Source organism: Phoenix dactylifera, chromosome 17 (assembly GCF_051530095.1).
Source record: "Phoenix dactylifera cultivar Ajwa chromosome 17, Ajwa_hap1_PhDact_Kaust_v1.1, whole genome shotgun sequence".
NCBI lineage: Eukaryota > Viridiplantae > Streptophyta > Magnoliopsida > Arecales > Arecaceae > Phoenix > Phoenix dactylifera.
In genome coordinates, this window is record NC_143206.1 from 4823785 (window position 1) to 4891445 (window position 67661).

At 37.9% G+C, this 67661-nt stretch overlaps 4 protein-coding genes across 11 annotated transcripts; 3 read left to right on the forward strand and 1 right to left on the reverse strand.

The window, feature by feature from the left end:
* Nucleotides 1–26862: 26862 nt before the first annotated feature.
* LOC120105193 (uncharacterized) lies at nucleotides 26863–29406 on the forward strand. Its single transcript, XM_088713789.2, has 4 exons — nucleotides 26863–27790; nucleotides 28074–28250; nucleotides 28506–28604; nucleotides 29149–29406. The coding sequence occupies exons 1-4, from the start codon at nucleotides 27722–27724 to the stop codon at nucleotides 29404–29406; spliced, it is 603 nt and encodes a 200-aa protein (XP_088569915.1). The 5' UTR covers nucleotides 26863–27721.
* A 4037-nt stretch (nucleotides 29407–33443) lies between these two features.
* LOC103718105 (PLAC8 family protein) lies at nucleotides 33444–44069 on the forward strand. Of its 2 annotated transcripts, XM_008806773.4 has the most exons (5): nucleotides 33444–33578; nucleotides 33666–33713; nucleotides 34566–34742; nucleotides 41834–42060; nucleotides 43599–44069. In XM_008806773.4, the coding sequence occupies exons 3-5, from the start codon at nucleotides 34571–34573 to the stop codon at nucleotides 43764–43766; spliced, it is 567 nt and encodes a 188-aa protein (XP_008804995.1). In that variant the 5' UTR covers nucleotides 33444–33578; nucleotides 33666–33713; nucleotides 34566–34570; the 3' UTR covers nucleotides 43767–44069. The 2 variants fall into 2 exon arrangements, with proteins under 2 accessions (XP_008804995.1, XP_088570058.1); XM_088713932.1 differs by lacking the exons at nucleotides 33444–33578; nucleotides 33666–33713 and adding an exon at nucleotides 34193–34308.
* Nucleotides 44070–48141: 4072 nt separating this feature from the next.
* Nucleotides 48142–52637, forward strand: LOC103718106 (large ribosomal subunit protein eL30). The gene is made up of 5 exons (XM_008806777.6): nucleotides 48142–48292; nucleotides 48457–48562; nucleotides 50068–50169; nucleotides 52013–52081; nucleotides 52180–52637. The coding sequence occupies exons 1-5, from the start codon at nucleotides 48272–48274 to the stop codon at nucleotides 52218–52220; spliced, it is 339 nt and encodes a 112-aa protein (XP_008804999.1). The 5' UTR covers nucleotides 48142–48271; the 3' UTR covers nucleotides 52221–52637.
* Nucleotides 52638–53997: 1360 nt separating this feature from the next.
* Nucleotides 53998–59945, reverse strand: SQD1 (sulfoquinovosyldiacylglycerol 1). Of its 7 annotated transcripts, none has more exons than XM_088713926.1 (5): nucleotides 59647–59917; nucleotides 59291–59382; nucleotides 59018–59161; nucleotides 55152–56254; nucleotides 53998–54676 (listed from the first exon to the last, which is right to left on the reverse strand). In XM_088713926.1, exons 4-5 carry the CDS (start codon nucleotides 56199–56201, stop codon nucleotides 54275–54277), a joined length of 1452 nt encoding a protein of 483 aa, XP_088570052.1. In that variant the 5' UTR covers nucleotides 56202–56254; nucleotides 59018–59161; nucleotides 59291–59382; nucleotides 59647–59917; the 3' UTR covers nucleotides 53998–54274. The 7 variants fall into 7 exon arrangements, with proteins under 7 accessions (XP_088570052.1, XP_088570055.1, XP_088570054.1 ...); XM_088713929.1 differs by having other exon boundaries at nucleotides 59291–59357; nucleotides 59647–59872; XM_088713928.1 differs by having other exon boundaries at nucleotides 58967–59161; nucleotides 59291–59357; nucleotides 59647–59867.
* Between the last annotated feature and the right edge of the window lie 7716 nt (nucleotides 59946–67661).

The window sequence follows — 67661 nt, forward strand, 5'->3', positions numbered from 1 at the left end:
TAAATCATATTAAATAAAATAATACTATTCCCATTAAATTAATATAGAAATTAATGATATTATTAATGATCATATTTATTTAATTAATGATAATATTTAAAAAAATATTTTTTATTAGCATGGTAAACTACCCATATCCTGCACGAGTCACTACATTATACTGATATTTTATTAATTTTTATTATATTTTTATGTTCATAATTTTACTTAAAATAAAAGTACAACCACTAAAATCCTACTGCAATGCATTTAAATATTCTTTAGATGCAATATTTTTTTATTTCCTATTATATGCAAGTAGGATCTTGATCTTATTATGTTATAGTAATATTATTTTACTATATTGATCAATATACATATCCTATTAGAATCTCGTATAATGATAGTATATCATAATATTGATATCAAAATTTATTTTTTAAAAAATAATTAGGCCTTAATATCTATTATATTTTACTCTATTTGTGTCATCTATCTATTATATTTATTTTATATTACATTCCAAAAATAGCTAAAAAAGATGAAAAATTGTACCCCACGTATCTCATAGGGATATATATATATATATATATATATATATATATATATATATATATATATATATATATATATATATATATATATATATATATATATGTATGTATGTATGTATGTATGTATGTATCTAAAATGGAAGCTCAGTTTCTAAGAGTTCTCTATTCAGTATGAGCATATCATTAATTAGTAATAATCCTAATATTAATAATGTTGGCCATCTAAAGTTTATTGCTTAAAAGTGCAATAGTTATTAATGATTTTGGTATTAAAATGCTTAGTCATCATTTGGATATCATTAAAGTTTGTTATTTAATGTTCAACAACTATTAATGACACTAGTAAAATATAACTAGAGTTCATTGCTTAATGTGCAATAGAAATTCAGCTATTGAAGCCTTTTATTTATTATATTTTGTTATATAGTTACATCGCATTTCAAGAATTTATCAAAAGAGGAAAAAAACATACCAATAGATTATGCAGGGCCGATATCAATTATAGGAACTTCTATATAGAGGGCTCACCTTGTGTAGAGTTCTCCATTCACTATGAAGATACCAATATCAACGACACTGCTACTATTTGTAGGACTTTCTATTCAGCTATCGTTAATGTTATGGTTCAATGTGCAATAGAAATTTGTCTATTCAAGCCTTCTATTTTTGTAATTTGTTACATTGCAAGATTATATTTCAAGAATAATTGAAAAGGCGAAAAAAGTTGTATCACATACATCGTATGGGTAATATATTAGTATGCATTTAAAATGGGCGTTCAGCTTATATAGAGCTCTTTATTTGTTGCATGGATATCAGTATTGATGATGCTGATATTAATGTCCTTCATCAGCATTAAAGCTCATTGCTTAATACACAATAGATATTAATAACATCAATATTAATATCCTCTATCATTGCTTAATACACTATTGATATTAATGAGAAAGTATTAATGTGCTTAAACAAGCCTCCGATGGCACTCATGTAAGCTCATTCAGTGAACTTACTCTACTAAGAATTCTTCCTTCAACACTGTTGCCTCTCTATTCTGATTTAGTCATCAAAGAGTCCCCCGCCAAAAACTTTTTGGCAAGCAGATTTCTTGTAGGTCATTTTTGGAAGAGATCATCTCTTTCACACTTCGACCGCCTCGTTCAACTTGGTTCTCACCAACCTCAAAGTTACATGAGCAGTGCTCCGACCTTGATCTGAGATTTTGCCGCAACAGTATATATCATATTATGCATATGGGGATTTTGTAGACAAATGTATTTATACAAGATCATTCTTTGGCATCAAATTGATTTTTCACTTAGTATACATGCTGGTTAATTCACTAGTCAGTTGAGTGCATCAAAATGACCTCATCATATATTGTTCTTAATATGGAAAACTAATTCAATGGTAATATAAAAAGTACTAATTAATTTCATATGGTGCTAGATGACATAACATAACATAATTTTTGTTCAAAGTAAGCTAAATGATACGTATTTTACTCTAAAAATAGTGATATTATTGAAGCACAAAATAAAGAATAAAAGGAGAAAAAAATAATACTTGACATGGTAGCGCACAAAAATTTCTAATTAAATTTGCTTTTCATATATTATCTAGACAAATACCTTGCATATCCACTTTGCATGTGACACCCTTCAATAAAAATGAATTTATATTTTTTTTCCCCAACTAAGATGGTGATTTTTCTCTTGACTATCAATGTTATATCTCCATTTTGTAGACAAACTTAGACGTGGAATCGTTATTGTAAGGTCATCGGCTTCTCAACTCAACCTGGCTTCGTCCAGATAAACCTCTACTACGTCATGACTAGAGTAGGGTCGCAACTTTTGACTCATGTTTGATTCTTTCGGAACCATTTCTGATCCACACTGGATCACGTTTTTGGGTTGGATCCAAAAAAAAAAAAAAAAGTGGGAGTTTGAAGTTAAAAATTACTAGCCCAAGTATGCTTCTTACCAATAGTAACACAATGTAGTACATTTTCCCTTATGGTATGAATTAGTGCTGCATATTTATAATTCACTCCCCTGTAACCTGTCAAGATGCAGGGTCTTTAACACATTTAGCAGGCCCTCCTTCTGGAATAAAATTATTTGATGTACCTTTAACTGTTGGGAATTAATAATGATGATACTGAAGACCTGTGAAGGGTCAGGAAGGCATACTAACCCCACTTCCCTCATCAATGTGGAGGTTGGCTGCTTTCCTTTGTGCCCATCATAAAAGAACTTTTGAGATTTTGTTCTTATTCTATGGACCTCAGAGCCTCAGACCTCAGTTTTTTCACCGGGCCTCCACAAGGAATCTATGCGAGTCAGCAACACATGGGCTGACCTCACTAAAATAGACCAATTGCGGTAAAAAGAATATATAGTACTTTTTGAAAAGTAAAACATGGTACGATGTATGAGAGATTCATGAATATACTGCTGATGGTGGGTTTAATTTAAACTCCTCTGTACTTCGGGCTTTAAGTTTCATGAAAAGATCACTGGCATGTCACCTTTTGCGCAACTCCATTGCCCCAATTGTAACAAATTTCTGGGGAAATAAAGAGAGAGAGAGAGAGAGAGAGAGAAAATCGCTTTTGGTGAGCTTTGGGCAACATGCCATCTCTTGCCTTTGGCAGCCGAGGGATGAGGATGGAGAGAAGTGGAAAAAAAATAAGCTCAACCAAAACGGATTCCTTGTGTGTAGAAATTTAATCGTAATCAAAACGAATCGAAAACAAATTTACTTATTGTAGATCGAGTTGTATCACTAGCCGTAAGTATAATTATATAATTAAAAAATGCTCATTGATTACAACTCAAGAGCTTTTTTTTTGCCAGAAAAAATATAAAGAAAAATTATCCTTCTCCTTATTTTTCTTTATACATTGTTCTCTCTTCTCTCTTCTTATTTTTCTGTTTTGCAACTGCTCATATATATAAAAGGAGAAATTGACTGCTTTTGGTAGTTATGAGATATCTAATAAGTGTCATTGAAAGGTTGTTTCCCTTCCAATAAAATAAATCGGGTCAGCCCATCATGAGCGGATTGATCCGACTCCAAAAACCAATACAGTGTGTTTAGGTTCTAACTTCCTAACTAGTCCAACCATTTTGGTCATCTTTGAGGGCCCCTTAAGCTCCACAGCTTCAGCTAGTTCTTGTCGTGTCAGAGTCAAGTTATGGGAAGATTTCACCTGAGCCGATGCAGGCTGATAGGGATATAGCAGATTAGACTGTGACTCACCTCTGTATCCCTGAAAACCAGATCAAGTGTTATGATGGAAATAAAGTATAGCACATTCATTTTGAAGTTTTATGTTTGTTTGAAATTTGAATCAAAAGTTGTAGTTCTACCAAGAATCAATATATATACCATTCTCATTTGTGGATCACTTGTTGTCTATGATTCACCACTTGGTACGTAGCAATGTTTGGTGTGTTCAGGTGGAAATGGCTGTTAATCTTTGTTTACAATGTTGATCATTTCTTTATTACCTTAAATTTTTGGGTTCAACAGGCTATAGTATCGCAGCTAACTTAGGTTGTTGGAAAACATCAGGTTGAATTCAATAGCTCCATGCAATTAATTAGGGCTTATCCTAATGTTCACACCATTGTGCTTAGTAATCAGAGGTTCTGGAGTTGGGTAATTAGCGTATAGGTGGATCTTTATCCCTTTTTCTCTATCCCTGTCTCAAAAAAAAAAAAAAAAAACCACCTCTACATCACTTATTTATATAATTATGCTAGCTATCATCTTGGCTTTATTTCAAATTCTATGTGACCACACATAGGGATGGAAGGTGAAGTCAACTTCATAGAATTGAATACTGATATTTCTATTAAATCCTCCCAACCAAGGACTTCTTAGAAGAGATAAAATTGCTCATTTTGTTACTGCACGAAGTGCAAAAGATCTTCTCAATATTGCATTTAATATTAACCTATTTTGTGCATTGAAATTGGATTATTTTCTAGATGTCTCTCACCTCCTACTTAGGTGCCAAGGTCGAGAGTAGCTAAGGTGCAAGTGAATGTTTTAGAAATATACTTAATAAAAAAATGCTTAGAAAGCAAGTATTATTTTAAGATTTTGGAAAGTGCTGGCTATTTTTTCTTTCCATCAAGGCGAGCACCAGGAAACTTGGGATCCTAGAAAACTCAGTTGGTCGGCAGAGAACTACGTTTGAATCTCAATGGTGACAAAATTGGTATGCATGAGCATGCCATCAATGTTTAATCAGCCAAAAAGACGATGGTGGAAATTGAAAGGAGGATAAAGAGTAGTGTAGGTCCAAGTGTCTTGACCTTCAAAGACTTTTGCCACATCATACCTATTCGAAGGAGATGGGGATAGGAGTTTAGCACCAAGCTATCGTAAGGGTATAGCATTGAGCTATGATAGAAATCCAAGTTACAGCTACTCATACGGTAGAACTATCAGTAGAGTAAAACTAAGATAAGATAAAAAGATACATTGGATTGATTGTCGAAGGATCTCTTCATATAATATAATTTTATTTATTTATACTAAAACAGAATAACTATCCTAAAACACGAGCATTGCCCACTCTAATAGTTGTTATCCATGTCTAGCCTCTAAATCTGGTGGTTCTAGTAATTAACATCGGTTGCTTTTTCACTTGCATGACCATCACAATGCACTTAGCATTATTGCTGGACTGATATTCAAAGTTGTTATGACAATCAATGATTAAGGTGATGTGGTATGACTAGATTCATCCAACTCATCATCTATGTGCTGACTCGGGCGCTCTCAAAAACTCTCAAAGCATTCTATTCTAGACGTTCGAACCGACGTGAAAGCTAGGATGAATAGACCAGAAGCAGCCAACCTATAGAGTTAAAAGTTTCTCAGATTAGCTCGGCAACCTCATAGATCATCTTGAGCGAGCAAAGCCTCCGCTCCAAATTCACATGAAGTTTCAGTAATTCCATCACATGCCAGATGGCTACAACACATCCTTGGGTTATTGTACCATATCAGCAAGTTGTAACAATACAACCTAGAATTTGTTAGGATGCAAATCACTGAATATGTAGGATTGCAGCTATAAATATGCATGAAAGGGTCTCCATAGAAGGTGAATGCTCCACTACCCTCTAATATTGGCATTATTATCTTTTTCTCGCTTCCCACTAAAGAAACTCTCTCTAACATAAGCATTGGAGGTCCAACCGAAGCCAATCCAGTGAGCTCTCTGACACTTGCCTATTGCCTTAGAGGTCCACAGAGGCAATCTGCATTGGAGTTCCAGGATCGACTGCAACAAATTGTTGCCGTCTATGAGAAGGAAGTAAAGCCATGAAGCTTAAGAAAAAAACAACCACCAAGAGACTGTCCAATCGGACTCTAATGCCTTCCTATATAGCACCCCAAGATCTCTACCCCTTAATTTGTTACGGAGACTACAAGACTGGATAACTTGGCTTGCTTGTCCAGCAAGTACAAGCTCTCACAGTGATGATGTAAGACCTGCAACAATGGGTTATCTCTCCTCTGGTAGGTCGGCCAGATTATCAAGACGGTCTGGCCCAAGGCAAGAACACCTCCATCCTGAAGGTCATAAAGGAGAAAGAAGCATGGTCACTCCAACTTCCCTTTTGGAGCCAGTTCTGGCCCAGTGATCTCTCTCCACATTAGCTAGAAAGAGTCTTTGAACAAGAGATTGACCTCGACTGTAAGATCAAGGAGATGAGCAATAAATCAAGATCCTACAAGAGCGGAGGCTGGAAAAGGGTATGATTTTGATATGATGAAGGAACCTCCCTTCAACAAGGAGATTACGGAGGAGCTTTGCTAAAAAAGTTCAAAACACCTCATTTTGGGCTCTATGATTGTACAACAAACCCAATGGAACATCTCGGGAGCTTCAAAGCTCTCATTCTGCTATAAGGAGCTTCAAAAACTATGATGTGCCGGATATTTGTAGCGATGCTCAAGAAGGTGACTCAGCTCTGGTACTCGAACCTTGAATTGGGTTTGATTTACTCCTTTAACTAGCTCGATCGTCAATTCGCCAACCACTTCATCAGTAACATATGATAGAGGAAAGCTTTCACCATCTCGTTTGCCATAAAACAAAGGAAAGATGAGCTCCTTTGAAGCTACATCGGCTGGTTCAACATCGAGGCATTGGAGGTGTGCAAGCTAGATTGCTCCATCGTGATAGCTACAATGATGAACAAGTTGAGGAGCTCGCGCTTCAGTTTCTCCATAAAGAAAGAGCCTCCAAAGGACTTAGCCTTGCTCTTGACTCGAGTGGACAAGTACATTAATGCTGAAGTGACCATTGTTGCTCGGAGAAAAGTAATAAAAAAAGAGGCAATAAGTGCAAGGACCTCGAGAAGGATGAACTGAGGAGAAAATACAGCCAAGAAGAATAGAGCGCTATGCAGCCTTGGAGTTCACCTCGGAGGCCTAGGGTGTATACTCCTCTTAACATTCCGAGGACTCAAATCCTGATGGAGATCCAGGACCAAATCTTTATATTTCTTACTACAAATCATCAATGGAACTGTGTTCCAATTTTCCCCAAAGGGTGAAAGTATCACATGTCATACCAATCTGTAGAAGCTATTTATCTTAAAGGATCATTCTATCCTAAAAGTCCTAGCTTAGCCTAGAAGACACAATCGGTCTGATCACTTGAAGTGTATTTCAATTATCCCCCGAGATTTGAGTAGGCCCACTAGCCCTTATACTCATCCTCTTGTATGCTTAAGGCCTGCTGGCCTCGAGGTTTGAGCAAGCCCACTGACCCTTATTTTTGTCCTCATGTATTCTCAAGGACCATTGGCCCCCAAGGTTTGAACAAGCCTGCTTGTTTTTATGCTCATTCTCATGTATTCTCAAGGCCTACTAGCCCTAAAGCTTCGAGCAGACCCACTGGAGAATACTCATCCTCACATATTTTTAAGGCTAGTTGGCCCTCGAAATTTGAGCAGAATAGTTGGCCCTTATACTCATCATCGGTTAGGTATTTTCTTCCTATCAAAGCCCATGAAAGATTATATTCTACTCCAATAAGGACAATTATATATATGCTTCAATATTATTCTCGTTGATCTTAGTTACTTCAAGAAATTTTGATCGTATTATCTAATACATTCAGAGGATATTTTGGTTTATTTGTTTGGTCAATATGGCTATGATGGAATTCTAATTATACTTCAACCAAAAGGCATTATTATCAGCACGTGATTATCTTGGCTAGCCTCTACAAATATTTTAACTCAACTAATTGTGCTATGAACTCATCTCATTTTGATCTTATGATCTTTGTCTCGGCTCGCCTCTACAGGCATTATGATATTATGGTTTCATCTCAAAACTCTCAAACAATCTCAGTTACTTGGAGTTATTAGGCCCTATCTCAGCTTTTTGGTCTTCCAACGTTATTCAACTGACATCAGAAACTCATATCTACGAATCTTTGGCTCTTCTAGGCATTCTTGATATGACCTCAAGCGGACATCCAAATAACTAGCGAAGAAAAGAGAAGGAATGCTTGAAAATAATTTTATTTCATTAATAGTGTGTGACTACATAGTAGGTCATAGACGAGACTAGGCTACTACATTACAAGAGAAGAAAGTTAGGACTGGACGAGCTTCGGTCCTTCAAGGTCAATGACTCTGACAAGATTATCTATCACGAAGAAAGCACCCTTCACCTTGTTCTTCGCCCCCATGATGGGGCCAAAAAGTGCAAGAGGGTGGTCCGTAGAAGCCTATTACTGGGGGTTTAATGATTCCCTAGCCATGTGGTCACTATCCGACCCCTCAATCTCACTACTATTGTCTACGGTTGGGTTGAGACCACTGATGTCAACCCAAGGGAAAAGCCTTGATACTTGGCTTCGGCATTTATCAAAGCCCTCCACGAAGGACTCGACCACGGTGAGGGTGAGCTGTGCACGGCAGCTCCCCAATGCCTTGAACTTCTCTATAGCTCAAGAAGCCCTCTTCTCAGCCTAGGTGACTCAAAATCTAGCAACTTTCAACTCGCCCTCCATCACAAACTGGTTGGAGTAGGGTTGCTTTGGTCTGATCATTCTCAACTGCTAGCCTGCTCATGAGCAATCCTACTTTGGCCTTTACCTCGATCTCTTTCTCCTTCGCCTCTCACAAGTCTAGTTGAAAGATGTTGTAACCTTTTATGCAAAAAAGATACCACTATCCCTTATTTTGAGGATGCATCGTCACTGGGAAGAAGGCTCGAAACAACCTAATGGATGGAACAGTCTCATGGAGCCTTAAAAAGTAGAAAACCCAACGATTATTCTCTAGGCATTGGGGATAAACTAGGATGGAGTGAAATGGTACTGAGCCAATAGCTCAGCAATGATTGGAGGAATTGGGAGCTTTAACCCTTCCTTCATAGGTGATGTCATCCGATTGGAAGGATCAGAAAACTCTAAGGAGAAGTTCCGAGGAATGAAGAACATGGCATGGATCCTATCAAGGTTGGACTCTTCTAGAATGCCTTTTTTTTAGCATCTGGACCTGAGATGACCTTGGACTGGGCTCCATCCGAAGCCACGAAAGCTTGGTCAGGAGCACCCTAACCCGCCCTTTTATTGTTTGTGGACCACACCTCTAGAGACCGTTCCATTGCAAGAGGAGGAAGAAAGAAAGAAGGACAAAGATGAAGGCCTTGCGAGGGCCGAAAGAAGGCTTGGAAGGAAAACAAAAACTACCGAAGACCTCACGTAGGAGAAGAACTCCGATTACGTGACAAAACTCCGATGGAAATGGGAGACTGTAAAAGACTCAAATGGAGGAGATGCACCAGTCTCCCACCTTATATAAAGCCATAGATGGCTCGGATCAATATAGTGGTTTACCTACTCAGGCCAACCTTCGCCATGTATCACCCAAGCATTCGCTTCTGAACGATCACTAGGATCGCCATTAGCAAAAGTGTAACCATTGCGTTAGAACTTTTGCTGCGAATGATATCACTTTGATAAGTGCAAACGTTGGCATGTCCCTTATAAATGTAGTATCCAAAAGATCTCTACAACAAAACCGAAAAGATAGTCCTGATGGCTCAGTTTCAGGACTTGGTTTCATGGCTCGACTTCACAGCTCGCCTCGGCTGAATGACTTTACCAGTAAATCTACTTCCATTGCTTGAGCCAACAAGTTAGCTCAGCCTCAATAATGGGGGCCATGGGATATGCCTCAGAACTAGTCATGGGCATCGGGCCGTGCCGGGCCGGCCCGGCCCAGGCCCACCGGGCCATGGACTAAACGGGCCGTGCCCAGGCACGGCCCGCTCAGCCAAAAACCCAAGCCCGGCCCAGCCCTAGGCCTGTGGATTGGCGGGCCGGGCCCGGCACGGCACGAGACGGGCCGTGCCAGGCACGGCCCATCACGGGCTACCAGACGGGCCGTGCTAGGCATGGCCCGTAACGGGTCCAAACGGGCCGTGTCTGGCACGAGACGGGCCGTGCCTGGCACGGCCCGTCTGGCAGGGGGGAAGAAAATAGCCGTTTCCAACGGCTATTTTTTGGTTTTTTTCCAAAATACCCCTCCCAACAGTCCAAAAATGGCTAATTTGAGGGGTATTTTGGGAAAAAAATTGGAGTCCTATAAATACCCCTTTCCTCCCTCATTCTTACCACACCAAACCAACTATTCAATCATTCTCTACTACTACTATTTCTCTCTTCTAAAGTGCTCTTCTAGCAATTTAATTTTTAGTTTGCATTTAGCAAGTGTTCAAGTGCTACACAAGAGGAGGTTCCTGTTGAGAAGAGAAGGTCACTCCTGTTGAGAGCACAAGAGGAAGCTCAGAATCTCGGCTCTACCTCTGCCCTCTGACCCTCTACTCAATTCCTCCTTGTGGTTAGTTTTTATTTTTTGCATTCATCAATTTAGATATGTCATCTTTTGAGGAAAGTCATTTTGGCATTCCTCATGTTTCTGAGGGAGAAGAAACTAATCCCCAATCCCGTGTTCCTAGTTCCTCTAGAACTAGTGAACCGAGTGAAGATCAAACCTCTTCTCATAAGAGGACTAGTGCTGTATGGAATGAATTTGATAGAATTATGGTTGATGGAGTCTGGAAAGCAAAATGTAAAAAATGTGCCAAACTTTATAGTTGTAGTAGTAGTGGGGGAACAGGCCATTTAAAAAGACATCAAGAGAGTCATAGAATGCATGATTCTCATGCTCAAAGTACCCTTAATATACAAGGGGGATCACTTGTAGGTAATTTTGCATATAATCATGAAAATCAAAGAAAAGCACTTGTAAAATGGATAGTTAAGGATGAATTACCTTTTAGTTTATGTGAATCTTTTAATTTTAAAAAATATGTTCAATTAAACCCTACAACCTGCTTACAAAAGAACTAGTAGGCGTACATTTAGAAGAGTAGCTATGACTAACTTTTTAGCAATGAGACAAACTTTAATTGAAACACTTTCTACTTTAAAAGTAAAAATTTCATTAACTTCTGATATTTGGTCAGCATCTGTAGGTAGTAATTGTTTTATTGCCATTACTGCTCATTATATTGATATTGATTGCAATTAAATAAACGTATTCTTGCTTTTCGTGCTTTTGATTTTCCACATTCTGGGCAACAAATTTCAAATGTCATTTATCAAACTGTATGTTCATATAATATTAATGATAAAATTATGTCTATTACTTTTGATAATGCATCTAATAATAATTCTGCTGTTACATTATTAAAGGACTCATTGCATCCCATGTTAAATGGAAATTTATTGCATATTAGATGTGCATGTCATATCTTAAATCTTTCTGTTCAAGCTAGCATGGGCATGATTCAAGATGTGATTTCAAAAATTAGAAATACAGTTTCTTTTATTCATGCTTCAAGATCAAGACTTCAAGAATTTAAGGAACTATGTATAAATCATGGTAAATATTTTAAAAAATTTAAACTTGATGTAATTACTCGTTGGAACTCAACATATAGCATGATACATGATGCATACCCATATAAAAACTTATTAAGTGCATATATTAATGATCGTGGATTAGGCTTTACATTGACTAAAACTGATTGCAATAAAGAAAAAATTTTGGAAGATTTTTTGCTTAGTTTTCATAATGCTACTAATGTTCTTTCTGGTATTTATTATCCAACTTCATGTTCATTTTTACAACAAGCATATATAATTAGTCAAAAATTTGCAGAACATAGATATGATGATGTTTTAATGCCTATTATTGAACAAATGGAATCTAAATGGAATGAGTATTGGGACAAGATATGTCCTATGCATAACTTAGCTGCTGTATTTGATCCAAGAGTTAAATTAAATGGTATGCTAATTTTACTTGATGCATACTGTGAAAATATGATTCAAGATCCTGAACCTGCTAAAATTGAGGTAAAACAACTTCTTTATGATATTTATGCTATATATGATGAAAAAATTCGTGGATCTAGATTCTCCGTACAAAGCTCTATTTCTTCTTCTAGTAGTTCTCGTTCGTCATCTATTTTTTCATTCATTGCACAGAGAAAACACACACATGCTTCAAGTTCATCTTCATCTTCTTCATCTTTAAGTAGTGAACTAGAATTTTATTTACGAAATGATCTTCAGTCTGCATATGATGAAAATCAAATAGAGAGTCTAGATGTATTATCTTGGTGGAAGAGTGTTAAAAATCAATATCCTGTTATGTCTGCAATTGCACGCGATATTTTAGCTATGCCGATGTCTACAGTAGCATCGGAATCCGCTTTTAGTGCAGGTCAGCGTATTCTTGACGAAAAGAGAAGTAGGATGACTGGCGAAACGGTTGAGATGCTTCTCTGCTTCAAAGATTGGTTGGATGCTGAGGCGAGACTTCAAGATAAAGGTGGACATAATACAACATCCTCTGATGATGATGATACAAACACTACTGAATAGTGAATACTGAATCACTGATGATTAGTAAGATTTCTTAATTTTTTATAATTGTACATTTTTATTTTTTTAATTGTTAAAGTGAGTCATCTCTATTTTTTCTCCTTTCTTATTGTATTCTGAAGGTCAGACCAAGGTCCAAACCTCCCTTCATGTACCATTTTGATTTAAATTAATAAACTTGTAGGGGCCTATGCCAAACCCCCCACCATTAAGGTGGCTTTATATTAATAAATCCTTAGTTTTTAATATTTATTAATTTATTAAAAAAAATTATTTTCATTTATTTTAAGGGGGACGGGCCGTGTCTGGCCCGGCCCAGGCCCGGTTCAGGCCCTTATGGGCCGTTCCGGGCTAGCTCGCGGGCCGTGCCGGGCCCAGGCCCTTATGGGCCGTGCCGGGGGCCAGGCTCGGCCCGCGGGCCAGAAAGTGGTAACCCAACCCGGCCCCCTTTAATGGGTCGTGCTAGGCACGACACGTTACTGTAGCAAGCACGGCCCGCTTCGTGCCAGGCCGTGCCGGACCATGGGCGGCCCGGCCCAGTGCTCATCTCTACTCAGAACTTACCATATCTGATATGGCAAACCAACCAATAAGAGCTCTCCACGAAGCCACTAACCAACCAGTCAAAGCTCGCTATATGGCTGACCCTGGAGCCACGCAGAGAGTCCTTCAAATTTCAAACTCTGCCCCTAACTAGTCACAACTTGGCCATGATCGTGAACGATTCCATAACGGCATGATGAACAAGCAAGATGCATAGAGCGAGATGTCCTGGTGAAATACGTACATGCGATCCTTGAGATGCACAATTGATTACTAGAAATGGTTGATCCGCATGTCCGATTTCTTTAGTGACGGGCATTGACCCTCGCCTATATTAACTACTTCTATAGGATCCTCTAAGTAAGTACTCTTGTGCTCTCTTCATGTCCATACGCTGCCACTTTGCTGCTCTTACAGCACTTCTAGTATTTCCTGGGAACCCATCAGACTTAAGTATCCCCGCTGACACTTTCCGGCAAGAGGACTTCTTTATCTTTACTATTTTAAGTCAGGTCCAGTATCGGAGTGAAGGTCCGACCAAGTTCTCTGCCCTTCTACACCACCTCAAGAGTGACCATCATCGGAGCCATCATTGCCCGAACACAACATCCATCAAACAACCACATAGGAGACATGTCGTGATCTTCATCTGACCTTCCCGGTATGAGTAGCCGACTTCTGAGCGCTCCAGTATCCTCGATAGCTCAACATCTTGGTCGAACTGATTTCCAACGGCAATAAATTGCATACGTAAAACCAACACCTATTATAGATTTTCTAGACACATTTTCATTTCATGATTTCTCTCTTTCACTATATGCACCGAAGATTGTTAAGCAGAGAGGGCTCATAATCACCACATTGAGTCTGGTGCCAGGAAAAGAAAAGTCCCAATCTTGTCTATACTTTTAAATTCTCCAATATTATCTGAGAGGTTATATAACTAGTGGAATACAAGGAGGAAAATCTTTATTTTACATTTACAAAAATATAACTGAGAAGAATCAACTTCATTTTTCTAATAGATATTCTCTCCTAAATGTCATAAAACTACAATAAAGATATATGCATATGCAATTACTAGAATGTTAATTTTCTAGTAGGTATTTAATAAAATATTAGCACATGTCCACAATCTTGCATTAGTTTTTCTTTTTCCCAATAAAATCTTTTAAAGAGGAGAGTTTTAACTATGGCTTAATAAAAGAGAGGACTTAGCGGCAACTTTACACAACCATGAGGGGCTTTGAGTCTTTTGACTGTCAATGGTTGACAACCCATGTGCCTTTCCACATTCCACATCGGCAATCAGCCAACCAAATTCACTGATCATCATCATTTCAATCATTCACAAATGGAAGGTAGAGAGACATGCTAACCCACGCAATAAAGAAAGTAGTAGCCACCATGGCCTGTGGTCCACCCCTTCCCTCAGCATCAGGGCTTTCTGTTCCAAATCTCTCTCCCTCTTCCACTGAAATGTGGTTCTTCTCAAGACCAAATGGCTACATATCAATGTTCCTATCAAAATGACCAAGTACTGAGTTCAAACTTGTTAGCAGTGTCAGCTTGGACTCAGGTTTAGGATCTTGAGCTAGAGAAGCCCCCGTACAGTTCGAGCACGCAAAAAAAAAAAAAAAAAAAAAAAAAAAATCTTCCTCCACGTAAATCCATCTTTAAACCATCCACTGGTCACTTTGAGATCCATGCAGGTAGGTGAATGTGGTGTTTGGAGTGCTATGAGACCTATGCAATAGATGATGCCTCATGAAGGAGGGCGAATCCTTCTTCAGTGCAAAAGATGCAACCCCAACCCACAATCACCTCTAGTTACAATAACTCAAGGTATCACCAAGTATCAATAGCTGGTTTCAATTATTGCAATTTGACCTATATTTTTGTTGTGGCCGTGGCCTTGCTTTTGGAATGGCTGAGCTGCAGTTTCAAGTTAAGTGCTGCATGTGAATCTGTACTTCTAGGAAATAAACCTAGTGGTAGTGCCAAATACTTACGAGGAGAGAAAAATCTGACACTTCAAACAAACGAAGATGGATGGTGAATTCTTGCCGATTAAAAGCAAATAATAGAGGAGTATGTCATCTTTTGGATGCTTCCCATCAATGTTGTGCATCTTATTAGCTCAAGGAATCTAATGCATAGCCATGGCACCAGTCATGGGATCATGGGACAATAAAATCTTCGCTCCTATGTCAGCAAAACTTCGTCGGAGTTCATCCATGAAACAATCCAGATTGTGAAAATCCATGGAGGTTTCTGCATCAGTGTTTCCATGACTCTCCATTGTTTTTGCATTGCATGTGCCATATAAATCTTTGTATATGTTTTGAACAAAAGGAATTGCAGTTAAATTAATTTAGTGTCTGTATGGGACTTTCCAACATTGGGATAGGCACATAAAGATTTTTCAGGCATTGGCATCTCCCTGTAAAGCATTGGGGTGGGTGGGAGAGTTCTTTGTGTTTTGAGAAGTGAGTGTTGGCTCTTTGCATGAAGAGACTCCTTTAATGTGGAGAAAAAGCTACATAATGAAATAAAGTTCCCCAATTAAATTATTAAAGACGTCACCACCTGCCACCACCAAAGAAAACAAGAAGTTCTTAAGACTGGGAGTGCTGGAGTTTTAATTAAAAAAACAATTTTTTTTTTAATCTCCTAATCTTGAGACATATTTTTCAGAAGAGCTGTGACTCTTCGAAAGAGAACGTTAGCTTTCAAGAAGATACGGTATTTCGAAAATATTAAGTATCTTCAAAACCATCGCATCTCTTCGGTCTTCGGATAAAGTCTATAAATAGACTCCTTTGGGATTAATCTTAATCCAGATTAATCCAATCTAGTACTCTGTCTCCTAAAGAATTTCTTCTACAGACAGAGTTCTTCCACTCTTCAACTTTTTTACTTTCTATCTTTTCTTTCTTTTTATCTTTTTGTCTTTTTTTTAAGCATTTGAAGGAGTCGAACGGGTCAAGTCTCCCCAGCTATTGTGTTCATTAGAGGAGGATTGGACTGAGCTAGGTTGTTGTACCTTGAAGACGAGATCGCCCCAAACCCGCATGTAGGGGACGAATCACGTTCTTAGGGCAGTATATATCACACGCTTCGATCCAAGCAAACTCTTTTCAATCTTCTGATTTTATTCTAGCAAATTATTTTTTTATAATATTTCTATAAAATAAAGACATAACAGTTTTTGGTCAAATTATTTTCAACATGGAGTAACGTCAGGAATTTTCTTTCAGGATAAATGCAGGCGGAAACCAACATACGATAGGCTATTGACCTCACAATAAAAAATTCTCTTCCCTAGTTGCTTAGTTATTAAGCGTGCATATTTTAATGCACATGGGGCCTCCCTTAAGCCAATTAAAATATTAGCTCTTGGTCGGAAGGTGGGCACTGAAACTCCCCTTTGGGAGGGCGGTTCTTTTCATCACTTCAAACAAGAAATCAACTTTTGAAAGATAACATGCATTTTCAGTAAAAAAAAAAAAAAAAAGAAGATACCAAGCATAAAAAGGTTCAACTGCGTACCGATGCTTATAATTGCCAAATAAGGTCGAAAAATTGAAACTTGGCTTAGGAATATGCTGCAATCAAGGGAATACAGAGCTGGACAAAGCATGAATAGCTGAGAAACTGAAGTTGTCACTAGAACAAGTGTGAAACCACAACCAACAACACCATCTCATCAGTACGTTAGAAATAAAGTTAAGAAGAATATAAGCAAATAGCGAAATGTAAGAACTTAAAACTAATCTAGGCAATAGTCCATTAACCGGTAGACTAATTGCTCGCTTTCGGAGAACTCATATTAGATTTCAAGTGCAAAACATCTCTTTCCTGTGAGACTTCTTGCTTTGCTCGGACTAAATAACTAATGTTACATTAGTGTTGGCAATATCTTCATCTCAGCTCCATATTAAGCCATATATTAAAGATCCATAATTTGAAAATTTTTAAATTTTAAATTTTAAATTTTGAATGACAAATTTAGGATTGATCCTAGGAATATATTTACTATTTCTTTCTATCACCTAGTTATAAGCTCCTGTACATTTTTAACTATAAATATATATAATAACCACCGCACAAGATTGAGGTAGAAAAAATTTGCCACAATATTTTTCTTTCCCATATGGTATCGGAGTCTTCAACCTTAGCTATCTACACGGCATCCTCCTCTAACTCCATGCCTACACCTACCACTCTGTCTTCAATTGCTATTCAACTTAACTAGGATAATTTTATTTAGGGGGTGCTTAGCGACTTAAATAGGATCACCATGCAGATCTAAGATCACTGGTGATCCTTATCCTAGGTTAATCTAATCTTCAATGTTCTAAGATCACCATGTTTGGAATGTCATGGTTCAGCGATTAAAGATTCCCAAACATTTACGAGTAATATGTTTAGTATGCTATGAGAATCCATGATTACTAGCCATATAATATCAAAAATACCCCTAATATATATTAAGAGGATTTATGTATTCTCAATTCTCATTTATTAAGAATATAAGTGAACATACTGATTTTTATAGTGGTTGCATTCAAATAAATAAAACAATTAAGCAAATTACCATTTTGTCATGCAGATATACCATCAGCTCATCAAAGATAAAGGCTTTATTGTTAACCAAGAAAATAGAAATAAAATACTTTCAACTCTTTTATGTTCCTTAACAGCTAGATGAACTTGTATCATAGATTCAACCATCTATTTTGTTGCTAATATTTTCACAAAGTGGGGAGCAAATATATCAAGATAACTCAAGGATGATATGGAGATGGAAGCCAGAAATTTTTATAGTGCTTCTTCCACTACAAGAAAATTGGGCATTAGCGATGCTTTTTTTGGCCATTAGCGATGCTTTTAAGCATCGGTAAAAACCATCCCGACGCTTTCCTAAGCGTCGGTAAAGCGTCGCCTATGCTACAGTGGACAAAATATTTTCCGACGCTTCCAAAAGCGTCGGAAATTAGCAACGCTTTACCGACACCTTTTAGCATCTGTAATTTACAACGTACCCCCTCTCAGACCATGCCAAATTTTCTACAACCAAGAAGAGTACACTAGCATATGAATTCCTTTATCTCAACCAACAAACCTTATCATATCTAGATAAAGTGTTCTACAACCAAATCCTAACATAATGCCAACCCTCTCTAAGCCAGTGCTGAATTCGTATCAGTTGGTCCAGGCTCATTCAACAAAGGAGCCAGTACTGAATTCGTATCTAACCTCTGATTATAAATTCATGAAACAAGAGAAACTAGAACAAAATTCCTAAACAATCCGATTATAAAAACAAAAGAAAATCCAAAACATCCAGAATTTAAAGATCGAAGCAAGAGAAGAAGATTCCAAACCTAGCCCTGTCCTTGTCCTTGCCGGCTCCAAACTTCAAACGCCGCATGAGTGCTCTGCTACGGAGGAGGAGGAAGTTATCCACGGAGAGGAAGCCAACGGAGAGGGGGAGGAGGGGTAGAAGATGCGGCGGAGGAACGCGATTTGGGGTTGCTCGGCAGAGGAGAATGGCTGAGATCGGTGAAAAGGGCTGAGAAGGGAGGGAGTCGGTCGCCGTGAGCTCGGAATTTAGGGCTGTGGAGGGAGGGGATCGATCGGATTTTGTTGTGGGAGGAATGAAGTCCGACGAGGTTTATAAGCGTCGTCGTATTCCTCTGTTATGCCGACGCTTATAAGCATCGGTGATTAAATATTTCGACGCTTATAAGCGTCGGCAATGTACCCAGATGCCGATGCTTAAAAAAGTATCGGCGGAAGCTTTTTTACCGATGCTTCAGAAGCGTCGGCGGTTAGTGTCCTAAGAAAAAATATCGCTGACACTTTTATCTAGCGTCGGTAATATAGAGTCAGCAAAAATCTTTTTGTTGTAGTGTTCCATTTAATGTTTCCCCTTTAGGTACACAGGTTTCTTGTTATTCTATTGTCAGTAGAAGAATGGGAAAGAAAATCCCACCAAAAAAAAAATGGATTAAAAATATTTCATATTGGGTAGAGGGAAAATATTTTGATTGCTTTATATATCATGTAGAGACATGACATATGTGTAGATTGAACTAAGGCACCATTGCTCTTTTCTTTTCCTTGGCCGACCAGTCTACTGGCTCATTACCCTCTGCGAATATATGGCTAGCTTGTATATGTACAATTTGCCATTTCAAAAAGAAAACAAAGATGAATCTAACATCCAGTGCACAGACACAACTCCAAGAATTTTATTCTCAAAGGATTCTAATAAAATATCTTAGGAAATAGATAGATCTACAAGAGAAAACTATAAAAAAATTGATGCACCTCAGATCCTATACAAAAAAAAGGGGCTCAAATATACAAAACTATTTACAAAGCAAAAAGATATAATTTTCTGCATGGGTATCAATGTTTAGAAAAATAAAAGGGACTAAATCAAACATAATAAATAAAAAGATCTCACAAGGGAATCAACCACTACAAGTTTATATTCTTTAGTATTACTAGCCCTTTTGGCCAACTAGTTTGCTAGTCCATTACCTTTTATCAATATATAGCAATCCTGAATATGTATAGCTTGTCATTTCAAAAGAAACATAAGGATGAATTCAACATTTAGTGCGCAGACATAGCTCCAAGAAATTTGTGCTCAAAGAATTCTGATCAAGCATCTTAGAAAATAGATAGATCTATAGGGCAAAGGTATAGAAAAAAAATCTATATATCTTAGGTCTATTAAAAAAAATCTATGAATCTCATATATACAGATAAATCTATATAGGATGAAAAAATATAATTTTCTACATAGATATTAATATTCAAGAAAACAAAAAGGACTCCATCGAACATAAGAAATCAAAAGATCAAAATATCAAGAAATCAATATCTCATGAAATCAAGAAATCATTGTGGCCAAAAGAAGGAGAGAGGAAGGAAATTAGATGGGAATCCAAATCCCTCATAGATGGTGCTTTCTTGCAGATACTCTTTTCTGGATAGCTCTTTTCTGGATGGCACTTTCTAGAAGTCTCTTACATACAACGTGCGGGGATTTAGCCAATACTCAACGACTAGATCAATGGACAAAATTATCCCAAAATTTTATCCTAAGATCACCATGTTCGGATGATCTTGGATACCTATCAAGGATGGGTTTCTCATCACCCAATTGGATGGTAATTTGAGAAGTGGAGATGATCTTGGATCACTGCCATATAGGATCACTAGGATGCAACCAAACATAGTAATCTCATCACTTCTATCCAAATCATCCTTGATCCTGGTTCGATCATCCCATACCAAACACTCCCTAAAGACACGTATTCAACAACACCCAACCGACTATGGGATCTTGTAAATGGCACGACCTCATCTCCACCTCCAACAATTGTCATAACTTCAAATGATGGAAGAATAGAGAAGTCAATCTCAAATCTAGCCTATCAGTCATGGCTTCTCCATGATCAAATCGCTTTGGTGTGGCTTCTCAAAAACATATCCGATGCTATGATGGCTCATATCTTCAGGTTGCCACATGCACAAGATATTTGAATTGCTCTCGAATGGCTTTATGCTATCCAGAGTGAAGCATGTTACAGCAATTCTATGACGGATTTCCATGCTCTTAACAAGGGCTCATTCTCTAAGAAAAAATATTTGTAAGAGGCAAAAAGGATATCAGACAACTTGGCTGTCATTAATAGATTGGTATCGCGTGCCAATTTATGCCATCAAATCTTGTTTGGCCTTGGTCCATAGTATGAACATGTTGTCTCCACACTCCTTGCCACAGGGATCACTGCTAGTTTTAAAGAGCTACATCGCATTCTTTTCCAACATGATACATGAATGACACTCCAAATTTTTAGAACTCATTCGGCTATAATTGGGAATTCCTCCATTACAAATTATGTGCCAAAGGCAGCCAACGAGGTCTGCCACAGCATGCCCAGCACCTAGTGCATAATCTCTCTAATGATAATGCATCAACCATTTCTCCATATGGACCTTACCACTGGAAGGGTCATGACTCAAGACCTCCAAATACTAATGGCTGAATTAAAAATAAGGTATGTTGTCAAAACGACTACAAATATGGTCACATAGCCTTGAAGTGGTACTATCGCTTTGATTAATCTTATCAAGCAAAAGTTGTTTCTCCATAAAAAAATCTTATTGTATACACGGATACATGTGCCTCGCATCACATAACTCTAGATTTCATCTAAGCTCTAACTATAGTAGTCTTGACTAGGTTACTATAGGAGATGGCTTAGGTTTGGCTATAAAAATTATTTGCCACTCTCTTTTATACACTTCTACTCTTCTTTTCCGACTTAATGTTATTTTGCATGTCCCTCCAATCAACAAAGATCTTTTATCTCAATTCACACGTGATAATTTCTATTATTTTGAGTTTCATCTTGATTGTTTTTGTATGAAAAATCTTACCACTTCTCAAACCTTCCTAAAGGGCATGTTTAAGGATAGAGTTTACTATTTCTCTCCTAGGAGTATCACTAAGAAAGGCTTATGTTGCATATGCTACTTCAACTCATATTTCTCAATTTATTTGGCATCAACATCTTGGCCATGCTTCTATGCCCCTTGTTTCTAGAATTCTTAATAACTCATATCTAAATTTTCATAATAATAATAAAGTTAGGAAACCCATTCATACTTGGCTATTTTTCCATAAATGCAGAATGGCAATTATATTCTAAACAAAATAAATAGCTTTGCTTTAAGCTAGGGTGTAAGGCAATTCGTGGTGGGGGAAAGGGGAAAGCTGTCAAATGTGAGAATCAAGATAATTTTACAATGACATGAGAAAATCTATCCATACTTGGCCAATTTTCATAAATGAGGAATAAAAGAAATACATAACACTGCTTGAGACAAAGGGGGTTCATGGTGGCCAGAGGGGGAAGGGGTTTCGAATGGTATGAGAGATGGTAATCAATTTAATTCTACAATGACATTTGAAAATTCATCCATACTTAGCCATTTTTTCAATAAGGAATGGCAATTTTATCTTGAAGGAAAAAAAAGGCACTACTTGAGGCTAGGGTATAGCATGAGAGGATGTGTGTTGGGATAGTGGGTTGGCCAGGGTTGATCTTCATATTTCCACTAGACAATTGCTTCCATATTCAAAATATAATAAAGGGGCAATTTTGGCTAGACAGTATAAAGATCCACTTATCCAGTCAACTTTTTTTATTAATAAAATAATATCAAGATATGGTATCCCTCACCACTTATTCGTTCAACCAAATGCTAAAAAATACTCATCTGGTAAAATACGTTCTATCCTTTCTACAATATCTGGATAAATTTTTATTATCTTCTCAAAATTCAATGCAACCAAATGCAAACTAAAAGATGATTTTCCTTTATTTTTACCTGAATTTTCTTTTTTCTTTCTCCTAGAAACTAGTGTTAAATGATTAGAAATCCAATATAACTTAAAAATTTATTATTTGCTTTTTTGATATTTTCTCTTTATTTTTTAGGAAAATTGTATCCTATAGGAATTAGAAAAGCCTGTTGGCTTTGGTAAATCTCTCATATAAATCCTTACCAAATTTTCATCATCAAAAATTTATCAATGCTTTTCTTAAAGATTTTTCTCAAATTCTTGTGCGGTGACAGACTGCTCAAAAGCCCGTGATGCGAGGACATGATTTGGGAGGAGATGCTAGTGATAGGTTGCAATTCTTCTACCAAGGCTTTATGAAAGTTTAAGGTACAAGGCTGAAGGTCCAATAGAAAAAAAGTATACGGCCCACTGAAACAAAATGGTTTATTAGAGAGAAAATATTTTACTATGAAGTATAATTTATCACTAATAAATACTATAAGGCAACAAAATAAAAAGTTCATTGCAGAATATCTCTTGAGCAATATTTTTGGCAAGGAAATATTATATAGTTGCTAATTTTTGTCGTCAAACTTGGGTAACTAAATTTATAACTTCTTGTGGTGGCCTTTTACACCATATCTTTAGTTTAGCTTCCAGTTCTAGAGTTTTCTCTTCTAGTTCTAGTTTCTAGTTATTATCTAGTGCTTTTCTTCGTTATTTTCCTTCTAGTTTGATCTAAATTGCTTCTAGCTATACTTTTACTTCTAGTTCTTGCTTAGTGTTCTAGTACTTTGATCTCATGTGCACTAAGGATTCATATAAAATCCCTTACCTGCATCATAAGAACTTAAAAGTTAAATTTATTCTTAAACAAAAGAACAAAGAGTCTAAGCATATAATGGAAAATTGAAATAGGGGGGGTTTGAACATACAATGTCCTATTTTAACTTAATTTGTGATCATAGGTTAAAAGGAATATTAAAAATCTTGTCGAAAACTAACCAAATTAATTTCAAACCTATGCCCACTAAATACATCGTAGATTTAAAATCATAACCTTAGATGTCATTTGGCATCACTTTTATTTTTTGTATTTTTAGAACAAGAAAAAAAGTTCTATATACTTTTTTTCTAAATTTTTGAGCATATGAAAATGTTTGGTTTAATCAAATATTTTAAAAATATAAGTATGGTGATGGTGGTGGTGGAATGGTAGGTAGAGGCAATGGAGGTGGCACTGCTATTTGTAATGGAGGCAACAACAGTATGGTCATGGCGGCGATAATGTCTATGGCGGTGCGGCGATAATGACAATGGTCACAAGGCATTGGCAATGCGACAGAGGTGACAATGGCAACGATAGTCTGGTGGTGGTGGTGGGGTTGGGTGGTGGAGGGCCGGCAATGATGGTGGTGGCAATGTTGGTAGTGCTAGTAAAAAATGAGTTTTTATTTTAAAGTATTAAAAGTAAGAAATTTTACTTTCATTTTTTAGAAATAATGATTTTTATTTGAAAATAGAAAACCAAAAAAATAGCATCAAAAATATTTTTCTCTTAGTTTATATGACTTTGTTTTTAAAAATAGAGAATACAAAATAAAAGTAATGCCAAACATGCCCTTAGCTTAGAACATTCTAGTACATACAATAAAACAAGACATGTATGATGTAAGCCAAAGCATATATCAATTTGCATGTGCATAGGAGGGAAGTTTTCATATCATAAATAAACCAAGGAAGCATGAGTTTTGAGATCCTAGACATAACTAGCTGATATCAATGTTCGTATTTAATTACCGAAGAAAGAAAAATGTTTCCTAGGGCAAATTGCAGGCGAAGGACAACCAACAACTTATACATTTATCAACAGATATGAATCTAAAACCAAAATAACTTCTTGTAATAATATATGTAATGATGAGACAACATTATAAATTTTGACTAATATAAGAACCTATCATGCTCAATAACAATTGAAAATAATGGAAATAATAAATGAAAAGCAACTAAAAAACTCATGCTTCTATAGGCAGCAACATGATCAATAGGCAAAGAATCACATTTTTATATATAATTTCCAACAAATGATATGTTACAAAAGTTTTAAAAAGAAGAAACTTATCTTGAAAACCTAATTGCACAACTTAGTGATCTCAAAAATGTGTTCAAGGTTATGAGGAATCACTTTTTGTGAACTCACTTTTTGTAGAACTTAATTCTTTTCTTTTTTGAACTTTGGTCATTGTCCTTTAGGAATTTGAACATTTATTTTAAGAACCAAATAATGTGACAGGCTTACAAGTTGAGAAATTTGCTCTGAAGCATTCTCTTGGAATAAGAGATTATTTCATCTGCTAGCAATGTAAGTCAATTATTTTGTAACAATTCTCCATTTTGAATGTGTAGCATTAAGTGATGGAGCTTCTACTACAGAAATTTGAAGTATTTAATATTTTAAAATTTTATTTATATTTATTTAATAACTTACTGAAATTTAATTGAATTTTTTGATTTTAAAGGGTTTTCAAATAGTGCTTACCATTTGGCAAAATATCGAGTAAAGTTGGAAAAGCTCAAAAGTTAAAGCTTCATGGACTTATATTTTTCATTTGTCAGTCCTGCATTGAAAGCATGAGTGCAAGATCACTTGCATTTATACCTTCTCCAACTAGTGGAATCTAGTTAAATCTATAGGTTTTGGGGCCAAACACTACATGCATTCAAATAGGTGAGGCTTGGCTTGGCCAACCATACACATGTGCAGTGTTTGTGTAGTTTTATTTTTGACTAGGTCTTCATACTTGTATTCAGATTGATTTTAGATAACCTCAGGAGTTATGTACTAGTAGTTGAAGCCCTTTAATGGAATGTCTTATTGGACTGGCCATTGGTAATTTTGGTTTTTGAGATGATAAATGTTGAGCTTTAATGAGAGTTTTTATGACCATGTTTCCTACTAGCTTTTAAAGCTCTTTTGATTCTAAGTGGGAGTATATGGTAAATTCTCCAAGGGCTACTATCTTGCTCTCATTCTAGCTATAAGCCACATTCTCTTCCATTTTTCTTTCCCTTTTCTCCATCTCTCTCTATATTATTTTTCTTTATTGTACCACATTGTTACTCTGAAGAAAGAGAATCTCAGTATCTTGATTTTCCATTACAACAATAGTTTACATCAAGATATAACCTAATCATCTATGCAAGAAAACTGTATCAAAGAAAATATCAAAGCTACTAGAACTATGCTATACAATAATACCGCACCACCACAAATATATACAACTTTGAGACCATGTGACAAAAGAGAATCTTAGTTTCTTGATTCACCAGTACAACAATAGTGTACATCAATGTATAGCCTAGCCATATGGCTATGTAAACAAAGTGTATCAAAGAAAATATCAATCAGACTAGGACTATACTATACAACAATGATAAATATGCTTAAAATTGCTACTATTTCAAAGTTTATTTCGGGCAATTAAAGGAATCATCAATCCATCGACCTTCGTTTCCGCATACTATGCTAGGAGGTTATTTAGACAGAGTTGGAATCGATTGTACCTTGAGAATAGACTTGCCAATCACTTATATGAGAGTGACAATCTTACTCTTAGGATAGTGCTCGGCATTTCCTCTTATTTTTATGATTTCAAAAAATATTTTAAAATATTAAAATTTTCAAGAAATTATATATTATTTCAAAACATGATTTCAGTAGTAATTTTTTAGATTTATGGTTAACTTCCACTTCATCTTTCCATTCCTCATTTTGTGTGCACATGAAAGAACCATTATTACCATAAAATAGTTGGTGCGTATAGGCTGCATTATGAAAAATTTTGCCATCTGGTACTACTTATATAGCTCTATGTTGTAACAAAAAATGATACATGAGTAATAGGTTTTTTATAAAAGATATAAAAATTGGGAGGAATTTATTGTATTTTACTTGAGAAATGTAATTTTTATACTTTTTTTTATCTTCAAAACATATTTTTTTCTATCACTTTGAAGGTCACTAGTAAAACTTATAAACATGTTGCATATTGCACGCCTTCGGTTTTCTGAAGAAATACAATTTTTAAAGTGCAAATATTTTTCTGTACATGTAGCAACAAATTTCTCTTCAAATGACAACCATATCCTTCGTATAAAGTTAAAGCATCTTTTTTCCTTTGTACAATTAATGCCAAGCTTCTTCATACGCCACTTCATTTGGAGAATATATAACCATGTTCCAACTATATAAAATACTATACCAATCTTCTTGTTTGTTAAAAATAATGCTTGCAATTTATCAAAATATTTTTTCAATGTGTCACACACATAAAAAGATTTATAGTTACTAGATAGGCAACCTTCACAGCATTCGTCAATGACATTTCTCTATCAAATACAATGGCATAAGGTTGACACTTGAGACTAAGAATATTGTTACACATTCGTCAATTACATTGAACAATAGTCACGTGACTTCAATCATATGCATTCTTTCTTCAACTCAACCACTCTAAATAACAACATTTAAAAAATCTATCACACAACTACCAGGAAATTTCTTTTATCACCACCATCATAGCACCTAAATTAAGGTTCTTGGTTCAACATGACCAACAACTTCTTGCCTTCAAGACCGCAGTTCGGATTCACCATCAATTGTAAGTGTTTCTCAAAAATCACTCATTGATTTTTACCTTGTTAAAAGAAAAAAGTCGCAAAAAATAAAATAAAATAATAATAAGGAAGTCCCAATTTCTTAAATTTCTCCCAACTTTGGGAATATCTTAAATTCTACAAATAAGCACTGCATTTAAAGAAGTACTGACAAGAACAAAAAAAATTACACAAAGCAAGAAGCTTTTTTTTTTCTCGGGCACAATAAACCTGTATTGCAGTCCATATTTACTTATATTTATGTCCTGTGGCATAAGCACTAAGTAGCATTTAATTTGGTAAGTTGGTCTGACTTTGAATTATTATTAATTCTTTCCTCTTGCAGAATTTTATTTTAATTCTTCAATATCCAAGCAGGTTGCAAGAGTGTTTGCCACTAATCCAAATAAAGTCTGAACCACAGCTAAAAGAAAAGGAGGAAAAAAGAAGCATCCAATGTTGAAATTACAAGTTAGAACAGCATAGACTTGTGGATTAATTAGGACAACAAACAGTTATGACATGATCAGATGACTACTATAAAGAGAGATAATATTCTACTTTAAAAAATCTTTGTTATTGATCTTCTTACTGGTATACAGATGTACTCATTTTAATTTAATTTTTAGATCTTCCAGAAGTTTGCTAAATTATATAACAATGCCTTTGAGAAAATCAAGATCGAGTGCTGTTGAGAAAGCCTTGTCTCCTGAAGAACAGCAAGCAAAGGTAAACATACTCATTTTAACCAACTAAATGCTTCTATTTATGCCTCTTAAGTTTTATGCATGACATCTTCATTCCGAATTTTGGTTATCACTTGAAGCATCTTATAGTGTTCACTTGAAAAGCATCTTATAGTTTTCACTTGAAGAGCATCTTAAGCTCCTTCCTTTTTCTGAGAAAGCATGTTAAGATCTTTATGGAATATTATGTCTCACAACATTGTTATGGGGTTCCTGTTGTATCATGCTTATTATATATAGATAATGTTGATGCCTTTTCCAAGCAGATAAATGAAGTTCGAAGGATGATTGGTCCATTGTCGGAAGCACTGCCAGACTTCTGTTCAGATGCTTCAATATCAAGGTACCTCCGGTCAAGAAACTGGAATGCAGAAAAGGCAAGTAAAATGCTGAAAGAGACTGTGAAATGGAGATTGAAATACAAGCCAGAAGCCATTCGCTGGGTATGGGTAGTTCTTTATGTTCTTGAAGAACTGTAGTTTAACACAAGTTGGTCACTGACCAATCAAATTATTTCTGCATCAAATTTTTATATCTCCAAAGCCCTTATTTTGAAAGAAAGTGCAGATAAGTTGCTATTTATCAACTGCATAGAATTTTTAGAGTCCACTCATTCTTGTTATTTTGGTAAAGCCTACATGATTACAAGTTTGTTTGTAGCTTTCTGTTTCCTGATGTAATTTCTTGTTGACTACTAGGAAGATGTTGCCCATGAAGCTGCTACTGGAAAGATTTACCGGGCTGATTACTCTGACAAATATGGAAGATCTGTTCTTGTTATGAGGCCTGGATTTCAGGTGGGAGGGAAATATAAGAGAAAATTGTGAATATTTAATAGATTTCTTCATCATCTGACTCTTAGGTTTCTGCATGACATGAAAGCCATATTGTGACTTTTTGCTTTAAATTTTGTATACGTGGTGGTTATCTCCTTGAAAAAAGAATGAATGAAAAAACAAAGCTGTGTGGGCCACGTTCATTAGCGTTTCATCGTTCGAGTGTTACTTTATAATTGTACCAATAGGTTGTGGTGATAATTTTCAAAAACAAAAGTTCTGAACTGGAGGACCAAAATTTTTCCTGTGTCTTTCATTTTTGGGATTATAGGTCTTGCTCGCATGTTATGTTTCAACAAGAAGGAACATGTCAGAGATAACGACCTTTTATATATTACTGTCTTAGGGATTGGGAACCATTTAGTGAGATTATCAGGCTTGTAACTGTTGGTTCTTTTGTTTTGTTTTGTTTTTCCAGTTCCAGTTTTGTAATTTCAACCTACTTATATTAATTCAAAAGGTTTCACTGTTTTTGTCTTCCCATCTTTTTTTTCTGGTGCTGCAGAAGGAAGGGAAGCTCTCGTCAACTGAGTCTGCAGTGAGGAAGGCAGAGGATGTGGTGAGCAGCATGCTGGCCAAGGGTTTTGTCCTGAGCAAGGATGCCCTCAAGAGAGCTATGTCCTTTGACGAACGACACTATTTTATGTCCTCAGCTATGGCTTTAGTCCTCTGGAGGATCTCACTGGAATTATTGGGCAATCATCATCCTCTTCTACCTCTACAAGTCAAGCTCCAGAGCTGTACTCGCGTGAAGACCTTCTAGGTATTTTTGAGCACTAAAAGAAAAAATGGCAAGAGAAGGTTCTTCAAAAGATGAGAGAAGAGATTGGCTTTGGACCATGGCGGCAGAACGGGGGGTAATGGTGATTCTGGTTCTGCTGATCATGCTTCATTATAATTTCTTTTGCCTTAGATGATAGGTCTTTGCATTCCTAGGAGGAATGAAATCTCTGTTATGACATACTTTTTGTATTTTAATTTTGATGGATTTAGGACATGTTGATGCCTATTTTGAATGACATGTTAAAAAACTTGTGTAATGTTGAATGCCTTTGCTATTAATGATATTATTATTATTATTATGAGCCAATCAATGTACCAAATGTACTAGATTATTGGAATGTGATCAGTGATTAAATTTGCTTACTGAATTGTTTACCAAGTATTGTGACGAGCAGCCATAAATTTAGTGACAGAATTTTGATTACTAAAAATTGATTATGCTCAGTGAGTTGTGACAAATTAGTGACGATAACCTTGTCACTAGATCAGTGACGGAATTAATAACAAATTTAGTGACAAAATTTGTGACCATGTCTGTGACGACTAAATTTGTCACTGAAGGTTGTGACAGATCAGTGACCAAATTTGTGACCGAATTCTGTGACAAAATCAGTGACCAAGTTATCTTTGTCACTAACTCAATGACTGGTTAGTGACGGGAAATACATAATTTCTTAAATATTTAATTTTTGGATTTGTAATGGTTTAGTGACGGTGATTCTGTCACGGAGTTTAGTGACGGGAATCGCCGCAGTCACTGAGAATTTAGTGACGCGTGTTTTTGTAACCAATTCAGTGACGGGAGCTCCGGTCACAAATTTCGTATTAGTGACCGAAAACATGGTATAGTGACGGAAATTTCCGTCACTATACGCGTGTTTTCTGGTAGTGTCCCTCTTTTGCCGAAGAATCAAAACAAAAATAGAATGAAGTATTGAAGTCTAGGACTACAATAATGTCAATTAATAGCATCTTATAATTGTTTGTCTTGTAAGCTAGTGCTGTCCATCACAAAAAATACTTGGAAAGCTCCTAGTTAATATGGTTATAGTGGGGTTTGCAAAAACTTGTGTGTCAAATAATCAACCATTTTGGCCAAGTTCTTTAGTCAAAACTGGAATAGTAGTATGACATGCCAATTTATAAACCTTTGCTTTAATATTATGCACTATTCAAGATATCACTTGAAGATTTGAAGTGAAGAAAGAATTTTTCTATGATAGTATTCCTGATTTAGTCTTTTCTTCAATATTCAGAATCTCTTCTTTTGACAAGCAATAACAAGAGGATGCCAAGGCATATTATTAGAAAATTCATGAGTATGCAAGCTGCCTTTCACTTCAACCATCCAAAAACCATCATCACCTTGTGTTTTATTTTTTTTCTAAGAGAGAGAGAGAGATAGAAGAGAGAGAGAGAGAGAGAGAGAGAGAGAGAGAGAGAGAAAGATCTACTCAAATTATAATTACTCAACATCAAATACTTAGAGTTGTACCATCCAAAACTCGAACCTACAATATCTGGTTGCTACGTAAAGTGGGGTGCATTGGGATAAGCCCCAATTCACATATCTTGCTTTTTACCTTAAATTTGAAAAGGATAACTTATAATACATGTTGGTGTTTTTCTTGAAAAAAAGGGTACAATATCATTGTGGAAGCTGAAGGGAATCCTTCAAAAAGCAAAGCAACGAGGAAGCATTCGAGGAGGTAGTAACAATGATTAGTAAGTAAGAAAGTAAGTGAGGCGGCATTCAGAACTAGCTGTCGAAGTGAATGAATTCGAAAAAATGAAGAAGTAAGGAAATGAGACGACTCTTTCTTGCCACTTTGGATAAAAATGCAAACCGATAGCTGCAGAAGTAGGCATAATGGCACCAGAAATAATATTGTTTCTAGCTCCCATAGCTAGAAAATTTTCCGGTATTCCTGAATACTTTCTTACTAAAGAAGGAGCCATTTTCATTTTAGTATTCTATTGGGATATTGCTTCTACCCTAATAACAACCTCCCTTATCACCCGATAGTCACAAATTTATCCTTTTCAAGCTTTTAATAGATAAGGCATACTGTTGTGTTGAATAAAAGGCCCATCTACAAGCTCTTCATGGGTATGAAAATTCCAGCCAAATAATTGAAGGATTTTTCTTTGCTCACTTATTTCTTGATTTTGTTGATTTACTTCATTTAGTTATACATTACGAGTTGAACTTTCTACTAAACACACTATTATTTGTTTAACATTTCATGCATAAAATTTGCATTGCAAAAAGTACTAATAATGTAGACCTCAACAAATTATTTACACACTTAGTCTAGAGTTATCTATAACTTTTTGAAATTTGTTAACTATAATTCTGTTATAAGTAATTCATGGCAATCCTACAATATCAATATTATCAACTTCAGAATACAAAGAATTGAATGGCCACATGTATGCTTCCAACAAAGTTTTTACCAAAAAAAAATCATAATTATTTCAGCTGTTGTTAATGAAGCTAAGTAGAAGTTGTAGAATTTGGCACTCTTTTTAATTCATTACAAAAATTATCAAAATAATTTAATTTATATGCAAATTTTATATATAAAAAATTCGGAAGATCAACTCCTGATTAGTATGCACAATAGATAAATTTCATAAACCCATTAAAGAAAAACAAAAGATTGAAGAAGACACAAATCTTGCCATTACATGTTTTTTATTTTTTTAGCGATCTAAACCTTGCTACTGATATTAGGTGCGGAAATAGAGTGTAAGAAAGAAAGTGAGATGGGTGGTTATTAAGTAGTTTCTTTCTTTTTTCTATTGAAAGCTTGTTGTCATACTTGATTGTGGCATGATTTGTGGGGTTTTGGGCAAGAGGGAGTTTATCAATTACTTGTAATTTTTCTACTGAATAATATTGTACTTATTTAAGCTATGCTTTTGAGATTTCAAGCATTTTAGAATTTGTGTGAATGTCTGTTTAGTCCCATATCATATATGCTAAGAATGTCTTGGATACTTAGGCAAGGTAAAAATATCAACCAACATATTTTGACTAATTTTTTGGCTGAGGTGTTAGGTTCTTATAGGAGGAGAGGAATAGGAAGGTTGACATGTCTCTTTTACCACAGTAGTTGGAAGAGGGAGATGCATAGGATAAATCAAACATCCTTGAAGAAATGTTGTTGGAATTTCTACTAAGTGGGAAAAAGGTAGTGAATGGAGAGACCAAAAGGATTATGTGGATTACAAAAAATATTTTGACTCTTCTTTTGCTCTTTGAGCTATCGCTTTGGTAAGTAAAGATTTTTATGCTCCAATATCAGTTACTATTCTATTGATGACCTCCTTAGCTAACTTGAACTACTAAATATGAGATTCTATGTATAAATATGTGAATATTCTCACCTTTTTGTATTTATTATCAGCAGAGCATCGAGGAAATCTAATGGTCACAACCCAACTCCAAATTAGATAGTTTAAGCTTGAGCTGAAACCTAGCTTTAACCTGATCCTTACCCTACCCAACCTTGGATAAAAATAAATCTAGTTTTATGTTCCACATCAAATATTTATATACTTAATTAACTACATCTTCATTAACTATATCTTTAGCCTTGTTAAGTTATATAATTGAATAATTCCACCCAATCAAGATCCCAACTGATGTAATACTTTTTTTTTGGGGGGGCTGAAATGGAAGTATCATATATAACATATATGGATATACTTAAAAAAATCAAAAAGCAATACATCAAAAAAATAACTAGGCAATTGACGTAATACTTAACAAAAACTGCTCATATTCTACTTTGTTCGAAATTAAGCTTAGATTAAACTCAAAATAACAATAAATAATATAAATCTAATATAAAAAATAAGATATGAAACTAATCTCAAATCAAGCTTGATCAGATCCCAGTTTTCAGAAGCACGGTTTGCTTACACCCCTGGTCGCTGGCTCGGAACGAGCCCTAACTGTGAGGAGTCTGCTTACGGTGGGCTGGAGAGAGGAACTTTAATATGTTGTTCCTGCGGAGCATTGGATCTTAAACCCGCAGCCCCTTTCCATGTTAAAGCTTCACCCATCGCTCTTCCCCTTTCCTCGGAGCTCTAGTCGTCCGTCGCTTCGCTTCGTACCAAACGAGAAACAAAAACCCTAAAAAGGTTCGAAAAAGGGATTCGTCGATTGAAAAATCCACTTTATCCCCTAATTTTCTATTTTTAATGATTTATCTTGGTTGATTTTATCAGGGTTCGAGGGAAGAGAGAATCGGCTTGATTAGGGATCGACTCTATTCGGTATGTTTCCTTTTCTAAACTTTGGACATTGTTTTTTGTTTGGTGATGGAGATTTAGTAGCTCAAGATAATATATTAGTATTTCGCTTTCAGATGCCATTCTGCAATCTAATGCGTAAATTTTTTCAAATCGAATGCGGGGATTGACTCAAAATAGTACCTCTTCGGGATCATATTTAATATCTAAATTATAAAAGCGTTCTCGTTTCTCTTCATTGTGATTGCTTAGCGCTTTTCCTTTGGTGTTCAATTTGCTTGCTTCGAGATTGAAAATTGGCTTAGATAGCTTCCACTTACGTATTCTAGACTTTCGTTACTTTGTCATGTTTAATTTCTAAAAATGATCTTATGTATTTCGAGTTGGGCTTTATACCTCATTTTGTTGCGATATTTTTGCTATAGGGGACACCTTGGTAGTCAGTTAATGGTGGTTCTTTGTGTTAGCACCAACATTTGTTCCATCATTTTGATTGGTTCAAATGATGCATCAATTTCAGACAAGTCGGCGTATATCTTTCAAAAATTAACCTGTTATTAAGAACACAATGATGCCTAGGGAGGGCACTGGAGGACTGCAATGAGCCTTGTAATTAGCTGTTAGTATTCCAACTGCCCAGCAAATTTCTGATCATGGATTTATGGTTGCTATGGAGACTGACGGCATTTCTAATTTTGTATAAATGCTTGATATCTGGTGCAGCTATATTGTTGTGGCCCAATTTTGTCGAATTGTAGAGATGAACTTGACCCCCATGAAGTTTTTATCCTGCTTGATTATTTTTATGCAAATAAAGCTAAACTAACTGTAATCTAGATCCTATTGGTTGAGAAATGATGCTTGTTCTTCTTTCAGAGAGTATGACAGGGCAAGGAAGCTATGTCCCACCACCATATATTCCTCTTAATCAGTCAGAACCTGAAGCTGACGGTGCTTCTGCAGATGATAGTCACCCTTCACATCGTCCGATCGGTCGGGACCCTACACAATGGTCTTCTGGAATCTGTGCTTGCTTTGATGATATGCAGAGCTGTACGCTACTTTTTGCCCTGTGATCCCTAGGTTTTCACAAGGAAAAGTGAAAGGTGCAACTTAATTATATAATATGATAGAAAGTATTCCTTCCCTTTTTGCCTCTAAAGGAAATTTTGATGAACATTAGGATTTTTGTCATTCTGTTGGGGTTAGACTAGTTACTGCCCATACAATGCACTGCAATATTTCACTTACATTATAATTATCTAGGAGTCGTATGATCTAGATAGTAGAGCATCCTCCTAAATCTTTAGTAATGATATGAATGGACTAGTAAGGTTCGCTGTCTTAGTACCGGACCCTATATCGGTGCTACACTAGCTTAGTATTAGTACAATACAGTACGGAACCAGTGCCACACCCAGTACGCCATCCGTACTAAGTACCAGTACCGGTACCTTACCGATTTGGTACGGTACCGAACCGTACTATCTGGTTCGGACCAGTATGGCGTACGATGCGGACCAGTTTGACATTTTACACTATGCATACACATAGAGAGATAGTCCTGCATTTCTCTTAGATTCAAATTCTTGATCCAGAATGGTCTATCATACCTAAAATATTTTCTAATAATAAAAGATGGAAATGTACCGGGAAAAAATTAGAGAATAACTGATACTCTGTAACACCTTCAGCTTATCTTCCTTCAGTAATGCAGAATTTGGAAACATTTGATTTTGTAAAGCCTATTGACTATCCTAACAATTCTTTTTCATTTTATATATGGTAGAAATATACAATTATAAGCAGAACTAAAGAAAACTAAATTGCAATAAGCTGTCAAATAATTAATAATCATTGGTTAAAAAAGGATATTAGTTATTAGAGGTTATCAATATTATTTGCTGTGTAATTTAAGAATGTTATAGTCAGAGCTAATATTTTTTAGTCTTGACATTAACATATAACTTGATGTTTTATTATGGGATATGACCTGATTTAGATGTGATATGAAGCCAAAAGTTTAATCCTTCAGATCTATTTAGGGCTGTGAACATAGAATCTATTCATAAAACTGATTACTATTGACATCTAAAAATAGAGAGAAATATTTCTAGCTTATAAAATTGGAAGATGAGCCGAAGACTACCTACTGGATCTTTGTGAGTAGGTGGGTTTGGTTTGGAGTTAATCTCAAACCTGAACTATGCAAACTATTGTTAGGCCTAGAAACTACTCAGTGATGGAACTAAACTTACTTAAAGGTCCATTAAAAGATCAACCCAGGGTAAAACAAATCTTTGGATGGGAACCTTGTAGAGTAGAACAACCATGGATGTGCCAAAGATCATGCCACCCTCAATAATCAAAACATGTTGCAAAAAGTTCCTCATTGTCCTATCGTTTGCTCCACTTGGACGATTGGAGAGATAACATCTGTCTGACATCCGATGCATTAATCACATCCATTTTACTCCCATAGAGTTCTTGGATACCCCTGTCATGATGACATTAATAAACTAGTCCAAATTGCAATTAGAACCAAATCTGATGCCCCTATCATGTGAGTCAAATTAGAGTTTATATTTGAAATCTTCAGAGAAAGTCTCAATGGGCTTGGATATGGTTAAGATCATGTAGTATATAAAATTATAGCTTAATAGTTCCAAGGATTTAGGTGCTGGTTGTACTGGCTGGCGCATACTGTGTTGGGCCAGTATGAACACCTGCATGCATCAGCATTGCACATATTTAACTCTTTTTAATATATTTGACTAAAAAATGTTTTTTGGACACAGCTTGGTACACATCTCGACACATGATTAGCGTGATGGAATGCCAGGGGCTCTGGCTTTTAAAACCTTACTTGGTATATACATATTGCATTGTTCTGAGCTCATAGAAAAATGCATGCATACTACATACAAATTTACATAAATGCTTATTTAGAAAGTGAGAGAATAATGTTGGTGTACATATATTGTGATTTGTAAATTATTTACTACTCAGATATTGCAAAAGATTCATTGTTATTAGATATTATAGATTGTCAATTATAAATTGTTTTGGCTTCTCAAAAAAATACAAGTTTTTAGTTATTATTATTTCACCGAATATTAGTGTAAAGAGGGATGAGTCTGATGCTCAGATATTCTTATGAAGTGAATCTTGGCAAGGTCCATACTTATAGAAATATAAAGTAAAGAATATCTATAGGGGTGGTTGGCCTTATAACACACTGTAGTCTTAACCCTTGCAATATTTTAATTTCTAAAATCTATTGCTAGCCTATCCTCACCTTTTATGGTTGAAATGGATCGAATGCATATCAGATATTGGTATTCATATCCTCCATTTCTATTCATCTGATATAAATATAGATATGCATAATTAAAGAGCTAGGGTGTCCATATTTGATCTAGGTGGACATGGCTGAGTCATTTTTCAAATCAAAGAAAGATAAAGGATATTGGTTATTCTATGTTTGTTTTATGTGGATATGGATATGCATTGGATTCAGCAGCACTAAGATTCAGTGCTATAATCATGAAAGATGGTTAAGGGGCTGTTTGTTTGCCTGCAATTCAACTGATACATGTTGCAATTGGAATTGCAGTTTCAAAAACTTTTCCTGTTTAGTTATCTGTAATTAAAAACTACAAATACAACTGTTAGGTTGTATGATGCTAAAACAGATATGGTAAACTTGCAAGCAATTTGGTAAAGTTACCTTGTTGAAAACTGTGAGTTGTTTACTTTTTGATTATAGTATAATAATTATCGTATTAATTTTTTAACTATAATGTAGAAAGTAATTATATCTAATTACTATAATATCAAGTTATATAATGGCGATATAATTACTATAGGTATTGTGTATTTGCTTAGTTATCATATTATGTTATAATTTTAATAAGAAAATGAATGTTATTATTAAATTATTGTTAGATTATTACAATAATCATCCCCAACTCCAAATGGGGAAGGAATGTTGTTGATTGCAAGGTCTCAATCATTTACATGGACCCACTTCTCATTCCATTTGTGGGAATTTGATGATTTAGGGTTTAATTCTACCACATCTACTAGGAGTAGCCTTTCTAGTGCTAGCTAAACATAAAATAATGGCTTTTTTGCAACATCAAAAGGGTCCTAATGTAGTGGGATAGTTCGGATTGTTACAACCTCTAGCGGATGGTTTGAAATTGATTTTAAAAGAACCTATTTCACCAAATAGTGCTAATTTCTCCCTTTCTTAAAATAATTATAATTCTATAAAGTAATTTGATATTATAATAATCAGATGTATTCTTATAATCATAAATATATGTATTATATGTATTATTGTAATAATTATTATTAATTTTATTTGATTTTGTAATAATTTTGTATATTATAATAAAAATAAATATATATTCTATATAAATTTATGAAAATAAATAATATATATTTAACATGTTAAATTATAAATTATTAAATTTTTAATGGTTGGAGAGTGGCGATGGAAACCTTTGAGGGCTACTTCAAATTGCGACAAATTCTATGATAGGGATTGCAACCTATTTTGATTGCAGTTCCAATTACATGATTTGGGCCCCTTTTTCTAAGCTCGGATGCAGCCTGCAGTTGAAACTGAGTGCATTCAAGCCGTTGGTATTGGATGCTTCTAGTTCAAATGCTGCATTTGCAACTGCAATCTGTTCAATTGTTGGAAACAAGCAGCCTTTAGAAGTGAATGAAATGCAGTTTGATTATTTGAATATGATTATAACTAGCATGCATGTAAATGCATGAAATAGATTACAATTCCAAACATATCAATTTTTTTTCAAAGAAGGAAAGCAGAAGAAATGATAAGCCTTGATTTTGAACGTTGATCTTCAATGCTAATTCAAAAATTGCATCAAACAAAATTTACAGCTATTTCTAAATCCTCTCGAATAAATCCTTTATTTGAGGGCTGTGATTCTAGTATTGTAAAAGTATTTCTATTTACTAATGCTTTTTTCATATTAAACCTAATGATTTTAAATTTTAAAGGTTATCTTCAAACCTTCATCCAACACTGACTTTTTGATCAGAGAGAATGATTGAGGAATTTGAAGCTTCTGCCAAGCAAGATGTAGCAAGTTATAACCAAAAAGGAGAAAGAAGAGATAGCCTATTGGGTTTGGTTTCTGATCTTGATGTAAATAAAAAAACAAGTAGTATCTTGCATCAGCAAAGAGTTGATTGATTTTATTAACTTAAAGCAACATCCTTGCACCATATTATATAAGCTTATATAAAATTAAGTTTTTATATATCTAATCTGATGGAGATTACTACTAAATTCTAACATCCATAATTACCCAAACAGCAGAAATTGCACTCAATGAAAAAAATAAATTATATCATCAAAGTAATAAGAAAAACCTGTGCTGCTTATCTAGACTATTGCTGCTTCTTATTTGTTGCTTTTACTGCTATTGATAGTTATTGCTTCTGATAGAAAAGGAGAAAGGGAGGAAAAAGGAAAGAATAGATAGACAAGAAAAACAATTGTGGGTAAAGATTAAGAAGAAAAGAAATAGATTCTTGATAACAACAGATGGTTCCAGAATTGGGCAAAAGTGTAGGAGTATATCCCTTCAACTTATTTCTTCTCTTCAGAGTTAGTTATTTTGACTCAAAAAGAATTTGGTGATGGTATTGGGAGCAGAATGGATCGTCCCAAACAATTTGAACTTATAAATATTAAATAAAAAGTTTTCTAGTGTTTCATCCTATGTCACATGTGGTGCTATATATCATTTTTATACGCTACATTATAAGCAATCTGGCTATGCAGCATGGGTACATATGACACAATGTGGTGCAAATTTTGTTAACTCTTCAAAAATTTTTACCTATCCAGGTGGATAGAAAAAGAACCAATAGATACCAATTTATTGCCATTAGTACTTGATAATGCTAAGCATAACCATCAAGCCATGTTTCGAGTATTTGGGGTGACCTTTATTAGTACTTATTGGGCAATTATTCCTTCTTAGGCTGCCTCTGATGTTATGGCTTTTCTAGGTCCTTCCGAATGATTTTCATCTATCTTAGCTGAGGTATTCCCCTTATTTTCCTGAATTATTCAACAAAGATTAGAGATTAGAGTGCCTCTCCTTACTGAAGTCGCATCAGATCTTCATAGTACATGTCTATGTTGTCTCTATTGCTTCTCCATTTGTCTTTAAATTGGTCTGATACCCATAGCTCCGCCAATATACAGATTCTTCATTCTATCCTTCACAATTTTAACCCATATCTCCCTCAATCATATTTCTACTAAAAAAAAGCTTGTTTTTCTTGGACCTCTTTATTGCCCAGCTGTTGCATGCTCTATTTTCATGCATGTAAAAAAGTGTCTGCAGTTCTGCAGTAAATAATTGAATGTTGGAGTTATTTTTTGATTGATTGAGTACTTGTGATGTGCAGTAGTAGTTGAGTCTTATTGAATTTGTCATGGTCCACTTTTTATTAATCTGTAGGAAGTTATTTCTATATCTCTTGCTTGGTGTTAGCTATTTTTTATTGGAAAAAATTTTAAGCTATAGTTTCAACCATAAATAGATGGGATGGGAAAAAGTGAGCAAGCTCTGAACGAATATCTACAACCACAAAAATATTTGAATTTCCTGTGGAATTTGGCAGTTCAACAAAAATCCATTAAAATATCAGTGCATACATGCCTTGGAACAAGTTGTGGCTGTAAAAGCCCAGTTGAGTTAAGATTTTCACCTTTCTTCCTTTTCTCATGTCATACCTAATCAATTCTGTGGTACTTTTGTCATGCCTTCTAATAGAAAAACAAGCTAATTTTTTGTAAAGTGTGTGATAACCTTTATGAGTGCTAGAATGCATATCTTCCATAATAGAAGGAAATAAAAATGAATTGGTCAATACATTTGATTTATAAAATAAAGCATACCTTCCTTGTATTCCCTCGGACCCACGGCTTCACCTTGTTGGCATTATTCTATTGTTTTCTGCAAGATAGAATTATTTCCCACCCCTCTAATCAGATCCAAACAATTTGGAATAGGGGATGATAGAACTGCAATCTTCCTTTTGATCCCTTCCTGAAATAGCATTTGCCACCATCTTTTTTCCTTTTATGCATTCAATAATGAAGCATACCCCATTAATTTTGCAGGCCACTTTCTTTTCTTTTTTTTTTTGAAGCTGTTGCAGTAATTTTTTAGTGCCACTTTCCTTGCATGAGGACTCCACTGATACTTGATGAGTCCTATGCCATAATAGAAGGCATCTCAGAACCTGGTCAAGCCAAAACAGGTTTCTATGCTAAAACAGGTTCCTATGTCATTTTCTTTGTAAGCTACTCAAATGAGTGCTCAAGGCTAATTTATTTTGTGGCAGAGCTGGATGTATTCCATAATAAAAAGCATTGTGCAGAGTTGTTCTCATTGAATGCATATATTCAAGTCAAGACAGTTTGACAGTGTTGCATCTTGCTATGGTCTTTCAAATGGATAATTTACAGTTTGAATGTTGATGGCTTCTAATGTCAGGCCTCTCTTCCTTTCCAGAAGAATATCACCTAATCCGTCTCATGCATTGTGGTCTTTTTTAGTGATAAACCAAAACTATTGATCTGTTGTTTTCTACCAAAGAAAGTCATAACAAATATGGTGCTAGTCTTCTTTATAATGTATAAGTGCAAAATTATAATTCTATCCTGGAAGTTGCTTCCTTGCAAAACTTAAACCTTAAACTATCTTATCAAGAAGCATTATATTTCATTTTATTTTTTTTTTGTGCCTCTTGTTTTATCATGTCTGATTATGATAGTTTAAATTCTTCTGACCTCTGGCTTGTTGTATGTTAACGTGTGAGATTTAAAACAAAATCTCTTTTTTTCCATATAATGGTTATCATTTCAACAAGTGGGTCAGTGTCTCCGTGTAGATGTATGTGGATCTACATTATAGGTACATACTTAATGCATGAGCACCATTTCTTGGTACTGTTTAATTTTAATTTTGTTAGTCTTTCCTCTTCTTCATTGAATTATCATAACTTATCAAAAGACGTGTCTTCGCAAGTGGGGTAGGAAAAACTTCTAACACATTTCCTTTTTTCCTTTCTTGAAATAGGTTGTATAGGCACAATCTGCCCATGCTTCCTCTTTGGAAAGAATGCAGAATTCTTGGGTTCTGGAACTCTTGCAGGGTCTTGCATGACCCACTTTATCTTGTTTGGACTTGTCAATTGTCTCTGTTGTCTCTTTACTGGAGGTATACTGTCAGGATTACCAGGAGCTATGATTGCATGTTATGCTTGTGGGTATCGCAAAGCACTTCGGGCAAAGTATAACCTGCAGGTATGCCAATTTCTTTAGAAAATATATTTGAGAAGTGTCTTTTTGTTTTTCACTTTACAAAGATTACAATTTGATTTTACTGGATCAATTTTTTACTTCAGGCTTTGACTTGTTTTGTGTGAATGACTAAAAGTTGCAAGTCTGCTGAGTCTGAAAGTTATCTTTTTTTTTTGGTGATTTAAGAGGATTATGCATGTTAGGCAATAAGAGTATCACTGATAATAAATGACACGGTAGGACACGTGAAGATAATAAGCTCCTGGCACCTGGAAAGCACTGATGCTTAAAAATGCTGTCTTTGCAGTTACACTCCACCTGAGATCTGCAATGCTTTGTTCATAATGAGCGAATAACAAGTGTCCCTACTAACTTCTAAGTTGGTCCTTGCATTTGTTTATCTAAATTAGTCCTGATGGAATTATTAAATATAAGTTTAGTTATTTCTTCAAAGGAATGTTGATTGGTACCCCCTCCCATGCCCTCTAAACACAGAAAGAGAAAAAAAAAAAGAAATAAGTGAAGGAAAAGGAAGGAAGAATATTGTAGTCCTTGTGTTTGTAGACATTCATTGTCATACTCGAGAACCTTCAATGATTTTATTGGCAGTGCTGTGAGCAAAACTTCAAAAAGAAAGAGCTGTTATTATTGCTACAAAAGGAACTTCTAAGACCCAGCATACTTGCATTTTCAGTTCTTTCATAACTAGTATGCCAAAACAAGATATATATACTCTAAACTTAGAAAGTTATGAAATTAAGCCATAATCACTGCATTGACTTGTTTAAGGGAATTTCTTACTCTTAAAAATCTACGGATACTATATCAAGTCTGTACGTTATGATAATTTAACTGGAATAGTAAGATTACAAAATCTAAAGATCCTCTGCACCTGTATTACCGTGAGTCTATACAAGCCACTGTAGGCAAATAGTAGCATTTCCATGTTCTGCAGACATTTTATATATAGCCTAAGGAGGCCATAACACGTCTTCAAATGTTGCAACTGATCTTGTGCTAGTTTGCTAGACAACAATCTAATCATAAGAATTTGCTTGCTGATCTGTCTACCAAAGAAAAAGACTAACCAACATATGTCACAAAGTGGCAGCATTTTGGCATGTCAAACTCTTTGTAAACCAATACTGCAAGCTGATGAGATAGAAATGTTAGCCTCGAAGAAAAGAGTAGTCAAGAAGTTATCTTCTTCTCTTTAGATTTAGAAATTTAATGTGTTCCAGCATAATCTTTAAAATTCTATTTTTATAATCTATCTTGCAGGAATCTTGATTTCTAATTTGTTCCTATTATCAAGTTACAGTCCCATCACATGTCTAAGGCTATCATGGATGTCGTCCTACAGCATTAGTCTCAATTGTTTTTAACATGTCTATCTCTGATATGGCTAATGTTTTTTCTTTTGAGATATTCCACTAACATATTACTCTGTCATTCAAGACACTTACTGTAAAGAAATTAACCTAATCAAACCTATTTGGAGATATTCCTTCATGTCTTTTTTCTTTTCCCATCTTTTCCAGGAAGCACCATGTGGTGATTTAACCACTCATTTATTCTGCCACTTGTGCGCCATTTGTCAAGAATACAGGGAGATCCGGGAGAGGTCAGATGGCTCTACTCCTGTTCTTAAATTCCCTCCTGTGACCGCTCCCCCTGTCCAGACCATGGAGTTGGATCCACAGGATTAATCTGCAACTGCGGAACGTCTACTCGCTGTTGCTACTTCCGATTCCTAGTATACTGCTCGGCATGTTCATGCAACGTGGCTCGTATCTGTCAAAGTTTCAAAATTTTCCAGTAAAAGAGTACTTTTGAGTCTTGGAACCGCACCACTCTTCAGCTTGTGCGCATGGGTCTAATAGCTTCGCTTTTGACCTGGGAAAATTTGTGCAAAACATTGTGAGATACCATAAACTGTGTGAATGATTTGTGTTTTGACATTGTGTATAACATTTTCAAAAAACCAGTAAAAGATCCATGGATCATATAAATGATTTGTGATTTAGAGACCACATAAAAAAAGAAGAAGCTAAAACAAAGAAAAATCAAAAAGCCAGAACTGCAGGAATTATGTGCGCACACTTTGTTTTGTGTATCTGCATATGATGCCATCAACTTTGTGCAGGCAAGATCCTAAGAGTTGAGCGGCCTTTCAGAAACGTTGCTTTTTTTTTTTGTTTACTACAGGGTAACTAAATAGTGCTATTTTATAGCCTGTGATATGTGTGCATCTTGATTCAGTATCTACAGGTTTTGCCTCATCTGTTGTTCAGACTTTAAGCACTACTTGTCTTAACGTATGATCTGCTGACTCTTGCTGACTCTTGGATGGTGACGAGTGGCTTGCCAATGTCGACTAATGGGTACTTCAGGTGCAACATATTTGCGCTGGTAGAAGATGGAGAGCATTGGTTTTCTTGTATATCATTTTGCTCAGCAGGTCGTTTAGATTCAAAGGTTTCAAATAGTACATTGCAGCAGGGATATGTTTTTTCTACTAAAAAAGAATCTTTTTTTTTGCCATCGTATGTTCAGAAACTTCCCTTCCAGTAACAAATTTCAGTTTCTAGACTGCAAGCATGGTCATATGTAGCAAGCTTGTCTTGGTGGTATTGTTGCCTCAGAAATACAATTATTCCTGAGGATCTTCAGTGCATCTTAAGGTTAATATAGGAACTAGACATGCATACTTGTGGCTATCTGTCATAGTTTTGATTTTACATTTTACTGGAAAGTTACATGAATGGTGCGCAATTTTTTTTCTTGGCTGAATTGTTCTTCTTAACATACTAAAGAAGTTCCTCACTAACTTAAATTTAGTGAATTATGCACAACTTATTCAAGAAATAAATCATGAACTATAAAGCCTATTTAATGTTGTTGGCAGTATTGTTTATTGATATGTTTATTTATCATTTCGTGACATGACCCCTTTCTAAACTTTTGGTGAATCCTCCATATTTTTTTTTAATTTTGACAATACACTGATAACCAAATTGTTTTTGAAAGCCAAACTTGTGTTAAAGCTTCGAACGTTGATTTAATGAACAGCCATCATAGTTCATAATGTTGTAACAGTTTTGGAAAATGATTACTATAACAGTTTCGGGGGCATCTCTATTTCATTAAATTCTAATAGTAAACTTTGTGAGAGTTCTTTGTACAAGACTAACTTCTCATCTCTAGTCGTCCATCCCATTTGATCTGTGAAACAACGAAAATTTAGTCCCCGTTTATGACAACATATGTCAAAGTCCACAGCCATCTTTAAATACAAAATGCATCATGTTTTGCCTATTTTGAGTGCAGTCAAAATTTAGCCTGGCTGCTGCCGGTATCTGAGCACTATTTAAATATTCCAAAACTGGCCCTACACCTCTTCACTAATTCTTATAGGCAAATCATGGTATGTTGTACCAGTTTGTATCGAGTATACCATATCGGTACAGATGGGTGCCGATATCAGTACGCCAATATCGATATGTCTGGCATACCGCATACCGTATCATGCCGATACTCGATACGTTTATCTAGTGCAGCACCGGTACGGAGTCTGATACCGGTACGGCAAACTTTGGGGCAAACCATCCAGTCCAATATTTTGAATCTCTGTGTAGAATTTCCAGACGAAGAGACATTACATGCCATGATTGAAGATCAGAGGTGAAGTCAAATGGTCTAAAATTGCATGTCCTTTTATAGATTACTCTTGTTTTAGATAAGTCATGTCAAACTTTAACATTGAAAGAAGCCATTTTACCACCCTTCCAAGCAAAATAGCTTTATCCATTAGCTACTTCAGTTAGGCCAGTGCAATGAACCAGAGCCGTTAAGTTACCCAAACTATTGCTTAACAAGCCTTCTTAGTGTTGGTGTACCGAGACTCGTAATCGTTCATTCTTTGCCTTGGATAATAATTAGTCCTTTCATTTCTGCCCTTTTTATCATGCTACCGTAAAACTGCTTCTATGGAAAGCCCCATGATGGACAAATACAACCGTATTAATGGTCCTTCTTCCTGGAGTAGGAGAGACGAGAATTGCTAGGTTATGCAGATACGCTTTGATCTTGTGAAATGCTTTCTGACTCTCATCATTCCAGACTATTGGCACATTCTTTCTTAGAAGCTTAAAGATTGATTGGCTCACAGATGAATGTCTATGAATTGATTCTTTCCAAGAAGCCTCTCATCTCTTTCTAGTATGTGGTGATGGCATGTCCTTGATTGCCTTTACCTTTGCCACATCAACTTCGTTACCTTGATTTGATGACAATAAACTCTAATAAGTTTCCCGAGGAGGTGCTAAAAAATGCATTTTGCTAGGTTGTGCCGAAGCTTATTGTCATGCCCCGAACCCATCATCCGGGTCGACCAAGCGACATGGCCACATAATCTCTAAAGCGAAGCCCTAGAGATCGTGTAAGGCCTAAGATGAACAACATTCACATAAAATAAATATTATATCAATATTCGAAAAGCTCATACAAATAACATGTACATAAACTCTCATTATCATATTATCAAAGAAGCGCGCGCGTGCGCGCGCGCGCACACACACATATATATATATATATACATATATATATATATGTATACATATATATATATGTATACATATATATATATATATCAAATTTAACTACTTGTTCAACAACAGTTTCTTATGTCATGTCATCCATTTCTCATTAACTTGATTTTCAGATTTCATAGCAATATTTTTTTGGCTTTAGACTAACCAAGGTCACGACCCAGTCCAAGACTATTAAACAAAATCTCATGTATAAGCCTATGGAGGCTATCCCACACATAAGCTCGTACAGGCTATTTCATGACAAGGTTAGTCAAAATAATATCTTATCCGTTTGATTTACAAGATACTCTTGTCAAATTAATTTTTACTTGCACAGTGCATTTCTCTCAAATTCAAGGTATTATTGTTCACATATTCGTGTTTTCAATATCTAATACATACACAACATACAAGTATATTCATACGGAAAATTATATATACTATACTATCATATGCTAAGCCAAATCTATCAATGAAAACTTACGATGCAAATCTGGCAGTACAAATCAATAAACATGTATATATATTTGTATTGGTGACCAAGTACAAGAATTCTTACCTCTACTGAAGATTGACTAAATACAACAATTACTGATCTACTTCATGATCTACGAGCTAAAATACAGAGTACCCCAATCAGAACCTTCTTATACAAATGACTCTCTCTCTACAGAATCAAACTCAATTATCAAAAAAAAAACATAGATTGGGCTAATAACCTTGATTGCCTACCGGCGTCCACCAGGAGTCCATCATTAGGTCCCTTGAATCCCTTCTACCACTCACCTGGGTCAACTCATTAAATAAGAATTAGACCATGGTATAGGCAACACAATAAACATTAGTAATAAAGTCCAGTGTTGCCCGACAAAGACCAAGGTGAGGGCCAACATACTGCGCAACAAGCATGATTCAAGATCTTCTTTTACCAAGGGTCGACCAGAGGTCCATTGAGAAGGGCATAACCCTCCTCAGGGGCTCATAATACCATGTAGAGAGAGAGACAAGGAGAGGAAAAAAAAAATAAATAAAGAAAGAGGAAAGAAAGAGAAAGATGAGAGGGCAAGAAGAGAGAGGTTCTCTCCTTCTTTTTCTAAAATAGGGGAGAGCCCTTCTCTCCATTTCCTCTTCAATCAAATCCAGAAGAAGCCATGGTGGCCAACCTCGACAATGGCAGCCACATCATTGCCGGCGACGGTGGCTAGCCGGTGCAATTTTGCTTTGATTTGTGATTACTACATAGGTTAAGCTTATTTAGATGGATAAATTTAGTTTGTCTTGGTTAAAGTTATTTTTGGTGTGTTGACCGGGCAAAATTAGCCTTGAGAAAAAGGTCTTGCTGGGGAGGGTAGATGGATAGCACGTTGATATTAAATAATTACTTAATCCCAAAACCTGTCTAGGGTTAGCAATCAGGCTCACGGTTTACATTTATCTTAATCAACCTCGACCCCTACAGGGGCAATCATGTAAATACAGCGCTATATTAGAATTTGCTGCATAACTTGAAAAAAAAAAAACCCTACCTTTTCCTTTACGGCCGCCACCGAGACCCAGGGTTCTCGCCTCTCGCTTCCGCTCCCCTCGCCGTCCGCCGCCGCCGCCTTGTCACCGGAGCAGCCATGGTGGTCGCGAAGAAGACGGTATCCTCTTCGATCGTTTCGGTTTCCATTTATTTTAGAAGTCCCCTTCTTCCTCAGACCCTCTAACTCTAAATTCCCTTTCTTTCCTGCGTTGGTTTTCGTTATTTTTTTGCGGACATCTTGATTATTTTCTCGCTCCATTTTTTTGGTTTTTTGTGATGCAGAAGAAGAGCCAGGAGAGCATAAACAATAGGCTCGCTCTCGTGGTGAAGAGCGGGAAGTATACCCTGGGGTACAAGACTGTCCTCAGATCCCTTCGGAATAACAGAGGTATAGTAATCGCTGTTTCCATCCCCTCTTTTCTTGATCCATTGGTCTTAAACCCTAGGTATCGATCACTACTTCCGTATTCAAATGTCTCTCGGAAATCGTTCTCTGCTACACCGCATTTAATTCTAGCTTTGGCTTCGTGTTGGACTAAAATCCTAGTACAATGTGTTGGTATGCTGGATTTGTGGGTTTGGGACTAGAGTTTGGCTCTTTGGCTTTTGACTCATGCCTCAGAGATGAATGCAGCTCCCTAGATGGATTTCGTTCTTCTGACCCCTCAGAATTCATCTAGACTTGTCTTTACCCTGAATCTAGGTGAATACGTGAAGGGTGAGTACAGCAATTGCAATGAGCTTAAGTGGACAGTTTTCGTTCTGTAGCACCATTGTGAACTGTGCGTATAGTGATCAACTTGACCTAGAGGCATATATGGATTATTTATGTATTTGTTTCAGGCTGTAGTATTAACTAACGAAAACTAGACTGTGACTTAGGCCCTATAATGTCTGTTTCAAATCTCTAACAAAATTTTCTGGATGTTCTCTGTCACCTTTCCATAGTTCAATTTAGTGGGGTTCCTTTTCTAGCTTGTCAACCAGCACATTAGATTTCATTTTACATTGAACCATGATATTAATGTTTGATATCTTTATTTATTAAATAGAGAACTTTACTATCTTAGCTCCTTTTGGCATGTGATGTGGCTGGATTAAGATGTGTCCTGTGTGATGATGAGGATTGTTGAGATAATAGTGTTTGTTTTGAAAAGCAGAACAAATGATATGAATACATTGCTGTGTTGGAGGTAAGAGCATGAGAAGGGAGATTGGCCGTCTGAATATTGAATCATATATGTGCCAACTGTGTATTTTGGATCATACTAATGTTTAATGAGAAGCCAGGTAAATGTGGTTCTTTATGATGAATTGTGGAATTATATCGCATAAATATGACATGAAATAACTCAGATGAGATTTTTCTTTTTTTGTTATTTTTAGCTTACAAGATAGCGCTTTAATTTTACAGATTTCACCTTGATATTTTTTTTTTGTCATTAATCGATTTTCTTAATCTGCCTCAGTGGCAAACGAAGCTAATAGCCTTACTGAAGGAAGTTGGTCTATTTTATCTATTTCTGGTTAAAACTACATTGATGATTTTTCCAATAACACCTGGGCTTTATATGTACATTGAAATTAATTCGTTGCATGTGTATGATTTTTATATGGAATCAATTGGATCGCTAAAAAACTATGTGACTGGAAAATTACATTATTTTGTCCTTTTCTGAACTTAGAGTTTTGACTTTTTGAGCCTTGATTTTTTTTATTCCTTAAGTATAGAAACTTAACCCATGATAATTAATTCTACCTCATGAATTGGTGTTCCTGTTTCTAACGAACTTTGCTTTAATTTGCAGTCTAGTTTGTTGATTAAATATTGCTTTTATATGCATCAGTGGTTTACTGACATCTCATCATTTGGTCACAATTATATATCTCTAGGGAAGTTAGTGATCATCTCAAACAACTGCCCTCCTCTTGAGAAGTCTGCAATTGAGTACTATGCAATGTTGGCCAAGGTTGGAGTCCATCATTTTAATGGGAGTAAGTTATCTGTCCCCCTCCTAAGATTTCTTTTTCATGGTATTTCATTGATTTGTTAATTATTATTAACAACAGTGGCATGTTTGCCTACATTCTTTCTTCCATCTTCTTCTTTCTGTCAAACTTGGCGGTGTCTTTTAATCATGTTTTTTGGGCTTTGTTTTTTTTGAAAAAAATTAATGGCTTCCCTGCAAATATGGTATCTTGCTTGTTTGTTTCTCCATTTCAACATTCGACTCCATCAAAAATTTGTAGTCATTTACTACAATACCAGTATTGAGCATGTGCAAGGTGCATGAAATAAGTATGGATGACATATGTGTAAGATGTGCATGAGAAAATTGGACATGTAAGATGTGCATACGAAAGTGTGGATAGTTCTGATTTCTATCTGATTAAACTATTTTTAACATTTAATTATCTTGACTATGCATTCATAAGAATCGCATGTCTTGTATTTCTATTCTAGACAAAGAACAAAATCTTAATTAAAATGTTTCTTTTTTTTGTTTGGTAGTTGGATGTGTATTAATTGAATATAGGCAAAGACTTCTACTACTTTTGGAAGTCTAATAAAAATAAAAAGTTCTAAACCAAAGGTTTGAGGAGTCTGTTTATATCAAAAGTCCTGACCCAATCAAATTATCATTATCTGCAATATGAGAGGACTAATCCTATGATGCACCTCTAACATATGTTCAACAATGTCTTCTTTACTGTTTCTTGTCTTGGCAATGGTTTTCTTTCTCATGTGATGTCATCGACGTATCTTGAATGTATGATGGTCGGTCACTCCAGACTCATACATAGGATAGATTTTAGGTTCCTTCTTGAATGTATGATGGACACATTACTTTCCAGCTACATTTTATTGAAATGTTGTTGTTGCATGGCATCTAGCTAAAACTCATTGAAGTACTAATACGTGTATGTCCAATTTGCCAGCTCATTGAGCTGGGGCCTGGCTTTGGTATCTCCTTGTTTGCTTGTAATGAAGAAGATGATCTTTTAACCTTTTGCTTAAGATGATAAATGACTGTTGGAAAGCAGGTCTGCATCTTTTTTCTTTTCTTTTTTTTTTCAAAGAAATACTTTTTTGTTTGTTGTGAAAAACACCGCTTTCTGGGGTTTGAACCTGGAACCTCTTCCCTAGTACACAAGGAGGGCTGTGCCTGCCAAGGAAAGGGCCCAAGCAATGTTGGCCTATGCTGATCAGCCTGCATTTGGTTCTGGAATAAGATAATGGGAATAGCAAAAGTTATGCCTATGAGAATACTTGCGCCACCAGTTATTCTAGATTTTGTTTTGCTACAGTTTTTATAGGAACTTGTAGAATGAAGATGTTTTTGGTCGGTGGTATAAACGTTGCTTTTATGCCAATGAATAGATTGTGACAGCTTTCCTATGGAATTGTTATGCCTGTCATAAGCAAGTTTACCAGCTTAATTATTCTTGACTCATGGCTGTTTTCCTAAGACTCTTTGGCAGGCATTAGGCTTACCCCAAGCCTTATACCTGCTATGTGTCCAAACCAGACTTTGCCTAATAGTTTCATATGCACAACGTACAGCTGATGCCTAGAATGGAGAGCACCTGCAACATGACAAATCTGTTATATTCTGCTAATCTGACTTGTGCTGGTCTCCCTCCTGGTGGTGGTGGGGGAAAAGGCACCCTTTGTTAGTGTTGTGTCATTTGGATCTGTGCATATCATATGAGTGGAGGAACTATTGTACTGGGATTTAGACAGCACCTAATATAGCTATACATGCTTTGATATTCTTTTGCATGCTAGTTTCTTGTCATCAAAATTCTGAGTGGTTCAAATTCTCTCTATTTACAGATAATGTTGATTTGGGAACAGCTTGTGGCAAATATTTCCGAGTGTGCTGCCTCAGCATTATTGATCCAGGTGTTTTTTAATGATCTCTCTCTCTCTCTCGCGCGCCCACGCGCTCGCTCGCTCGCTCGTGTATTAGTTATTGGATGATCTTATTTTTGGTGTTTCAGGTGATTCTGATATTATCAAGAGCATGCCTGGTGATCAGTGAGAATGACCATTTCTTTTGGTTGGCCATTCAAAATGTTCTTCTTATGGGGGGGTCTGATTGGTTAGGGGTTTCTTGTTAATTTTTTTTCCTGTTAGCTCTGCTAAATTCTGGCAAGAGAGGTAGCTGTTGGGCAGATATCTAGCTTGAATATATAGATTTTGAATTCTCTTTTTTAATTATTACATTTGACACATAAATTTCTTTTCAATTGATTATCTAGCTTCACTATCTCATTTTCTTTTTCTATAATGTTTTTGTTGCTTAACTTAAAAGATCGCTACAAACAATATGAGACTCCTGTAACTTCTTCTGAAAACATTTTGAGGTCTTGTGGGTGCTTATTAGCCATGGCCACTGATGTGATTGTAACCTCGAACACTGAGGATTGAGAATATATTTTTTCACTGCTCTTTCTCACTTTCTGGTTTGTGCGAAACAGATGTGTTTTCCTGCTGATAGATGCTCAGGTTTTTTCGAGGTTCTCATAAACATGGGATCTTTTGATACTTCAAAAGTTCTTGCAACCTGATGACTTAATCAGGTTATTAAGGTTCAATAATCAGATATACTTGGTCCTCTTCTCGTGTCTCAGTTTGGCTGCTCAATAAACCGATTCAAGAGATTAACTCAATTGATGAAATGTTTGAATTTAAACAGTGTTTGGTCATGATGGATTCTCAAATCATAGCCTTGGTGTCTCAAAGACCACCATCTAAAGTCGAGCCTCAGAAAATTCTGGATTCATTATTCCACTGCTCTCCTGATATGTTTCGTTCTCTAAACAACAGAGGGGTAAGGTGACCTCGGTGCCAAACTAGAAATCTAGTTAAAGCATTTTTACATAAAATTGAATGTATTAAATTGGTTAGGTGATCATACTAACCATTAACATTTGTATTTACAAGCAAGCTGGCTATATTGGGTTCAAATTTTCAATTCCATGTCCAGCTGAGCCTTGGTTAGGTTATGGTTATTTAAGTTCGACCAGAATATGGGATCACGAATTGCTTCACGGATGTATGTCTGATCGACCAAATTGATGAAAACATTTTGGTTAAGAAGAGCTCAAATCCTCTCCAATTATGACTGAACAGGAAGACCGAGTCCGATTGGTAAGACAATTTCTGCTAGGGTGCACCTTGTAGATAAACGGTCAGTGATTTAACTAGGACGAAGCTGCCCATAAAGCAGCGAGCTCCAAAATACACCCCTAGAATTATATTACCACACCAACTTTCCTCATGACTCCATTGCTCTGAACGACTTCTGTTTAGAGTAACTTCCAGTCAATCACCGCTTTGTTTATTCTAGGCCCTTCTTTCTCAATTATGAAAGGAGTTTTCCAATGATTCAATTCATCTTTTTTTCTTCAACTTATCACTTGGATTGTATAATCGAAGTATGAATCCGATTCACCATTTCGACTCGGATATCATGTGCATTTGAGAGTCTCTCTCTTGGAGTTTGCCAAATGATTCTCTTTCCAAAGTAGTAAAATATCCAGCTTAAAGCTCTACCACTTGATGAAAGTCTGAACCAGCTTCTGTAGGGCAGTTTTGAAGCATTTGAGAGCCTAATAACTGTGACAAGCCAAATCCCATGGACCATTCAGACGCAGAATTCCAACAATTATGATACAGCAGCCTTGCCTTGCGACCTAAATCACCCACCTTTTTATTTTGGTAATAAATCACCCACTTTAAGAATGCCCTCACTTCACATGCTGAATTATGCAACTCTTTAAGATAAACATTTAGTAGATCATCACCAAGAAAACTTTATATAACCACAAAATATGCAAAACCCATTAAATAGAGAGTGAAAGATTGACAAGCCACATTTCTTCTCCTCAGTAATGCTGGGATTGGGACTCACAAACCTAGAAATGGAACACTGCCAGACAAGGCCACTACATGACTAGTAGACACTTCAATCTAGAGCTATCTTAGGCACAGAGATAAAGAAATTATTAACTAAACCTAAAATAATACAACATCAGTAATGTCAACCCTAGATCATTGACATTATGTAAACCTTATTAAGACCTTACATATCTAGATGGCAACCGTCCGAGGCTTCACTCCAATTTTCTTCCAAGAAACATTAGGCATTATTTGTGCTTTATCAACACGGTCCTTGAACTTGATGGCAAAGTTGAGCAATGAATCCAAAAGTGAATCAGAAAGCAAGTGTGGTCTAAGGCCCAACTCAATTAGTTTGGTGTGTTTGGCATTGTAGTAGTGCTCTTCTGCCTCTACCCGTGGATTTGGCACAGAGATGGTTTGCACGTCCAAGCCAAACTTCTTGCCAGCTTTGGTGACCAGGCCGGCAAGGTCGTTGACAGAGAACTGTTCTGTGAACTGGTTAAATACCCGAAACTCACCTGGCTTGGCTGGATTAGCAATGGCTAGCTCAACACACTGCACTGTGTCTCTAATATCTAGGTATCCTCGTGTCTGCAGAGAGAAAAATAATTGAGAATGATGATTTAATACTAAACATATAATAAGACATGCATAGAGTTGATAAAATGATTCCTTTTTTAAAGATAATGGCAGCAAATCATGTTTTGTGACAATCTTTAGAACTTACACAGCATATTCTTGGGCTGCTTGTACAGCTATCCATTTATTAGTTTACATTTTAATTTATACACCAGAGAAACATGCATGTCTGATTGTGTGTGTGTGTGATGCAAGAGAAATGATGTGGCTAAACAAATCAATTAAACTATTAATTTATGAATGACAGTTAGAAACCCAATTAAGACAAAATAAACTGTACTTGATTTTATTCTACTCTGGATCATAAATCAAGGATATTCTGATTCAAAATATTAGGAAATATAGTCATACTGCACTAGTGCATGCAGTGCGGCGCTGGTATGATGATGGTGGTAAGCGACTGTAGTATGGTCTAGAGAGATCTTACCTGACCACCTTTGCCATATACTGTAAGTGGGTGCCCAACAGCAGCCTGAACACAAAACCTATTTAGAGCTGTCCCAAACACCCCATCATAATCAAATCTGTTACAGAGCTCCTCATGCATCTCAGTTTCATCTGTCCTGACACCATAAACCACCCCTTGGTTTAAATCTGTGGCTCTTATTCCCCAAGCCTTGCATGTAAATGCAATGTTATTCGAATCATGCACCTTGCTCAGATGGTAGAAAGAGCTGGCCTGCTTTGGATAAGGCAATGTATCGGTTCTTCCATTGTGGGTGATTGTTATGTATCCCTCCTCTATATCAATATTTGGAGTTCCATATTCACCCATTGTCCCAAGCTTTACTAAGTGACACTCTTCTCTAAATTCTTTGATGGCAAAGAGAACATTGAGAGTTCCAATCACATTGTTATGCTGTGTGAATACAGCTCTTGACCGATCAATCATAGAGTAAGGTGCAGACCTCTGCTCACCAAAGTGGACTACAGAATCAGGCTCGAAAGATTTAAAGGCTTCAGAGAGAAATTCAAAGTCACATATATCACCAATATAAAGTTGAATTGTTTTTCCAGAGAGAGATTTCCATCGACGAAGGCGATTTTGGATAGAAGATATTGGGGTAAGGGAGTCGATGCCAAGCTGCTGATCAAACAGGCGGCGGACGAGATTATCAACTATGGACACATCGTACCCTTTATTTGAAAGGTGAAGGGCAGTGGCCCATCCACAATAACCATCACCACCAATGACCATCACCTTTTTGGACTTCGAGGTTGACTCATTCAGAATTTGATGAGATCCAGCTGAGGATTTACTTTCAGTTTCTTGGCTTATCGGGGTAGCCGTAGCAGAAATAACATATTGTTTTTCTGGTCTCTTTCTCTGTGACTTGAGGACTATACGTGGAGATCTGTTGGCCCAAAATGGAACAGAAGTATGCACGATGGCTGAACACTGATTCAGTGGTTTGACGAACATTTTAGTCGCTGGAGAGGGAATTGAGGTACAATGAGTTGAGAACAAATGTGCCATCGCGATGTCTTGTCTTCCCTTGCCAGTCTAGAGTAGATAATTAGCTGCAAAATCTGCAAACACAAGTTGGGTATCAGCAAAAGAAAATAACAATGTATAACAATATACAATAATCTAACAATGTATTATAAATATGACAATATATAATTTAACGACCACAAAATCATTGCCAACAACACTAGTACCTTAGACTTGGTAACTCAAAACACCGCAATAGAATTACAGTTGATCCTCACCGTAACGAAAAGTTTTAAACATGGCTGAAATCTGAATCTATTTAAACTGGCATTCATTGATATTTGGGTGGGTGTTAAGCATATTTTAATTTAGTAGTGGAGGATTAATTCCAACAAAATAATATGCACAAGCATCAACATAACTAATACTCCTCATCTAAATTCCAACCTCACAATTGGGTCTTATGCAAGCGTTAATCGACAAAATAGGAAGCTGCCTTCCAAGGTTTTAAGGATGGAGGTGTCCTAGTTTCGCCATAGAAGGGTATGCCCCGTTGTGTCTCCATAGAAGGGTACACCTTGTTGTGGGCACCCTTCATTTCTCCCCTTCTTTCCTTTCTTCCTTTTCTCTTTCTTTGTTTTTTTTCCTTCTTTCTTTCCCTTCTTCCTTATTTCCTTCATTTCTTTCTTTTACTTCTGCCTTCCTTCCTTCCTTTTTTTCCTTTTTTTCCTTTTTCTTCCGTTTTTTTCCCTTCTTCCTTCTATCCTTCATTTCTTTACTTTCTTCTCCCTTGTTGACCCAAAAGGTTTAATTTTAATGATACACAATATTTGAATAAAAAGTTCACTAAGCATGTCTCACAAGAAGCCAGGATAACTTCAATTCAAAATACTTAAAGTGGAAAGGATGTAAATCAAGTTTATGAAGTTTAGTGTAAGAGGAATCGACCCTAAGATACTAGGAGCCAACCCTTGAATGTCCATAGACTTAAACAAAAGGTTTCAATTTTGGATGGATTCAAGAGTCGACCCAGAAGTACACAAATCGACCCTAGCACAATGAAGAAGACAAGCACACTTTCACCAGTCGACCCCTGGACCAACCGAGTTCACCCTAGAACAGCCTCAGGCAAAAGAAAGGAGTGAAAAAGCAGTGAGAACTAACCAATATATGAGTCAACCCCTGGAAAGCATAAGTCGACCCCAAAACTAGATAAATCAACCCCACAATAGCTAGAGGCGAAAGACAAAACGCAACAAAAATGAGTGCTTTCTCAAGCCAACCCTTAAAAAAGAAGAGTCGACTCTTGAAGAAGCCGAGTCGACCCCTCTGCATCTGACAACAGTAATGGCTAGTTTTTTTGTGAAAACAGAATGGTTATATTCACTGCCAACAGCAACGCTAGAAACAATCTTCCAATGGATTTTCAAATATAAATGCATTGGAACACCTACAAAAAAGAAGAGAAAGTGGAACAAGCAAAAAAAGTGGAGTATTAAGTGAGAGCTTTAAAGATTACATCCACCACACTTTAAGAAAATTAACTGCAGAGCTCCTAAATCCACATCAAGCTCACAAAATGCTTCCTCGCGCTTCAATGATTAATTTTCCGCTCTTCAAGGAGTTGTTCTTCTTGTAAATTTTTTGTGTTAATTGGAACAAGTTTCAAGGGTTGAAACTTGGAAAAAATAGTGTTGTATTGATATCAAGCCTAGGAAAGCTTTGATAGGAGTGGCTGTGGTTGATTACCATAGAAAATTAATTTGGTTAATTGTGAGCATGTGTAGAACAAACAATCTGTAATCTTTGAATAGATTATAGTGGAATTTCCAAGAAGGATGTCTTAGAGAGTGGACATAGGTACTGAGTTTGGCATCGAACCACTATAAAATAATGTGTGCCTTTGTTTCCTATGCTTTACATTTTACATTCCTCATATACTTGCATTCTCATTTCACATGCACATTAAAAACCAAAATTTTTAATTGCACATACTTGTTAAAAAAATTTATAACCTAATTCACCCCCCTCCCCCCCCCCCCCTTGTGTTACATAGCTGGGCAACATTCCTTCCTTTATTTCTTTTATCTTCTTCTTTCTTTTCTTCCCTCTTTCCTTCCTTTCTTTCTTTTTCTTCTTCCTTTCTTTCTTTCCTTCTTCTTCTCTTCCTTTCATTCCTCTATCTTCTTCTTTCCTTTCTTTCTTTCATCTATATTCTTCTTTCCCCATGTGGATGGGTTTCGGAGTCCCTCCCATGCCCTGGTTACATTTTATCATAGGAAAGGGGACGAGATGGCTGGAACGTTCCCCACCCTGCCAAAACTTAAAACCTTGGTGCCTTCAACTTGTTACTAATTAGCTCTCATGAACCGATAATAGTTAAGGATGTTGGAATTTTTTGTTTCAAATAGAGCTCAAAGTATCTATTCCAAATCATCGACTGAACAGAAATTTTATTTCAAATTGTGCTTCAGAAGCGCTATTCTAAATCCAGACAATGCTACTGTTACACCATAAAAAATTAAATGAAAATATTTTCAACTGAATTCATCTCCTAGCCAAATAGTTCCTAGGCACTCATCTAGCCACTACAAGTAATAAACAGAGACATCAGATCCAATACTCAAAGATCCAAACAGCTGACAGATTGGGATCCTAAACAAAACCCATATTAGAAAAAGAAGTTGGAAAGTTAAATCCCATTTGTTTATACATATCATGATGCCATCCACGTAATGAACTAACTATCAAGCATATCCTTATATTAATTGCATAGGAACATTAGCAATTTTTGAGGATAAATATACCATCTACATAATAATTTTGCATCATTCCCATTCTACTTTCCTCCCTTTCACCTGCACAATAACTTCAATCAGAGCCAGCCATGGTGGTGTCTCTCTTCATACTCGCATTAGGGCCCATATTGCCAGATCCTCGTAAGATGCCTACCTTAGCAACACCTCCTTGGATCAACCCAGAATTTTCTTGCTTTGATTTTCCTAAATCGAAAATTTGCACCAGTAAACTTAAGTATTGAACCAAACTCACTTTGTGTGTAGGAAGTTTCTGGGGTCAATAATGGACCCCAAACCATAGCAGGACAAGAAAAGATTAAACAGACCCCTTACCCAATCTATCCCATTATACATCCTCACTTGCAAAACCATAAGAGCCCACTTCATCATGTCATAACCTCTGCTAGCAAAACAACCTTTTAGGTCTACAAGAAGAGAAGGCCAACTATTATCAAGAGTTTGTAAATACTTTATTTGAAAACAAAATTGAAAGAAAGATAAGAGAAACAGTGATTGTATATGTGTGTGTATATATATATATATATATATATATATATATATATATATATATATATATATATATATATATATATATCTTAGTCCAACAAAAGCAGGCAACAAAATTTGATTTTGTTTCTCTTATCTCTGTGAATCAGAAAAAAGAGTAAGTAGAAGAGCAAAGCGATGACCTTTTTTCCTCAGGAGAAGCCGCTCGCTTCCGATCTCCACCGAGGGTTCGCTTCAGATCATCGAAAGGAAAGCGTGAAAAAGTGTGAAAAAGTGAGCAGACAAAAGGAACAAGGAAGAGAGTCGAGTGTTTAGAAGGGAATAAAAGAGGGATTTTTGAGATGAGGGGAGGAAGAGGGGAAGAGAAGTTGGTAGGGCTTCCAAGACGGCAGGGCAGGGAAATAAATCGGATATTCTCAAATAGATACTCTTATCCCGACCGAATCTTTCCTCTCTAACTAAAGACTACGTTGCGAATTTTAAATGATAAAATGCCATCAAGGACGGTTTTATTTGCCAATTTCCCCTTTCGGAATCCCAGGCAGCGTCCGGTCTCCATAGCATTCTGTGTTTGACCTGAACGTACATCATCCGGTGAGACCGTACGAATGCATGCGCAGAAACTAAACGACTGTTTAAACTCGTATTGAACTTAGAACCGAGCTCCATACAACTGCCCAATGGATAGGTCAAAAATTTAAAACCAAATCTAACCCTTTTTAAAACAGATCCGAACTAACCAGCATAACCTATTTAATAAATAAATTTAATTAAATTAAATAAATTAAACAGCTTTAGAATAGGTTAAATGAATCTAAACAGATTGAATATATAATAAATGGGATAATTTATAAACGGATCAATTAACCAACATTAAATGGGTTGAAAAAGGTTGGATAGGTCAAGATTCTAAACTTATGACTCTAAACTTGAATCCGGCCTGTTTACCAATAGGTTTAGTTCGACTAGTTTACAAGTTGAAGTACCAAACTTAAGCTTATTTATCTCAGATCGGCTACAGGTCATGTTGGTGAGTCAAGTCACAAATTACCATCTTTATTTAGTTGTCGAGACATACCAAACAAATAGCCAAAATATAACTTTGTCTTTTATAAATAAAAATAATATTGTTATTGACTTATTACAATACATAATTGACAAATACAGTAAAAAACTTATAATTATTAAATATATATATTGTTGTGGTTCAAATTTGGCCCGACGGGGACCACGCCGGAGGAGTCGGAAGAGCCGCCGATGGTTGAAAGAAGAAGACGGGGGCCACCTCCTGCGCGGCGGCGGCGGACCTGCACAAAGCTTCACCGGTATTTCCGATGAGGGCCCTTCGACGATCAAGTTAGAGTGGGATAAATTTGATCCAACCAAAAAATTCCTTATAAGTTACCTAACCGGGCTATTTATAGTCCCGATGGAGAGGCTCAGGTAGCAGAGGCACTATTCGCCCTCATCATGAGGGGGCGTGGCTCTGAGCCAAATGGCACGCAGAAGGCTGGTTGGTGGCGTGTGGTGTTGTCCGTTCTCGAGAACGGTAAGGTGTTGACAATCACAGCAAGGTATGGCCGGAGTAGTCATGGTGCCGTCCTTTAACTGTCGAGGGCCAGCAATCAAAGCATGGCACGGTAGTGTTGTAATGTACAGCCACGTAGAAGGGCATTGGCGCGCACATGGGTGCGGTTGTTGGTGAGGTCGAGCTCGTTGAGAGATCGCATCATACATTTGCCGAGGTTGGCTAGACGGGTGCTAGGGGTAGCTCGACTTTCCAGGTTCCGAGGTGTGCTCGGTGGAGCGCCCCGAGCTCAAGGGTCGAGGCGCACTACTAAAGTAGGCGCCTTGAGCTTGGTCGGGGCGGGTCAGCGAATATTGGAGGCACCCCGAACTTGGTCGGGGGAGTTGGCGAATATCTGAAGCCGATGGAGCTTTTGGCGAAGTCCGAAGCCGAACTGGTTCTAGGCCGGACTGAGGATTCAACCGGACGGTGTTGGCGTTTATTGGGCCAAAACTGGGCAGCCTTTTAGCTGTGGGCTGGACGATTCATTTCGCCCCCCATCATTTGCCCCCTACTTTCGAGGTCAAGTTGCCCTTCAGCTCGGGCGATGGAAGTAACCGGACCTTTGATCGTCCAGCGCTTCAGTCAAGTGCTCAGGAGGAGGTGTGTACCGAGCTAGATATACCTAGGCATATTTCATAGCTGGGAGCTTGGCGTCGAACTTGGGAGGCTTGAGCCGCCATATTTTCCTAAGTAGAATCTGCCGTGAAAATTTTTCGGTGTTCCATGTGGGCGTTTTTTTTCTGAGGGATTGCTGGAATGGAACGAAGAGGGGTTGACCATTAATACCCCATCCCCCGAAGTATCCCGTCTGGCGGAATGCAAGAGGCCGGCCATTAATGCTCCCTTCTCCGAAGCGTCTCGCCTGATGGAATGCAAGAGGCCAGCCATCAACGTTTCAAGCTCTGGAGCGCCCTCCATAATGATCAACATTTAGTACGGCGATTCGGGAAGATTTGCTGAGGCCGTCGTAAAGCCTGCCACGTGGCGAAGCCCAGCTCGTTTGATCGTTTAGGCTACCCGATCAGAGCCGCTATAGTGGGCTATATAAGGCCTGAAAGGGGGGCCCTAGGATCGTTGCTTGACCCTCCCCCGCTCCTGGTCCTCTTCTTTCAGCTGCCATTGCCGTGGTGTTCGAGTTTCCCTCTAGGCACTCTGGGAGCTTTCTGTCAACCTTGGCATCGGGCATTACTTTTACCTCCCGGCGGTCATTCTCTTTCTTTTCCTGATCACTTTTCCGGTGAGCTTTCCGGTAGGCATTTTATCCCTTCTTTCAGTCGCTCGGAAAGTCTTTCATCTTCTCCCCCTTTTGTAATCTTAAGACCAAGGCAATGGACTCGCCGACGAGGGCATCAATGTTCGATGTAGGTCCATCGCAAGCTTAAGCCTCTTCCGATGTGGGGGAGGTTGAGCTCGAGGTGGGCCCGAGCCCGTATGGAACCGGCTCGCTCATAAGCAACGAGGATCTAGGCTCGGTCCGAGCCCGATTCTTCATTCCTCCGGAGTTCGTCCTCGAGCTCTCGGACCTCAGAGGACGAGTTACCAACCCACCTAGTAGTTGGGTCGGAGTGTACGTAGATATGCTCCGAGCAAGGCTAAGGTTTCCTCTGCACGGATTCGTGGAGGAGCTCTTGACGGCCTATGGCCTGGTGCCTGTGCAACTTGCCCCAAATTCGTGGAGAATAATCATCAGCTTCCTCGCCCTCTGCCTGGCACATGGTCTGTCCCCCTCGGTGAATGTCTTTAAGAGTTGCTTCATATTAAAAGGCAACCCTGTGGACAAAGAGAGATGGTAATTCTTCCCTCGAGGAGGTCACAAGCTGCTTGGGGGCATACCCACTTCCATCCACGGATGAAAGGATAATTTTTTCTTTATTTCCTCCGAGCGGTCATGGGGATTTAATCCGACCTAGAGCTTTCTGCTGGCTTTGGCGAACAATAGGCTTTCGCAGTTGTCGCAGTCCGAGCAGGGGATCTTAGATAGTTTGCTCGGACTGAAAGAAACTTCTCGGCTCCCTGACCTGCTCAACAAGGAGGTTTTAGTGAATCTTGGTCTGAGCCCAGCTCGTCCCGAGGGTAAGAGTAGTTTAGCTTTTTCTTCTTCCTTTTTATGTCGGATTCTGATAAGACCTTTTGTCTTCAGATATTGCAGGGATGATCTTCAATACCGAGATGCTGATGGCTTCGTATAGGAAGAAGAGGACCGCCCCTGAAGGGGTTCTGAGGGGAGGCCGAAGAAAACAAGAGTCGCCCCCGGCCTTAAGACTGAGCGAGGAGAGCTTGAGGTCGCCGCCCCTGCCCGGGTCGAAATCAGCCAGGGCTTTGCAGTAGAGACCGAGGTGCCTCAATCGACGGTTGGAAAGGATCCTTCTGACCAAGTGGCAGTAGCGCCCACCGATCAAGTTCCGAAGGTCAGAGCAATCGCCTAGCCGCTTGGATCGAATCTCGAGCTGGGGAGCAGGCCCAAGACTTTAATTCCCTCTATAGCCCCAATGTGTGCCGAGGCTGCGAGCTCCGAGGTTCCAGCCTTAGCAAGGGTCGAGCCCATGTTCCTCGAGTCCAGTGGGGAGCAATTGCAGCATCAACGTCGTGCACCTGAGGGCGATTCAACCCTCGAGTCCGAGAATGTTGCTCGCGGGCTCATGCGCAGTATCATGCTCCCGCGCGATCGCGCACTGATGGAGGAGAACCTTGGCGACCTCGTCCAACACGTCTACTCGGCGAGCGTGTGGGTGAGTAATGCCGTCCTTCAGCTCCTTATTTATTTTTTTTGTGAATGTTCGGCTTTTGTTGACACTTTATCTTTTTATGCCAGTCTCTTCACGTGGTCGACGTGCTAATGTCCAGCATGTTTGCCGACCGGGAGGAGCTGAGAGTGCTCAGGCCGAGGATGGAGTGTGCCAAGCTCCAGGAGCAGGAGGACAAAGTCTGGGCGGCAACTGCTGCGCAGCGGCAGCAAGAGGCCGAGGAACGAGCGGCGGCCATTGAGCAGTAGCGGCGCGAGGCCGAGGACAAGGCTACAGCTACCGCACAACGGCTTCGGAAGGCCAAGAAGAAAGTGCAGGCTACCGAAGTCCTAATAAAGGACAAGGCTCGCCCAAATCCAAGATATGGAGGCCGAGCATTCCCAAGCTCGCTCCTCTTCTGCAAGCCACATCCCCGAGCTCGAAGCCGCCCTGGTTAGACTTCAGAGCGAAGCGGAGGAATGGGAACTAAAAATCGGGCGGCTCGAGAATCTAGTGGAGTCGTCCGCCTGTGAGGCTATCGAGAAGTTTCGTCAGTCGGAGGAGTACTTCGCTGAACTGGCGGAAGGGGCCGCTACTGCCATGGTTCAAGGCTTCGATAATTGTCGCCTCCAAATCCAGCAATTCTGCCCTGGAGTTGACCTTAACAGCCTTGAGCCAAACCTGGATGGAGCTGCTGAGGCGGACGGGGACGCTGCGGAGGCCAATGCCGAAGTCAGGCCAGAGATCACCTCCAAAGCTATCGTCGGGATGGAATCAGTAGCTATTCCTGGTGCCAGCATTGGAGGTGAGGCCGCCTCTGATGCTAACGGAGATGATGCTGCCGAGGTCGCGACTAGGATGGAGGCCGCACCTGACGCCAATGTGGAAGTCGTCCACGTCGATTGATTTTTTGTTTTTATTTTTGTAAAGTTGGTCGTTTGGGCCTTTTGTGGTTAACCCAACCTCAAGGTTGGGCACCCTTGTATTTGGCCTTCGGCCTTTGTTATCAATGAAGTTCGTATTTCTCTCAATATATTTTGCCCTGAATCAAGTATTTGAGCTCGTCCCGCTTCATGCTTGGATATCAACATTCGAACTATGTAACTTAGGTCCAGGCCTATCTCACATAGCAGGAGCCACGTTTGGTATTTGCAGAAGTCTTCTGGCTCGGCATATACCTCCGATTCGAAGATAAACCTTACATAGGGCAAGCTTGTAGCTCTTGATCTAATAGTACGGGCCGCTTTAAGCCTTGCCCAGTAGGGCATCGGAGGAGGAAGAAACTGACTGGAGATTAGCTTAAGGATAGAAGCTCACCCAAGGCCCAACGCCAACTCGAGAATATAGGTGAACTCAAGAATAAACATCTATTCGAGAGTAGAAATCCACCCGAGGGCTAATGCCAACTTGAGGTTGGAAATCCGGCCGAGCGATAACGCCAACTCGGGAATAATAATGAGCTCGGGGATAAGCATCTACCCGAGATTTAAACGAACACTGTAGTTGCCCCCTTACTCAGATCAGAGGCATACTTGTAGAATCCTACGAACGGAAGTGTTCTTCCTTGGCTCCCCGTTGATGCCGCAGGGCATCCCGAGCCAAGCTCGAGGGATGTCTTTGTAGATGCCCCCCACTCAGATCAGAGGCATACTTGTGGAATCCTGCGGATGGGGGTGCTCTTCCTCGGCCCCCCGTTGACGCCTACAGGGCATCCCAAGCCGAGCTCGAGGGATGACTTTGTAGATGCCCTCCACTCAGATCAAAAGCGTACTTGTGGAATCCTACGGACGGAGGTGCTCTTCCTTGGCTTTCCGTTGATGCCGCAGGGCATCTCGAGCCGAGCTCAAGGGATGATTTTGTAGATGCCCTCCAGTCAGATCAGAAGTGTACTTGTGGAATCCTGCGGATGGGGGTGCTCTTTCTTGACTCCCCGTTGACACCGTAGGGCATCCCGAGCCAAGCTCGAGGGATGACTTTGTAGATGCCCCCCACTCAGATCAGAGGCGTATTTGTAGAATCCTGCGAACGGGGGTGCTCTTCCTTGGCTCCCCGTTGACGCTGCAGGGCATCCCGAGTCGAGCTCGAGGGATGACTTTGTAAATAGAACCTGAGTTGTGAGGCTCTCGAACTCTCGCTAAGTCCTGTAGGGTGCCCCGAGGTGAGCTCTAGGGGCGACTTTATAGATAGAATCTGCAGTTGCGAGGCCCTCGGGCTCTCACTAAGTCCTGTAAGGCACTTCGAGACGAGCTCTAGGGACGACTTTATAGATAGAACCTGCAATTGAGAGGCCCTCGGGCTCTCACTAAGTCTTGCAGGGCACCCTGAGGTAAGCTCTAAGGGCGACTTTATAGATAGAACCTGCAGTTTGGAGGCCCACAGGCTCTCGCTAAGTCCTGCAGAGCACCCTGAGGTGAGCTCTAGGGGCAACTTTACAAATAGAACCTGCATTTGCGAGGCCCTCGGACTCTCGCCAAGTCCTGTAGGGCACCCTGAGGCAAGCTCTAGGGGCGACTTTATAGATAGAACCTGCAGTTGCGAGGTCCTCGGGCTCTCGCTAAGTCCTGCAGGGCACCCCGAGGCGAGCTCCAGGGGCGACTTTATAGATAGAACCTGTAGTTGCAAGGCCCTCGGGCTCTCGCCAAGTCCTGCAGGGCGCCTCGAGGCGAGCTCCAGGGGCGACTTTACACATAGAACCTACATTTACGAGGCTCTCAGGCTCTCGCTAAGTCCTACAGGGCACCCCGAGGCAAGCTTCAAGGACAACTTTATAGATAGAACCTGCAGTTGCGAGGCCCTCGGGCTCTCGCTAAGTCCTGCGGGGCGCCCCGAGGCAAGCCCTAGGGTCGACTTTATAGATTTATCGGTATATAACTCGTGCCGCCAGGGCATCCAAAGTGCGCCGAGCCCACTAGGGTGCTTCAGAGACACCTTGAGAAAGTTCTGGAGGATAACTTCACTAATTTACACAGTCTGGGGGAAGAAAGCCCTGACTTGAAGGGGTATGGCCCTTTCTTGGGGGAGTAATTTACATCTAGAGTCGCTAGCCCTGGGCCGATGAGAGTGTGGCCTCTTCCCAGCCCCTTGGGGCCAAGGCGGCGTTAACGCATAAGATACATAGACGGCGCGTTGATAGTGCCCATGCCAGGGCGTCCGTCATCAGGCCCATCAGATGGCCCCAAAGTCTGTCCATTGAGCTCCGCTATATCGGTCGATCCACCGACGAGATGGTTCAGGAGGCCTTGGCGGATGATTACTTCGATCTTATCATGGAGCTGGTAATAATCCTCTATGTCGTGATCGTGATCCCTATGGAAGTGGCAGTATTTGCCCAAACGCTTCTGTGACTTGGATGGTCGCATCTTCGGAGGAGATTGGAGATAGCCACAACCCTCAATTTTCATGAGGATCTCGGCCAGGAGAATATGAGAGGAGTGTACTCAAAACTTCGGTGGGAGACATGTCTTCCGGACCTCCGAGGAAACCTGCTCCTCGATCGATAGCGCTCCTCGCGGAGTTCTGCAACCTGATCCCAAAGCATCTAAATTTTTCGCCCTGCTTTCTTGACTTTCCTGTCGCGTCCAGCTATTGATGAAGTTCCGGCTGGATGAAGGGTTTGAATAACCACAGCCAGATCTTTGACTTGCTGGGCGAGCAAATAAAACTGTTCTGGCTGGATCTGAGAAATTTGGTCTGCCGGTACATGCGTTGCAGGGGGTGGACTTTGGAGGGAGCAGTCGGACGCTGATTCCCGGCTGCTCGATGCGTTTGGGGCTCCCTGGCTCATTATCCTCATGGTCATGGCTCAGGCCCTTCCTCTAGCACCAGAAATGTTGTGGTTCAATTTGGCCCGAGGGTGACCACACCGAAGGAGTCGGGGGAGATGCCGGTGGTTGGAAGAAGAAGA

What these genes read in the sequence shown, in the direction of transcription:
- LOC103718105 (XM_008806773.4), top strand. Translation starts at nt 34,571, where the DNA reads ATGACAGGGCAAGGAAGCTATGTCCCACCACCATATATTCCTCTTAAT. An exon ending in CTTTGATGATATGCAGAGCT is followed by an intron (nt 34,743 to 41,833) that starts GTACGCTACTTT and finishes TTCTTGAAATAG; the next exon opens with GTTGTATAGGCACAATCTGC. An exon ending in GGGCAAAGTATAACCTGCAG is followed by an intron (nt 42,061 to 43,598) that starts GTATGCCAATTT and finishes CATCTTTTCCAG; the next exon opens with GAAGCACCATGTGGTGATTT.
- SQD1 (XM_008806778.5), bottom strand. Translation starts at nt 56,201, where the DNA reads ATGGCACATTTGTTCTCAACTCATTGTACCTCAATTCCCTCTCCAGCG. An exon ending in TATATGGCAAAGGTGGTCAG is followed by an intron (nt 54,677 to 55,151) that starts GTAAGATCTCTC and finishes TTCTCTCTGCAG; the next exon opens with ACACGAGGATACCTAGATAT.
- LOC103718106 (XM_008806777.6), top strand. Translation starts at nt 48,272, where the DNA reads ATGGTGGTCGCGAAGAAGACG. An exon ending in TGGTGGTCGCGAAGAAGACG is followed by an intron (nt 48,293 to 48,456) that starts GTATCCTCTTCG and finishes TTTGTGATGCAG; the next exon opens with AAGAAGAGCCAGGAGAGCAT. An exon ending in AGTCCATCATTTTAATGGGA is followed by an intron (nt 50,170 to 52,012) that starts GTAAGTTATCTG and finishes CTCTATTTACAG; the next exon opens with ATAATGTTGATTTGGGAACA.
- LOC120105193 (XM_088713789.2), top strand. Translation starts at nt 27,722, where the DNA reads ATGCCTTTGAGAAAATCAAGATCGAGTGCTGTTGAGAAAGCCTTGTCT. An exon ending in CTGAAGAACAGCAAGCAAAG is followed by an intron (nt 27,791 to 28,073) that starts GTAAACATACTC and finishes TTTTCCAAGCAG; the next exon opens with ATAAATGAAGTTCGAAGGAT. An exon ending in AGCCAGAAGCCATTCGCTGG is followed by an intron (nt 28,251 to 28,505) that starts GTATGGGTAGTT and finishes GTTGACTACTAG; the next exon opens with GAAGATGTTGCCCATGAAGC.